At 28.6% G+C, this 72,089-nt stretch overlaps 1 protein-coding gene across 2 annotated transcripts; it reads left to right on the top strand.

The window, feature by feature from the left end:
- Positions 1-16,865: 16,865 nt before the first annotated feature.
- LOC107446124 (uncharacterized) lies at positions 16,866-69,615 on the top strand. Of its 2 annotated transcripts, XM_071178846.1 has the most exons (6): positions 17,050-17,189; positions 31,392-31,477; positions 61,323-61,351; positions 63,175-63,363; positions 64,914-66,366; positions 66,451-69,615. In XM_071178846.1, exons 2-6 carry the CDS (start codon positions 31,423-31,425, stop codon positions 67,953-67,955), a joined length of 3,231 nt encoding a protein of 1,076 aa, XP_071034947.1. In that variant the 5' UTR covers positions 17,050-17,189; positions 31,392-31,422; the 3' UTR covers positions 67,956-69,615. The 2 variants fall into 2 exon arrangements, with proteins under 2 accessions (XP_042895028.1, XP_071034947.1); XM_043039094.2 differs by having other exon boundaries at positions 16,866-17,189; positions 64,914-69,615.
- Positions 69,616-72,089: the final 2,474 nt, after the last annotated feature.

Below are 72,089 nucleotides of genomic sequence, written 5' to 3'. Positions count from 1 at the left end.
TGAACAAAATAAAATAAGCCCTTTGTTAAGTTCATAAATAAATATGGTTTTTACAACATATCAAATTTCAGCTCTTTAATTGCATTCCTGAAATCTGTAGAGCGGCCCGAATGGTATATTTTTTATATCAAGTTTATCAGTTAATAATTCTCGAACTAATTATCAAATGATAATTTTTTTTATTCCATTGTACTTTCTGTAGATTTTTCTATAAACCTTCGTAATTTCAAGTTTCTAAGTCACACAGTTTTAACGCAACCAAGCAAGTTGAACACCCCAAAAAAGCAGCAATATTTTGAGCGGCCCTTTCGATTTTTTTCATACAGAAAGATTTATCTAGGAAATCTACATTTTTCCAACGACAATATCACATGCTTTGACTAAAATTTATTAAATTTCCGTTTTCCACAAAGATATTCCATAGCTTCACAAAACTTATTTTAAAATCTTTAATTTTCAAACGAAGATATCAGTAATCACACAATCTTGCAAATAGTCTATTTTATCTGTAATAATGCTCCCTCAACAGAAAATTTAGCCTTGAGATCATTATTTCCCTAACGGCAATATCACGGGCATATGAGAAATATCTTTTTTTTTTAATTTTCTAAACAAAAATGTTTTATTTCAGTGTTAAAATTAAATTTTAAAATAACCATTTTATGAATAATAAATTTCACTTGTCTTCACGAAATTTTAAGAAATATAAATGTTCTCAGCATACACTTTGGAAAAAATTCCCTCCCGGAATTTTGTTTCAAGATCTTCGTTTCAAAAATGTTTACGAAATTTTACATGTTTTCGAAAACTCACATATCCTTACGAAATTTTTCTATTTACCTATTTAAATTCTGAATCTTAAAATTGTTATTTACGTTTTAATAGCTGACATTATTGAAGAATTTCATAAAAATTTCCATCCAATGTGTTTATCCATCGAAAAAAGAAATACATATTTTTACTATGAAACTATTTCTCAACGACTCTCATATTCTGAGCAATACATTTTACAATCACTGCCAGTTAATGTTTAAAAAAAATTGCTCGAAATAAAATAATAATTGTTTAAAAAATAGAGTATGAAGAAAAAAATACATCTATTTCAAACTTCTATTTCAAACGGTTAAGAAATTTTAAGTATATTCAAAAGCAAGCAAAAATTATAATAACGATTTTTAAACTTAAATTGCATTTATTTATTTATCAATACGGGGAAAAACACATCAAAATCCAACTTAAAAATAAATAAAAACAATTTTGAACATAATATTATTTGTAATGTATCACCAAATTTGCTTTTCTTAGCAATAAAAAATACCTTAACCTGTATATAAGCTCCAAGTAAAGAGAGTTTGTATTCTTAAGATTAATATTCACTATAAGGGCAAATCAGATTAAAAGGCTAATTTCGGTAATGTGCACATTCACAAAATCCAAACACTTACTGTAATACGCATAAATAAAACAATAAACCAATAAAACGTATGAAATAGTGTAAATAATAGTTGAAAGTGTAAATTAACTTCAATAATTTTTATTATATAATTATTTTTATTATTAACTAAAAACGTTCGTTAATAATGTTTATTATTAAAATCCGTTTGCAATCGGTCATTATGAAAGTCTTTTTTTTTATTGAGATCGTTTAAATTAAGTAAATGATTTAAGTTTTTTTTTACAGAAAGTACTTTAGAATGATTATAGTTAAAAAAAAAATTCTAATTATAAGATAATTTTGTTAAAAATATTCTCATTGATATTTTGCTTATGTTGCTCCTGGTAAATTACAAAGAAAAAGAGAAAAAATTAAATGCTTCAAATTTTACTATTAAAAATGTGAAACGCTGTGAACTATAATATGGTCTACATTAACTACAACTTTAACCTTATGAGATCCAGCGTTTAATATACTGAACAACATTTAATATAATTCAATCACTTAGGAATTATTATGTTAAGATTTTTCTGTTTATATGCCTTCCCAAAGTGACTGTCGATTTAAAAATGTAATTGGTTTTACCAAACTTCGGTTGGAGTTTTTAATAACTATGAAAAGCTATATGAATTGAATAACCTTTTGGACAATAATAAAGTATATTTATAAATATCTTATTATTTGAGTCTTGTAAATTTGGTTTCATAACCAAAATAAGAGGTATTACACTATAAAAATGTCCCACAATCTGAAAAACATACTAAAAATTCAAATTTATCATCTTAATGCAATAAGTAGAAATTATTAAAAACCTTTAATTATATTTAATTTATTTTAAAAGTTTAAAAAGTATTTTGAATCACGTTTATGAGTTAACCAGTTCAAACTAATCCTTTTTGAACTTAAATACTTATGACTGTATAAACGAATAAGTGCTTATGAAATATATATTTACAAGTAATATCATGTTCATGAATACATAATTTTAAATTCTTACTGTTCAAAACGTTCAGAAACATAATTAAATTTAACACTTTGTGATGCGAAATTTTGTATGGTATTGAGGCTCAATGTATTAATATTACAGTTCAAAGTAAAAGTGTGCCCTTTACTTAATATGAGTTTCTATAGAAGATTATTGAATAGTTATAAAAACTTTCAAATATAAACCTAAAGGTAAGAATTTTCTTATTTTTGCCACACAAAATCTATAAAAAATTAAATCTATTTTCCCTCCCATACAGTAGTAAATAATAATGCTCAAAGCACTGGTTTCCCCCGCATAATTTTAAAAAAAATATCGAGACTCTTTTTCATTTCGAATTATTGACCACTTAGCATCTAAATACAAATGTTAGGATAGCAAACAGACATTTACTACTTTTTACTCACTTAAGTACTTTTACTCTAATGCATATATTTTTTATAGAATTTTCCTTATTTTTTTGATAATGCTTCACGGAAAAAGACGAATTTTAACTAGAAGAAGTTCAATAGCTTCGGAGTGCTTTCAAAGTTTTAAACCTTGACCTCAACCGTGTCATTGGATATAATTTTCATAATTTCACACTTTAGGAAAAACCCATTTTCTTATTTTCTTTTCTCTGGAGACGCGTGTATAATCGCTTTGATTTTACTAAAGAATCCAAAGAGTGAGGAATATAGGGATTCGGGAAAATTTCAAATTGATAATCATATATGATCTAAGTAAAATACTTAAATGATTTTCTTAAGTCTAAACTACATTATAATTCTAAAGTAAATTTTATAAATAAAAAATTGGCATAGTTTTAAAAATTACACGAAATTTACCGTTATTATTACCAATTCTTCCATCACATTTTGTTTTATTTATAAAAAACGCCTAGTGCATCTTTTTAAAACCAAAAATAGATAATAACAGAAAATTGGGATAGGGAAAATTATACTACTATATGAAATTTTGGAGCCCATTAAATCAAAATATTATTTAAATGATAATCATGTGACGACCTTAATTCGACACCAAATTTTAACACAGCATCCTACAATTTAAACCGTGTAATAACTCGATGCTATGGTTCAATGTGAATTATGGTTCAAGGACCGACATTCAAGCTTAACATTGAACCTATTTTTCTAGAATGTAGCCTCTTGTGATTTTGGTCTGAAGTATTTTTCGATGGTAGCGAAATGCCAATTGATTCTGTTTCATTTCACCAGCAATTTAAAGACCAGCGAATTGTGCCTTTATATTATATGTTTAGATCATTTGTATGTCTTTCGTTGTGATAAAAAACGCACTCCATTTATTAAACCAATAATTGAATACTAAAATATAAATGTTTTAACTGCTAAAAAATCTCTCTTCCACAAAAAAATAAATAAATGAAAATACATAAAAATGAAAATTTAAAAGTGTTAGATAAGATAATTGATATTTTTAAGAATAATAAATATACACAGAAAGAGTATTAAATCACTGTACCGTTTTAAAAGAGCAACTGAATAGAATAGAAAAAATTCGGAGCAAGTTATTGAAAATCAGCAGCTCTCGTTTGTTACGATAACACGATGTTTAGGGATATTGAGATGTGTTTAGAGAAGGACTCGTTTGGGGAAACTTTTAAGCGACAGTTTACAGTTTCGGGAGTAATTAGTCTCCTTTGCATTACTAGGTAATCAAGAAGAATTTCACAAAATTCTTTGATTTTTGTATTGATAAAAGATTTTTCCCCACTGTTGATAAGCGATGGAATCGTCCAAGGGGATTACCCCTAAATATCTGTAATATTTGAGAGAGAATTGGAATGTATTTTCTTCCTTCTCTTTTCCTAATCACGGGACAATAATTTCGAACAATTCGCGAAACAGTGACATATAAATAAATTTTGTTATTTGTGTTTTAATAATTTAATAATTAATACACACCTATTCTAATAGTGATATATCTTTCATTTTAGTGTTAATTTCAATCTGACTAAATTCCGCATTGGATATGGAAATGCTTGCAGCAAGAATCTATGGCAGAAGCTACTATTCTTTTTGTTATCTGAGTTGTGTATTTTCTCAAATTTTTGACTTGTAGAGGATTTTATAGACGTTTATAAAATAAAAAGAATGTTTTCCGGAGTTCTTTCTCGCTCAAAATTCATCTTGAAACTGAAATACAGCACGGAAAATATACTACCACTGAAACATGCGTATCGTAATTTCCATTTCAATTCAATAAATTTGAAGAACGTATTTTCTCTTTCCAAGCAATAAATTTAACTGATAAATTAAGCACTATAACACTATGACAAACTTTGACAAACTGATTGGGATTTAGACAAGACGTAAATGAATAAAAAATAGTTAATTAAATTTGAAAAATAATAAAATAAAAATCGATCTTGAATATTATAAGCTCCTTAGGAGCATAACTGAAAAAAATTACAAAAACTATCATGCACTCAAACGTGACTAACTCAAAAAATAGTATAGCGCAATCACAAACAAATTTCAGGTTTGAACTGTTTAATTAAAATTTAAATTCCATGCAGCAAAAATCAGCTGCATTTTTATCAGAAATCTCAGTTTCGTTCATTTTTATGAAGGGTGAAGAAATGAAATTAGAACAGATATAAAGATAAGATAAATCAAAAAGCTTCCCTTTTTTTAATATTAAGTAAACCTTATCATTTGGGTTAACATTTACGTTTGAACATCTTGCCTGTATTCGGTTACATTAAATTTTTAAAAAAATACTTTAATAGATAATAAAAAAGATTTGACATGAAAGATAACACATTTTACATAACAAAATTCATAACATATCTTGTTTTATATTCTAATCAAAAAACACTGTATAACAATATTTGTGATGGTTCAAAAAACTCTCAAAGAACCTGCTTAAAATAGTTTCTTTCAAATTCTAAACAAACTGTTAAAGTACATTTTAAATACTATTTTTTTTTATTTCACTATTTTATCGGCTTAATATTGTTTACATTGCATGGTATTTCTTGATATTATTTACTATATTATTATATGTTAGGTTTTTATTTATAATTAGGAAAACTAGGTTACTAAAAGGGTGATGACAAACTGAAATTCTGGCTACTTTCTAAGCTACTCTCTGGCTAATGAATGGCTGGCTACTCTCAAGGAACACTCCAGACACAAGATATGGCTAGCCACAGTGATTCCTGACACATATTTGATCTCAGACATAGTGGGTGTACGCTCTTTTCATTGTTGGAACAAAGACAAAAAAATGACAAGTATTCAACATCATCACAGCAAGTTAGTCCAAAAATGATGGGGCTAATTGACATTTGTGGAGGGTTTGATATGAGATATGACCCTTCCTAATAACATTGCAGGTCTCACAATGGATTCTCAAGCTGTTCATGACGTTGACCAATATTTTGGGACAATAAATCTGAGGTCTTGGGACAATAAATATATTACTGAACTACTTATGACCTGTTCACATATGGGAAGAAACAAGGAATTACTACCATTTCTCCTACACTCTGATGACCGATGTGTTATGGTATGGGCCAGCGCGACGTAGTATAGTCATGCAAACCAGCCTGTTCTTCCTGATTGTCCTCTATACTCCCCTGAGATATAGAGTTGAGATTGCTCAGAGACGTGTTGTTGACAAAGTTTCATTTTTATGCATGCGACGCACGTCCCACGCAAGTCTGGTCTGGTCGATGAATACATTGAAGCCGAAGATATTCAGAGGATGGAGTGGTCAGCCAGATTTTCAGATTTGAATCACATACAGTATGCTTTAGAGATTCTCTAGGGAAAGTAATTACGGCTTGACATCTCTTTCAGGCTAATCTAATTCAGACATCTCTTTCAGGCATAGGATAAGAACTACCTTAGTGGAGAAGAGGTATTTATTGCCCCAAATATTTGTCAACCGCTTGAAAGTTCATTTAAAAAGTTGCAGTACCATCAGGAAGTGTATTATCTCACATTAAAACCTCCTCAAGCTTCATTTTGCTACATCACTTTTAGACTAACTTGCTATAATGCTCATTAATTCAGCATGTATCTTTATAGCAATCTTGAAAAGTGATCATGTGTAAATATATTATTTTAAATAAATTTTCTCCCTTTCTGGTCTTTGTTAATACTTACTGATTTGAAATGTAAATATGCTGTTGCTATTTTCATGAAAATATTTCTTCTTCACATTATTCAACTGTTACTTGAGAGTTCAGTGAGATACGATGGACGAAAAGGAAACTGAAGTGCTATAATTTTACGTTAAAGGAAAGCCTCTCACGCTTAGTTTGTGGGGGAAAGCCGGCAGGATTCAAACCAAGGACCTCAGGGACTTTAGTCGAAAGCTCTAACCAGCATGAAAAAGGATACAGAGGGTCAAGAAAACACGGATCACTCTGAATAACTTTTGATCGGATCTTGAAATCCTGAGAAATCGAATTTTCAGTACATGACTTTTTCAAAATTTGATTTTTCTGAAACTATTCAACCTATTTCGCTCAAATTTTGTATTTTGCTATGTGAAATTACATACTTTAAGAGACATAAAAATTTCATAACGTATAATGCAATATTTTTGCAACAATTCAGGTGCAAAATTTAATTAAATAAAATAATACAAAATAATAAATATTTACCAAAATTTATTTTTGCATGAAATTATCTTTATAAAGAAGAATTTTATAATTCGTGCAAAAATCTTTCAATTTGCGAAAAAAAGTCTCGAGACATGGAGAAATACGCAAAATGTAAAATTAACATTCAAAATTTGAGTGTGGTTCAGAATTTGGACCACTCTTTTGACCAAACTATTGGGACCATAATTCCCGGATTGTGGCTACCAGAAATCCAAATCCGTTAAAAAAAATGGCATGTTTTTCAGAGAAAGTACGTTTGTGTGCCTGATTACGTAACTTAAAACATCGTCTGTGCCAATTAATTAGCATATTTGAGGTCGTCTCCTCGAACCATTAAGATCGTCAAACTCCAATCATTGGATCAACAGTTATTCAGGGTGAAGTAGGAAGTTGTTAAATAGTGGCCACCGCAAATTCAATGACAGTGGAACCGCCAATAACTTAAGAGGATTTATGTCAATACTATGGTTGATATTGTGTGTGGGGGGGGAGAAGTTTACAAATCAACAAATAATCACCAAGTTTCAAATCTGGATAGCCCGTTTCATATAGTATTATAAGTACTTTAGAGTTATCATGGGTATATGTTTCAATACTTAAACGAATTAGTTTTATTGTCTCATAGTCATTAAAATATGTAAAATATATTATTCTGCATACGTGATTCCGTAACATCTTCTAATTTACAAACAAAAAGAAATGAAACCGTAATTTTTATTTCGACTTAATTTGCAGCTCTGCTATTACGAAACAAAATGAAATAATAAACTGTAAAAATTCCTTAATAATATGGAACAAAACAGCGATCTATTCTTCGCATCTTTATGATAGAGTAGCAATTTTAAGAAAGCACTATATCATTACCCATATTTATAATACTATACGAAAAGGATGTAACGCTTAAAGAAACAAATATACTCTATGATCAAAATAGTGATACAAACTATGGAATAGATTCCAAACCCACATCATGCCCGACACCACAACCTTGATTTGCGTGAAGCTTTAGTGAAAGTAAAAAAATATATCCTGCAATTTAATTCAAAATAGTGACGGATCAAAATGAGAACTCATAACCTTGTCAAAGAATCCGGATCTATCAGAGCATTGCACCAAAGAAATTAACAGTTGCGGTCATGGAGTGACGGAGATAAAGGAGCTTCAAAATGCCAATTCTTCACTAACGCAATGTCAGATTTTGGTGGATACCAATAATTGTAGTGAAATAAACACTTGCGGAGTTAACGTAGGCATTGATATAGGATTATGCCTACGTTTAGTTGCGTAGGATATCAATTTACTGAATCTCAATCGATTACGAAGACGATTTGCTCACATTACTTTTGACTAAAAGTAAATTATAAAGTTGAATTCTAAAGCAATATTTAGAACTTATTAACGTTCCTTCTTTAAATATAATTCTACCCACGTTCCTGCTTGATTTGCTCTAGAAACTAAGTTTGAAACGATTTTTTTTCATGGTATAAGATAAATATAAATTTGCTTATAAAATAAAGTGAATTATTTTCAAGTAAGGATACATTATGCTTTCGTAAAAGAGAGAATTATAAATTTTCAATGTAATAAATTTTACTATTAAAAAAATATATTTTTAAGGAAACAAATAAAATTAATACTGTAAAACAATTAAAGTTTTAAGAAAATTGACATGGTACAAAATACGCATTTAAGATTATACAAATATGAACATAGCTACTTAAGAAAATGTTTATAGCATTTGATTCCATTTTTTAAACTTCTCTATAGGAAAACCGTTCTTATTTATAGAATAAACTAATTGATCCAGATAAAATTGCAGTGTGATGTCATTCATTTACCCAAATCACTTAGTATGCGTTTTTTAATTAGCCATTTTTAAAATCAACGTTTTTACAAGGTTGTCACGGGTCTTGAAAATTTCTATTTGTGATATTTAGCTTAAACTGTACAAACTCAGATTTCTAAAAACAACTTTATTGTTTTAGGATTTTAATACGAAGAAAACGATGGAAAGTTACAGCTAATATATACCCAGCTAAGACATTGCTGAGCCCATTTTCTTAAACACGCATTTTGAGCTGTGCCCATTCTTTTAAACACCCTTTTTAACTTTGTTTATTTTCTTAAACAGGCATATGGAGCTGTGTCCATTTACCTAAGCACGCATTTAGAGCTATGTCCATTTTCTTACACACGCATTTAGAGCTGTGTCTATTTCATTAAACACCCTTTTTAACTTTGTTTATTTTTTTAAACAGGCATCTGTGTCCATTTACCTAAACACGCATTTAGAGCTGTGTTCATTTTCTTACACACGCATTTAAGAGCTGTGTCTATTTTCTTACACATGCATTTAGAGCTGTGTCCATTTTCTTAAACACGCATTTAGAGCTCTGTCGAGAATAAAAAGTTCACAGACGTAATATATATACGTAATATATAGACGCTATACACATTTTCTTAAGTTTACCTTAGAGAAAGCTCATTTCCTAAAACAAAAACTTTTAAATTTAAAAAAAATAGTGTTAATAAACTGATGTTTGGCACTTTGCGAGTGGCTAAACGTGACAGTAAGAAAGTAATATATGGAAATTTGATATGAGATCGAAATATTTCGTTTTTGACCCTCTCTAGAAGTACCCACACTGTAATTATACATTACTTAATGTACGATATATAGAAAATTGAAACTTGGTTAATTTTATCAGTATTATTAATTTCATGACTACTACTAAGCTACTCCATTTAACTGTGATTGTTTGAGAAAAATTGACACAATTTTAAATACTGAACACAAAAAAACGCATTTGTAAAAAAACGAACGCAACTGTAGTAACTTTAGTACATTGAATGGAATAAGCATTTGAATAAAAATATTTTTCAAGTGTACAATTTGATTTCTCCATTTTTCAGCAAACTAGTGATAGAAATAAAAGATTATGAATCGTTTGGCTTTAAAACCAACTTTGCCTGTTTTTTGTCTAAGACTATCTTTTCTACCTTCTTCAAAGTTTTCTAATGGTTTTTTATAACACTGATAATGGTTATTTAGTTTAAAATTTTGATGAATTTCATTTCTTTTGAAAATTAAGAGTTTGTTTTTTAATTTTCTATAAAAATGTGTTGTAATTCTTCAAAAAATTAGTTTAAAAAAACAATTACAATAAATTTTTTGACACAATAGAATTCAACCACAAAATAAGGCAAATAATAAATATTATAGTTACATATTTTACTGCAGGAAAAAGTTTTCTATAGGCTTTGAAGAAAAGAAGGCTAAGTACTTCATTTTCTATTTTCTCATTTAAAATTTACAATAGTTTCCTGTAATCTACCTGTAGTTCAGAAATATTGATGTCAAGCGTTTTCACATAACAAAGATAATAATAGCATATAACAATGTCAAAAAAAATTTAAATCAAAATCAAAAATATTTTCTCTAATTTTAATTTAAAAGACTCAAAAATAAATGTTTAAAAAATACAAAATCATTTTATTATAATTATTTTAACCAATTTCAAAAATGATTTATAGTTAGAGTAGTACTAACACTCTCAGAAATAAAGCTTCTATTTTTTATAATTTTTGTCTTGTAAATTTTTTTAATAAATATTTCTTTTTGTTAAAATTCCTCTAGAGTCCATGTCATGGATGGTTTCTCATGAAAACAAATTGTTTAAAACCACAGTTTCACTAGAAGTTAAATTTTTTCCAAATTTTAAATGACATTCAAAATTTTTCCAAGCTAGTAAAGTGCTGAAACAAACTGATGAAAGGGCATGGTAAAATGTACCCCGTTTCTGAACATCAAAAAGCTTGATAATTTTTAGTGGAGCGTTTAGATAATGATTTTAAAGGCAATAAAATATGCTTTTTTGTAATATGCAATAAAATTTGATAAATGTGGTATAAATTGGTAGTTTTATCAAGCCATAAAAATTTTTTATTCGCTTAATTTAACTTCAGAGTTTGGGATTTTTTACTTGTGTTTTAATAAAATTTTAAAAAACAGAATTTCCAATAAAATGTTATGGTTTGAACAGAAAATGTACTAAATGAACGATTTAATTACGGCATATTCTGGTTTTATTAACCGAAATTATGGTTTCTTTTTTACCAGAAAAAATATTTATACATTGTACAGTAATTTTACCAGAATTTTTTTCTCCGTGTTGGCCTCTTTGTCTTTCAAATATGGTCATTGAAATAGATTTTCAATGAAACTCTTTACCAACAATGTTATAAATAGTGTTTTTATGTGGGCAAAAAAATGAAATAAGGAATGTATGCTGTTAGGTGAAATTTCTAATCATTTGATAAAATGCATTATTGTTTTGCTGTAAGGTGTGTGCCGAACTTAATTTTTTTACCACGACACACGTTATCAATTATGCCATCTGATTGACCTTGTAACAGTTGCCTTATCACACAATTTTTTGTTCCATCTTATCTATGTCATGAAGACTCATTAAAGTTAATGAATGATTTTTTTTATTGACTTGAATATTCATGGCAGAGAAATTATTAAAACTGTAATTAAAATATTGTAGGCAAAACATACTCAACTCAAGTCTGATGAATGAAAGTTGTTTCAGTTCAGAGAAAGTGCTTTTTCTGTGTCTACTATTAAAAAATGCTAGACTCATGGGTATAAAAAAGACAGGTCCCTCAAAAAAAAAAAAAAACACTTGGAACAGAAGGAGTGTGATTAGTAGATTAAAAAAAACTTGCTTCACAACACAGCACAGTTCATTAATTTCAATGCACCTCGTTGTTTTTCTCACGAAATATTTAAAATAATTAGCTTTCACGTGGACATAATTTTTTATTTAGACAAAAAAAAAACATGTTTTATTCTCTAAATTACTCAACAGCAGAGGATATCCTGATTGGTAGGGAGTTGGGCCCATGTCCAAGAGGTCATGCGTTCGATGATTCCACATGTAGTAAATGGTGACTGGTGCATGCTAAATCTGTCGGGCACAAAGTCCTCTATGTTCACGTAACAAATCATACCTCTGGGGATACTGAATTGGAGATTGATCGTTCTCTGATTCAGATCTAAATTACGATCTGTGGTTGAATGAATGGATGTATGAATGGGTCCGCCCTATGAACGGATTGTGAATATTGCATAGATACTATGGCAGAAATCTTGACCATAGATGGTTTCATTGGAAATTGCTGGAAATCCCCACTGCCGTATGCCATTGATGGCATTCGACAACAACAATGTACTCAACAGAAATTCGCCTTAAATCTAGCCTTATTTAAAATAATGTGGTCTCTAACTTTTACACTCTCACAGCATTTTATTAGTTTGTTCAAAATTTCTGCCATTTGGTTTCAGTTTGCACATCTTTGATGTTCCTCAAACACCCAAAGTCATGAGTATTTCGTTTAATATGATAAATTGTGTTGAATTAGATGTTTCGGATCATACTACCAAAATTTTTTACAATGTTAGAATTTTCATAACCAGGTAAAAAAAAAGAGCGGTCTCTTTATCCAATACGGTAAAGAACATTCTTTACTTTTAAGATTTGAAAACGTTTACAACTAGTATGGTTTCCAAAATGCAATAAAGAAATTTAACTGGACATTGGAACTAGACTTGGAGCTAAATTCCGTTTCAATTGTATTTTATGAAAAGCATGGAATGTGATTTAAATAGTTTATGTGGTTGTTTCACCAGAGATGGGAAATTCTAGACATTTTCTGTGCAACTTTATGATGGTACCATTTATGCGTGAGGGAGAGTATCATATTCTAATAGTCCGTGATCACACATTGGGAAGTGTCGAACACAGGATACTTTTCATGTGTTAAATGGATTTGAGGAAATATTGCGGTGCCAATGCCGGGACTCGCACTTCCGTTCTGTCGGTCAAGAGATTGACAAATTGGCCCTCTCGACTATACCATGTACCCAGCTTCAAGTAACTAAGTGGGTTCATTAGGTGGGCCTAGTTGGTGTGATAAGACTCTGGTTGTTTAACCATATTAGATAAAAGCAGTTAATAAACGTTTCTTCTCGCAATTAACACTTCGAAAACCATCTTATTTATGGTTATTTGACTGCTTTGCTTGAATATGGAAAAAAGTAAATTTTAAAAAAAAATAGTTATTTAACCAATTTTTCGGAGAAATTTTTAACAGTGTACTTCATACTAAGCTTCATAAGGATAATTGTAATTAAATTGGATTCTTATCATAGGACTGTTCCTTAATGTGTCTTTCTAATTATATATTTCGTGTTCTTTTATGTATTGATTACATTTAGAGTAACATAACATAAATTAAGATTTAAACGAAAAGTTAAGTAGTACTTATTTAATTGCAGAATGGTATTTCTCCTTCATTCTAATTCACTATCTTCAACATCATTCTAGTAAGTGTGAAAGATGAGTTAAAAGGTCAAGACCACCAGTCATACTTAAATTGATTCAAGTAGTTACTGTCAATTCAATTAACGCGTTAAAAAAATAACTTAAAAGTGCCCTTGAAAATAAATGTAAAATAAATGTTCAAAGGTTGAACTTATATCTTATGGGCATTAAATTAAATAAGTTATAAATAATAAAATCCAACTTCATGATTATCGAATATTAGTTTCATATTTTTCAGGGTTTATTTTAGTTTCATTTAAAGATTTATCAAAAAACAATAATACATTAATAAACATTAATAAACATATTTCTGTGACATGGAATACTCAAATTGCACGATATTTTGCAATGAAAAAAAATTTTCAATTATGTTTTTGTTCCTACTATCTAGATCATTGTAATAAATGCTAATTTTGATTCAAATTCTCAAGTTTTGTAATTTTTAAACATTATATTAATTCTTGATAATATTTTTTTTTAAAAATACTCTATTACGCACTCAAATTTACAACTTGGTCAACAAACAAAATACTGCTGAAATATCATTAGAATTTAATAATCACAAGATGCTTAATTATAAAACGAGAGAAAACAAAAGAAAGTACTTCAGAAATAACAAAAAAATCATTTAATTTAAGAAGAATATGTTAGTTATTTTTTATCAATATGTATCCATTGTTGTAACATGAAAAAAGAAACTTATTTTAATAATTACTGAATGTTAGAATTGTTGTTTCTACTTAAAATTTAAATTTTTTTTGAACTACAATATAAAAATCATTTATCTTGAACAAAGCTGTTTTTTTAGGTGTAGTAATAAAAAAAAACTTTTGCTTAGTGAAGGAAAAAAAATTGGTCTTAGTAACATTTTGAAATGCAATGTTTTTATCAAAAATTCACTTTTTTTAAATGCTTATCCAAACTTGTACAATATTATCCATAAATCTTGTATAAACATGAAAAACGAATTAATGACAGGTTTTCTGGAGCATAATTTTTCAATTATGCACCAGATTAATAATTTTTCAATTTAACTTGCAACCTTAGACACATCTCAAGGCTAAAAAAAAAGTTTTTTTCAAGAAGCAAGGTTGATCTGAAACTATCTCCGATTGTGTTACGTTGAGAGAAAAATCATGAATGGTGAAAACCTCCTACGGTAAGCCCGACATCAAAGGAACTTTCCCCCACAACCTGTTAACAGCAGCAAATATTTAGTTTTCTTTGTGGTAGGCAGAAAAAGAATACTAGCATAAACTACTAAATTTTATATGTGTTTCGTTTAAATAATGGAACTCTGTGAAAGTTCGGATAGTTTTAGCTAATTTAAAATATTCTTTTATTATCTAAAACGCTACATAAAAACAATTCATTAATAAAAAAGTTTATTTAGTTTCGAAAGCTATATTTCTTTATTATTTAAATAAAAGTACATGGATAAAAGCATTGATTTCGATTTGTGAAAAAATTAATAAGCCCTTAGTATCGATTTCAAATTGTGTCCTAAATTATGTAGAAAAATTTTGCTTTATTATTCGAAAATAATGTAAGTATACTAAAAGGGGCTTGCATTAGTCAGTGCAATCTTAAAATAATACTATAGGCTTTTTTTGTAATTGTACTTGCTCAATTGTTCTTTTTGTATATTTTATGCAGTGTCATTATTTCTTTTGAGTGTGAAGCCTTTTTAAAAAGTAATTTAATTATTATTTTTTTGAACTATAGTTTTAATTGTACAACTAGATATTGAAAAACCACAAATTTTAATTTAATCGTTGCATTGCGTTTAAACAGCAATATAAGTGTAACTCATGTTCAAGCCATGGTTATCTTACAATTATATTGAAAATCAGAAAAGAAATATATTTTTGTTAATATAACAGCAATTATTATATATTGAATAAATAATGAAAAATAGCGTAAAATGTTTATTGTCTTGCGAAAGAAAAATAAATAAAAATAATAAGAATTGCGAAAAGATTTTCCAATTAAATTATTTTTGAATGATACAAAAAATCACACAAAATAAAAAGAGTTCATTGAAAAAGAAGAAAATTCTCCATTGCATTTTTTTTTTTTTAGAATTATTTTGCCTCGAAAAAACGTATCTTTTATAATGAAATTTCAAAAAAAAATCTTAAGTTCGAAATATTGCAATAATTTTCCGTGCATAATATTTTTATTTTGCCATTTACTTCCAAAGAAACTAAGTATAGAAAATAAAAGCAAAAACTTAAGTTATTTGCCCAAAGATTGCTTCAACCAAGATATTTATCTAAAGTTGCACAAATTTATTTGAAGTGAAAGGAATTTTTTCCCTAACTACGGTTCAAAATTTCATTTTAAGTATGGAAAACCACGAGATCCATATCAGTTTTCTTAGTAACTGAATCCACATCATTTCTCCTTAAACTTGTACTCTCAACAAATTTATAATGACCTTTACAATACAGCTATTTCTGCGTAAATCCCAAGATTCCAAACGTCAGCATGTCTGCAGGTTGAGTTAAGATGAGTAATAAAGGCGGAAATTAAAAAAATAATGTTCTTTAAAGGAGAAAAGTTAATTAAATGTCAAACTATCGCCCAAACAAATTTCGTTACATAAATATGAATTAATTATTCTCCAGTGGAATTAATTCTTTACGCAGAACTGAATTTTTAACGAATTTGTTTTTGTTTTGTTTTTTTTCATTCTTATCTTAATGACAAAACTTTAGTTTAAATGCGAAAAAATACTAGATCCTAATCAGTTTCCAGTGTAATTGAATTTACTGCACTACTCTTTACAATTAGACTCATAATGAATTCGTAATTAACGACACCTTATTCTGCGTAAATCCCGAGATTCCAAACGCGGGTATGCCTTAAGATATATTTATGAAGATGAGTTATAAGGGAAATTAAAAAAGTATTTTTCATTAAAAGAAGAAAGTTTTATTTTTAAACTTTAGACCATCTTTCCAACTAATATCATTACTTAAATATGCATCAATTAATCTGTCTCGAATTTTCATTTCTCAATCTAGTTAAAAAAAATAATTCAATTTAAATTTGAAAAATCATTAGCTTTTTATCAGTTTTCATTGTAATTGAGACCATTAAAGTAATCTTGCAGTTACACATCAAACTTTTTTCTTTCTGAATAAACGTCACCGTGTAGCTATTTCTGTGGAAATCCCAAGATTCGGAACGCGTGCACAGCTACAGGTAGATTCATGAAGACGAGTAAACAACAATTAGAATTTCCTTTGCACAATAATCCACGAAATATTGCCACCAATGAACCCATAAGCAACCGTTAAGATCTGTGACGTCAAAAAATACCCATGACATCACCCGATGCGAACCCAACCAATTTCTTTTCCCCATTTCTAGGCTTTATATAAAAGCCTGGTGGTACTTCAGACCGTTTTCACTTTCTTGTGGCGGATCTTCGAGTGTAAAAGTGCATGTGGTGTTGTTTTAAGTTCGAATAAAAGGATATAAAATAAATAAAGAAAGAAAATAAAGGTGAACATTTTAAGTGGGTTGAAGATTGTGACGTGAAAAGGTAAACCGGCCTATCAAATGTGAGAATAGACAGCCGGTCGGACAGGTCATAAGAGAGAATTACTTTCTACAGAAGCTAAGGAGTTCTTTTGATTTCTACTAAAGGACCTAGTGAGAGTGGAACTTCCGTGAAGCCATTAGTATTTGGGGAACTCCTTCAAACGAGACAAGTACTCAAGATCCAAACAGGTAAGTCTGGACTCTCTCTTTCTTCATCATCTTCCTTTTTCACTCTCACTTTTCAGCATCCGCTTTCTCCTCATCTCCGGAGAGTGGAGAAAGTGAAGTGATTTTAACGGAAGATAAATTCGCGTTTTTGTTCTCTTCTTTCTTCTACTTCATAGAGTATTTTCTAAAATATCTCAAAAAATTTATTTTATGTAAACAAATAAAGAAAAGAGTATTTATTTCATTGAATGAATTTTTAATTTCTTTTTTTTAAACTAAACATTTTTTTTATTTTTTAATTAAAAAACATTAATAATTGTAGTAAGTTTCCCGTACATCAAAACGCTTCTTTAAAAAATTCAGTTCAAAGTTGAACCATAATATCTTGTACATTTGATACAGACTAAACTGACATTAAGACGTAAACTGTATCATGTGATCTCTCAAATTGAACCATTATCGCGAAATCAAGTTCAGAAAATGATAATCCGATACAACTTAGTATTATGTTAAAATTTCAGTAAAATTGAGTGATTTTGAACGTTTATTGAATACACTACACATGCATCGAAATAATGATGCATAAAAAATAGTCATACAACTGCTAAAATACAATGCTAAACTGTAAATACACATTTTTCCTTTGTTTCAATTGAGCGATATTAAAATCTAGTTCAGAAAAAGATAATGGATACAGCTTAGTATTATATAAAAGCTACAGTACAATTGAGAGATATTGAACGCTTATTCAATACACTACACAATTATGGAAGTAATGGCATATAAAAATTGTCATACAACAGTTAAAATACAATAATAAACTGTAAATACATTTTTCTTATTTGTTTTTATTTACGAACTCAACGTTCAAATATTGGTCTCATATTTATAGTTATAATTTAAACTAAGTATTGCAATTTTGTGTTTATTACGTGTTTGTTCTCTTAAGTGATATTTTAATTTTAGAAAATATCTATTGTATTATTTTTCATCCAAATGTAAGAATTATTATCAATTACACGAGCATAATAATATACACGTTCATAACGAATATTTCTTCGCGCCTTAGATTTATTTTAATAATGAAATAAATTCTTCACTATTTGATTCATTTCGAGATTCTTATACTTGAGAAAAACTATAATTCAAAAAATATTCTAATTTTAAAGTGTCATTTTTATTGTTAATATTAATCTCATTAAAATTTCAATCAAATTTCATGTGAAATTTATTAGGAATGAATGCACTCATACATTTGATATGTGAGTATTCATATATGATAATTAACATTTATTAACTTACTATCAGTAAACACAGTTAAAATTTTATTGTTTATAAGAATTTATAAATGTTAGCATCATCTATAAGTACAGAATTCGTTGATCTTATTAATTATCGGCAGAAAATAGTTGTTTTTATTTTTCATATTTAGTCAATAATTTTCTAACTGTTGTTTACCAAAGTTATAAATAAGCACTGTACTTTAAAATATTATGAATTTTCAAAAATTAGTTTAATTTTTTGCTTGCAGTGTTAGTTTAAAGAGTAACATTTTACTATTAAAAATTGAATTCGCTCTACAATAAGTAATTTGAAGAAACTATTTATTCAAACAATTACCTCTAGTTCCTTTGAAAAGTGCATTTTCCTTATTTTAATTATTAGTAAGAATGTGAATAAATGTATTTGTGATAATGCTGCACTATTTGGAACTTGTTACATTTACGCTAACATATTGTTCTTATGTTCGTAACTATGTGCAAAAAAATAATTTCCCTACTTCCAAAGATTAAAAATTCATGCATCCTTGAATTCATATCAGTATTATACTAAGTTTATTTATTTGGTTCCTTAAAAACATTGAGAAATCAGCAAGTTAGGTTTTAAATTAAAAGTTTTCAGAACCATGCAAAATCTGTATGAAGCAATTATTTAAGAATTAATACATCTATCTATTTTTTATTTATTTCCTAAATTTTATTAAAATGAAATCAGAAATAGTTGAATTAATTACTAACAAGAAACATGGTCAGTTTATTTAATCGCGATATTCTATGAATATTCCAACACTCTAAAAAATAATGTGCTTTTATCTATAATAAAGTGTTCTGATCTACAATTATTTTTTTATTGTTCAAAAAATTAATCCAAAATAATTATAGCATCTGTTAATAGAAGACAGAAAAATAATTTTAAGAATAGTTTTGATCAAATGCTTTTTGCCATTAATTTTCTTATAATTTTTTTTTATTATGCTTATATAAAAATACTACTTCACACCTAAAATTATTTTACTTAATACATGTATAGTTATCAAAAAAACCTAAGTGCAAATGGTTATTTTAAACTTTAAAATTTCAAAATAAGAAATAATAATATTATGTAACATTTTTTAGCAAAAATTTTTTTAGCAATAAGCTCTTTTATACCTCTCATTCAAAAAAAACTTTATTCTATCCAAAAAAAAACTTTATTTAAAAAAAAAAACATTTATTTTATTCTAATCGAAAGGGCAAAAGTTTTAATTTCTAATAACATCTTAATTTGTACGCCATTAAGAATTTTAACTGTCTCTTAAAATTCAATTCTTTAAAATAAAATAATTTAATTTATAGGCTCTCCCATTAATACATAATACAAATTTTAAAATAATAAAAATTATTTTTGAGACGTATTTATATTTCGTTTCAATCACCTCATCCAAATATTAGCTTTCAGAAAGCTTACATTCACTGCTTGAAGCTATCTTTTTTATAAAAAAAAATATTAATAAAAATTATCTTTATGTATATATTCATTATAGTGATGACTGAATCCATTTTGTCTAAATCGCCTTTCATAAAACATAAATGATTAATACCTGATTTTCTTTCCGATCCGAAAAGATTAATAAATATGTCCGAAGGGAATAATAAAAAATATTAACTTCACTAATATGATTGGAAAGAGAAAAAAAAAACTTCGTTGCAAAAGGAGCTGGAAAAAAAACATATTATTAATCAGTTTCTTCGTAGTACAAACTTGATCAACGAATCTTAAATCAGCTTTGTTTTGATTAAGCCTTTCATTCTAACTGGAACCGCACATCAAATACTAGTCATTAAACTTCTTCCCGAGGCTAATTTAACTGCTAACCTATTTGTTAAAATGTAATTAGCATCACAAAAGTGTTGCGGTACAAAATGCTTATTTTTATTTTTTATATTTTCAATAAAATGACGCTAAGGGTTTGTTTTCATTTAAATATGATCACCTCACAAGAAAGCAATATAAATTTTGTCATAAATAATTGACTGAAACATTTAACCGTGTGATCAATGTATTGAAAATTAAGACATACTCTTCATGTTTTAAAACAAAAATTACGTATTTCACAATGCAATTGTTCAAAAAATAATCAGTTTTATATTATATTACATGCAAATTGTTTATAATTTTGAAATTCTTCGTATTTTCTATTGTATAAATAATAATAAATAATAGGCATTTTGCATTAACAATTTAACCTTGCTATTCCTACAAACTTGTAATATTTAGGTTACTATAACCCGAAAGTTAAATTTTTAGTACAGTGGGTTATTTTCTTTGCTTTTAGAATAATACTCTAAGTACAGATAAATTAGGTTTGTCTTATAATAAATCATTTAAAATGTGTACAAAGATATAGTACAAAGAGCTTAAACTTAATTATTTCCAAATTTTTTACGACTTCTACAATTGAAGAAAATGAAAAAAAAATTTCTAAAAAGGAATTTTTAATTTTTTTTTCTGCAGTTGATTTTTTGTGATTTCAAAACGTAATTGAGAATAAAACTGACTTATTCAAGAGTATTAAAGCGAAGACCCTAACTAAAAATTATTAGACTACTAGAAATTCAAATCGAAAAACTAAATTGAATTAATGGTTTAAGAAAATTTAAATTATATATATATCTTTTTCTTGTTTAGAATAAAACAGTTATCATGCTTAAATTTGGATCCTTATTTTTCAAAAAGGCAAACATTTTTGATGCTTCCAATGATGCATATATAAATAGATTCCCCTCATTTTATCCATCACAATTTTAAATTTACTTAATCCATTGTTATCCTCTGATCACATAAATAACTTCACACATCAGCTATAATATATATTTCCTGAAAACTACGTAAATATGTAGTTTTCTAGGGTGGGATGCAACTACATCAATGAAAGAAAATTCCGCCCAAAGCTAAGTTTGTTCCTCATCTGCTATAACTACTTCCTAAATCATTCTATACCTAGTGATCTTTTTTCATCTCATGATAATTTATTCGTAAGTTAACCATTAAAGGTCATTTGACCCTTTCAATGAAAAGGGTTACGGCGAAATTTGTGTGAAAAAATGTAAGATTCACTTCCTGGCATGGTTATCCGATTCCCTCGGTTATTGTATTTACACTCATTCACTTTTTACTCTTCTTCCTATTTTGTGGATTTTTTTTTTTATATTTTTATCTTTATCTCTAAGAATTAATCGATGTAAATTAGTGACTTTTTTTAAATTTTTAACTTTGTAGTACGAACATTATTTTTTTCTATTTTTTGAATTTAATGTCAATAAATGTTTTTTTTTAAAAAAATTCCTTACAATTTTAATGCTCATATTTATTACCAAAAATTATTGTTATAATTATTATAACAATGTAATCATAAAATCAATTCACTTTACTTAGTCAATATTGATATATAAGAGGAAAAAAACACATTGAAGCATTAAATCATCAAGTCAAACTGGAAAAGCGCACAAGGCAGCTGAAACCTAATTTCTTTTATATAAAATAGAAATAAGACATAAATAAAATCTGAATAATTTAAAAAGAAAATATAAATTTGTGTTTGCAGCACACATTTATATTTTCTTTTTATTTTAATTATTTAGATTTTATTTATGTCTTATTTCTATTTTCTTATAACAATGTTAAATTTTTATATTAGCTGTTATTTTTAGTTTTATTGCATAAACTTTATTGGTTTTCTAAATTTCAAAATAACTAAAAGTATTCTAAATTAGATGACGATGAATGTATTCTATAAGGAATATTTTCTAACTTTTTATTACTAATATTTACTACTGACAATTATTATTTTTTAAATTTAACAATTTAGAATGGTTTAATATATAAACAATATTAAATAATTTCACTTCAAATTTAGCTATAATCATATCAAATAAATTTTTTAACTCTAAAAATATTCAAGGTAAATTTAAGTTCAATTGTTGATTTGCCATTTGGCTTGACTTTAAATTTGTATATTAACATGTAAGCTGAAATTCACTTCAAAATATTTTTTGTTCATTAACTTTTCTCTGGTTTAATTATGCAAAATAATAATTAAAAATTTCGACACTGAAATAGCTAAAACAATTGAGCTGAACTTAAACTATAAATTAAAAATCGATACACTTTTTTTTTTAATTCGAATTATAATTCACACCTAAGTAAAACCATTTTTTAAATTTCTATTAACTCAGAATTAGCATGAAGTTTTCTATCTATACTACATTTTCATCATAGCATTTTAAAAACCAAAAATCAATTATTTTCCTGAATGTGTTTATTAAACTAAATATTTCATAATGTAGCAAAGATCATAAAAATTTGTTTCCAACAGATATTTATATTTAATTAATTTATAACTACATATGGAATATTACTTGATTAAAAAACTTCATTAGCTTCATAGTTATGAATATGGAAACTAAAGTTGACATGTTTTAAGCTCTCAAAAGTAGGTGCCTATTCTCAAGAATTGTCAAACACGAACTGGCAAATTTCTCGCTTGGCAAGTCTTGAGAATTGGAACCTATTTTTAAGAGCTTGAAACATGTAGGATTTTATTTCTATCTGCATATTGTTTAAGCCAATGAAGTTTTTTAATCTGCGTTTTTTAATCTGAAGTTTTTTAATGAGTAATATCTTACAGCTTCAATTTCTTAGGATTATTTATTAAGTAAGGCACAATTAAATATTTTATCGTACATTTTTTTGTGTGTGAAAAATCTTGCCTAATAAACTAAAAGTAGCAATTTAGCCGTAAACAACGAAATCGTCTCCATAATATTGTTAGAAAAGGAAAAATTAGAATGATTTTATATAAGAATTCTTAAGACAAGAGAATTTGTAAGACTATGTATGTTTTTTTTATTTATTTTAATATACCTATCGTACTTTCAAAAGCAAAATTATGCATATTTTCGGAAGCATTTTTTATACCAGAATTTATTAATCATTTTTATGCTAAAAGAAAAAATATCAAATGTGTTAATAAAATGGCATTTAAAACAGAAGTAATTTGAATTTGTAAAATGTTATGTAAGCTGCTTCAATCGCAGCAATAACATTTATTATGTCATCACTTGCTGCAGACAAACCATCAGTGGTTTTGAGGAAAAAAAACTGACTGGGAACAAATTATGCGAAACGAGTTATAACTTTCAATATACTTCCAATAGTTTATGAATGCAATCATTAATCATAATGTCGGAATTCTCAATCAGCCGTTCGAATTGACCCTTCGATTCGTGAAAGTAAAAAGGTATTCAAAATTCTAAAAAATCGATTGATGTTAGGGTACGCGATGGGAATATGTAATTCCTCACGGAGTCATTGTGTTACGCGGTTTTTTGTCTTTTTTATTTTTGTCCCATTAACCCTTTACGACGATTACATTATTTTTATATGGCATTTATTTTTTGTCTCCAGCAACGCTTGTGGGTAGTCCTATTCTTGGAATGACGTCATTATAGTCAATCGTCCTACACGTGAAGCAATACACGAAATCCTTTTCACTTTATGTCAGTGTGCTAAACAGTAATGATTGGGTGTTTTACTTTTTTTATCACGTGACTCTTTTTATTTTTTTAATCTTAAAGGAAATACTATTGCGTGTTTTTCTACTAAAATGGTTCTTGACTTATGTGCGATACTCACGGATAAAATAATATTTCTTTTATACTTTCAGCATTACTATTTCATAATCAGTCATCATTGCTTTGGAATTAGCAATAATTGTTAAACATTTAAAATTAAATTTAATAGAATTTTAACATAAATATAAAACTTACATAACATAAATATAAATGTGCCAACAATCATAAATACTCAGAAAAAAAATAAAACGCCATTTCTTGTAACTTGCAAATAAATAAGTTTAATTGGGTTAATTTTTGGTTTGCTTCATTAGTTCGACAGACACAGCGAAATACACAAAACAAGGAAAATAACATTAAGGAGTCCAAACTTTCAACTGCTCTCCTGACCAAACTAATAAGGTCATATTTTCCTCAGGGCATAGAGCGTTCGCTTTCCAGTGAGGTGAACTGGGTTCGAATCCCAGCGATGGCTGGTTGAAACGAATTCCGTAACCGGCTCGCACTGACCACAGTGCTGACGTAAAATATCCTCAGTGGCAGATGGATCATGGGTTAGAGTCCCGTTGCCATCAGGATAACTGTGGGAAGTTTTCGTGGCATATTAACAAAATGCATTAAAAATAATTACAGATTTTTTAAAAATCACGCAGTAATTTTTGAAGATTCCTTAAGCCGCATTTCATTATTATTAGCAATCCTTTCTCGCGAACATTTGACGAAATTGTTTCATCGCATGCATGCCATCTTGGTACATTCTGAAAATTTTTCAACATTTTTATCTGATTTTAAAATCGTACTATTCACAGGATGGTACATAGTTTATTGCACTCTCTTGTCAAGCAGGTTTCTTAATTTAATTTCCTAACAAATATTAAGTTACTCAGTCACTCACGACATTTTTTACTTAGTATAGTATTTCTTAATCAACTGCGTAAACCAATGAGTTGCTTTTGACGAAATATCACAAATAACTGAAGATAATAATTTCATGTCTACTTTTACATCATTTTTTTTATAACCGTCTTTGAACAGTCGACCCAATTTTATGGGTTTACGACTACTAATGTTCAACTCCGTATCCTTGTAATTTTGAACCCAATCCAGAAGACAAGGGAACTCCTGGATCGAGTATTGAGAAAAATTTGCCTTCGTGGAGGACTTTTTGATGGAGCTAACCCGCATTTGTGTTACATGGAGAGGAAGACCACGAGAACCTCCCACGGTTAGCCTGACGGCAAGGGGACTCTAACCCATGATCCGTCTACCACTGAGGATATTTCATGTCAGCATTGTGGTCGGTGCAAGCCAGATGCGGAATTCGTATCGACTGGGATTCGAACCCGGTTCGCTTTATTGGAAGGCGAATGCTCTATCCCCTGAGCCACCACAACTTTCATGTCTACTTGGGCTTTTCCAACGCTAGCAACATTTTTACCTTTTCCGTAGTAAGGCCATACAGTTGGCTCAATATGAGTCCTATAACAATATGCGCCGAGGGACTAACATTGGGATGTCTACATTTCGCAATATTGGTCCAAGAATGGTCTATATAGGGTCTATATTCAGTAAATAATAAAAATATGGAGTAAATCTGATAATTCTATATAGGGCAGATATTTGTTGTAAAGTGGCAGTAAAATATCAGATGAATTGAACTTTTCCACATATAGGGCCAATATTGGAAAAATAACGACCTATTGAACCCTTATTGAGCGAAAATTCATCAATATTGGTCCAATGATGGTCCAAGTTACTTTGCTGCTAGATATGGTTCAGTTTCGTCAAAAACGAGAGAAAAAAATTTCAATTTTGAATTTCCATTCAATACTGAGTATTAAATAAAAAAATAAGAAGGAGCTACCATTTAGTATAAATAACGGAAAAGTTGCACCTCTTTTCTCTGGAAATAAACACCTAAATGCGTCACAATATTTACACAGACTGTTTCGTATTTTACTGCCATTTTAAGGAAGGGCTTGTTTTAAATGCAGTCTTAGTGGGCGATCAAGGTTACTTACCGCTATCCGGACTTGAGAAGGTGGTTCACTGACGCAAGATGTTGAACCTTTTTATTTTTTCTTCTTAAGGCCTTCAATGGTGACAGTACATGTCGCGCTTTTTAGTCAATTATTTTTATTTGCATTAAAGAAGAACATAAGAACAACGTCTTAAAATTCTTCGAATTTCGATAAAATTTTGTTCGGCGAATTTATCTGGTGTTTTACAGTTTGTTTTTTAAAAAGTTTTGCGAAAATCCTTTTTCCTGTTTTTATCAGAAAAGAATTATGATTTTAACAAAATATATGCGATTAAAATGTTTTGAAAATCACTTTAGGAGCTTTAACGATTATATTTCAGTAAATTTTAAAATAACGGCATTCAGCGGATCAATACGTCATAAATAAAGTTAATTTTAATATTATGCCATAATGATTCTTGCCATAGAATATAACAAGAAGATAGGCCTTAAACTGGGTAAAACAGGGGGGGGGGATGTTTATAATTTTTAAAACTTAATACAATGCAATAATATTGGTAAACAAATGAAAATATTGCTTTTGTAAGCCCCAACAGCTTTTTAAAATAATATTTAACTACAAAGTACTGTATTGTATAAAATTCTAGTTTGTTGAAAACAGTAGTGAAATTTTATTGAAATTTTTTTTTAAATTTGTTTAAAATTATGTCTAAATATAAAAAGAAATAATACTTCTTATTATATTCACAAAATGCATAGTTATAATATTTACCTTACTACAAAGTTAATTCCTCACGCAATAAGCAAATTTAATACTTTTGGATCGCTCCTCGGGCAAAGTATAAAAGAAAATCGATTTTAATTTCGATAGTATTTTTTTAGCGTTTCTTACATTTATTTTATTAAATTAATCCTCGAAAATTGATGAATTTTATTTGTTAAAAGATTATATAAGTTTTATATTTTAAAAGTTAAAATTTTCCTCTTGTATTAATACATAATTTTTTCGATTTCTAGGTACGTAATCGTTATTAGATTATTTAATTTAAATTTATTCAATAAATATTTCTACAATGCTTATTATAGACTTTATAATGCAATTTCAGATACTTAATCAAAAAGAGTCCTGAATTCAAATAATTTAAAATACATTCGTATATCTATGGACTTTAATAGATAAGCAGTATTTTTAGAGTTTAATTGATATCTAAAATGTATACTTCAGTCCTAATATGTACTCACTTTTTATTATGTTAGAAAAAAAATAGAATTGATTATTGAAAAAATGTAATAAAACTCCTTTTCAAAAGCCCTCGTGGACCAAGTGTCACCTGTTTTGCATACTATCTAAAAAGCACTTAACTTATTCTTAGTATTTTTCTAGAAAACGTATTATTCATTAAATAAAACACTCCTCATTATTTAATTATAATATATATCAATATAATCGTATGCATTGGAGAGCGAAAAGAAGGGGGGGGAGGATGATTGAAGGAGCAAGACATGGCGCCATCGTGGGATGAAGGAGTTACTATAAATGAGCGCACACCCTTTGGAACATGAACAACGTGGGGAGAGCTGTGTTTTATATCTACCTCTTATTTTTAATTTCTTTTATGAAAGGTATATTCAACGTCAAGCTCATAGAGATTAGAAGAATCGTGTTTTTGACCTCCGCGGGGAAGAAATGTTCGATTGTTATTGATGATAATATTTTGATGACTGTTACTTACAGTATCTCCCTTAAGGGCACTTTTTACTTTTTTTTTCCTGACATGTTTTGCTTTCACGATTCTATTTTTTAAATTTGTTGCTCTACTTTTATTACCTGTCATATTGACGAGCGAAAGGGAAAGTTTAAACATGAATAGTAACTATTGTGTCAATAATGATATTAATAAGAACCAAAAAATGAATAATTGATCATTTGTGATAATTTTAACAGAATTAATTCGTGCACCTCATTGATTCGGCGTATCTTAGTGGATCTCAGCGATATGTAGTAAAATATTGACAATCCTTGAATGTTCAGATAACGATTTTTTTTAAATATATTCTCGCGATATATAAGAAATACCATGTATTATAATAAACATCAAGCATGCGATTGTTTTTGACAATGATGAAATTGCGGACACTATAAAACTAGTACTATCGATAGTAATAGCAATGATAAACACCGAATATGTTAATATCGTTGCTATTGTTGATAACAATGACTATCGAATTACAATATTATTATTATTATTGGGGAAATAAATAGTGAAAATATTGATAGTGATAAATAGAGATAGTGAAAATATTGTCCACAGTGCTAAAAATATCGATAATTCTTTGTGTTATGCTACGATATTAAAATTTTCATATCAGTCTATATAATAGCGTATGTTACATAACACATTTGAATATCAAGACTTGTTGTCGTTTTTTAATATTAAATTAAGGAAACACTATGCAGATAATTCATTTCATAAGAAATGCATTAGAAATATGATTATAACTCAGCATAATTTACGAACTATTTTTGTAGAAAACTACTTCTATTCAAGATGTTTCGTAACATCTTATTTTATATGAAAAATAAATTTTGAAACTGTAAGCTAAATAACGATTCCGAAATGTCAACACTTTAGGAGGTGGCCAAACGGAGAACAGTTGAAAAATTCTTTACTCGTAAAATAAATACAAAATTATTACAAAAACGTAAAGTATGTTTATGCTTTTTTCTAGAATTTCAATTTCCTATCAGGGAAATATAAGCTCTCTTATAAGTTAACGCTTGAAGAAGTACGCGTTAGTAGTAATAGTACAAAAAAAAGTCGAAATTGCATCACGGGTTTAAATTGCTATGCAAGGTCAAGTGTAGAACTCTATTAATGGACATTAAAGGGACACTCAAAACAGTAATAGTACTTTAAAACGTAATCAAATTCACAGCAAGTAATCCAATAATATGTCTTTTAGCGTTAAACCCTTTTTCTTTTCAGTTGCACTTTTTAAAAGTTTAACCTAATGTAAAGTTGATTGAATTATGAGAAATATAGTTGCACACAACTTGACATCTAACCTAGGTCGCGAAATTTTTTATGATACATGACTTAATTATCGCTAACATTTTACTCATTGTGAGTCAGGTAGGTAACATTTGGCAGGTGTAAACGCCTGCAATTTATAATTTAAGACATTTATGTTTCGTGGTTATTTTATAAGACGTTTTTACTGCAACCAGAAACTATCTGAATATGGAGAAACCTAACCGTCATAATAATATCATTGAATAAATAATAAATTAGCATAACAAGTCCCTTTTCAGATTGCAAAAGTCAAATAATTCCTTTTGTAATTCTTTTTCCGGGCCAATCAAAGTTGTTTTATAATTGGTCCGGAAGCTGCAATTTCATTCTTATCAAGCAATAAGATATTCTAACAAGCCTCTTTACTTTACTCAACAAAGTATTTTACATTTCTTTTTACCTTTCTAAATGAAAGGGTTAAAAATTACATGCTATTCAAGCATTTTTACGAAAAAGTTTTTCAAATTTACAAAAAATATATAAATTTCATAATTATATCATATTCTATCACTTTAATTAATTTGGGATGTATTTATTCAGAAAATTTTTAAAAAAGTTTAAAATTTCAAAAATTTTATGATTGTACTACTCTAATATATTTCATCACTTCGAATAATTTGGGATCTATGTTAGGAATAAGTTTTTTAAAAAAATATTTGAGATTACAAAAAAATTCGCAAATTTTATAATTGTAATTTTCTAATATATTTCATCACTTGAATAATTGCACTTCTATATCCTCAAGGACGAAATGATTTGAGGTCAGGTAACCACCCTGGTTTGATTCAAATTATTCTGGTCATGGTGAAAGCTCTTTCTACACATGTACTATTCACCAAATCCACAAAAGGTAAACAAATTCTCTTCTCTGGAAGAAATATAATTGATGAGGCCCATACAAAGGACTTCAATTGATCAGTTCTTCAGTGTAATCAAATCATGGTGATAGAATTAAAAAATGGATAAAAACTCGTTCTGAGAGCTGAAGCAACAAGCGGCAATAAACGAAAATTAATTTTAACCACAACTTTTTATTCTTCGAGGAAGTCCACCTGACATATTTAAGAGAAACAAAATCGTCCGATGACCCAAATTTTGGAACGATTTAAAAGGGCTTTCTTCGTAAGAGGAATGAATCCCCCGAAATTCGAGATGACCCTCCCTTCTAGAAATAATAAATGTCATCTAGATTTATTTCTTTTTAAATAGCGGCTTATCACTTTCGTTTTGATGACTTCGCTTAAAAAAGTTGATTGTTTCAATTCATTTAACGAAATTGTAACGGAGTTGCAATTAAGAAATATACATAACGTTTTTATTTATTAGATGAAAACGTTACACATTTCTGTCATATACGTGTTTATCTATGTTAGTAAGTAAAAAATATTAGTATTATTATTTACTTGCCTCTTAAAGCACCGTGTTATCTCTTAATTTCATGATTTCATTTACAAAATTAAATACTAACAAAATTAATACTAATTAAATACTAATTTACTAACTTAAGTGATTCTAGAAGAATAACAAGATATACGTTTTTGTAATAGTCTGGGCGTGTACTCTATTTAATATTGTAATTAAATGCATTAAAAAAAATATGTCGTAATATTTGAATTGCAACTTTTTCCTGCAATTTTATAAGCATTGGAATGCATTAAAAATTTTTGAATGTTGAAATACTTTCCAATATTTTATATCAAGTAACAAACATAACGTAATTACTTTTTTTCTATAATGCATCTTTGAATTTCGTGCATTAATGCAAATCTTCAGCCTTTGGAAAACTTTGAAAAAATATTAATTTCTTGGAAAATTAGTTAAAAAATTAATTAATTTGCTTTTGTGTTTATTAAAAAAAAACAATTTAACCATGAAGATTGAATTTTTGAAGATTTATTAAACATTTTTTGCACTAAATACATTTTTTTGAGACAAGGATTGTGAAGAATTCAGTTTATAAAACAATACAGCTTCTATTAAAGGCTGAAGGAAAACATAATACTTAAAAGAAACAATTGCTGGTATTGATTCTAATAATCAATTCAATTTTTCTTAACGTTTCAATTTTTTTTGTCTCGTATTATTTTACATTTTTTTTTGAATAATTAAAAATTGCTATGGTGATTTGTTTTAACACAAAATCAAAAAAACTGCTGGATGAATTCCTTTTTCTAGTGATTTATAATGTTATTTTATTCCACATGTATATGAGCAGAGTGAGTTTAAATCTTATAAAACTCTAATTGTTTTATTAAATAATTATTTATTATTTTAGGAAAAAACGACACGATCTCGAATAATTTACGATGAAGGAGGGTGGACCGTGGAGGATATGGACGATATATCTGCTTCTTGCTGCAGGTAAGTTCAAATCTTTAATTATTATTATTATTAGATTCTTTAAACAAACCAATATCTAAAAACTTATTTCTTTCATTACAAAGTGTGAAATTTTATTCATTGTAAAATATTTGTCATGCATTTTTTTTTTCAATTTTTTTATTTGACAATCTTAGTTTTATCATTTAAAAAATAATACCCAACACTAATGATATTAATAAGTTTTTCTAAATACTATGAAGTCTAAGTTCAGAAAAAAGATTAGGAAGAAAGGTTACTTTTAAAACTAATATTATATAAAAACTAAATACTGAGTCAAGTGCTTATAACTAAACTAAAAATAATAATAATCAATTATGAATTGAGACATTATTATTATTTATTAGAAGAGAATAAACTTATCACACGTATCATTCATTACTCATAAAAAAAAAATTCATTGATTACTGAAAAATGCATTTTTATTTTCCGTCTTGATCATCAACAGTTTATCACGGACATTATATCATTTACGGAAAATTTTTCTTTAAGAAAATTGCATTTTTTGAATAGTTGACATTAGAAAACTAATTCCGCTTACAAAATTCAACTTTCGGGAATATAATCTTTCTCATATCTATCAAATTATATCTTTGGTACATCTATATAGGAATACAATAATCGTACAGTTATAGATTACGTATTCAAAACTGTATGGTATATATTTCATACACAAATAAAAACTCAATTTTAATATTAACTTTTATTCTATTCGAAACAAATATAGCTAACAAGTTAAAATACCCTTTTAATATCACCATTTTTGTATCAACTTCTTAAAAAATAAATCTTTTTAAATAATTAACATTTTATACATCTTCACATTTGGGCAAACACGCATCATCTTTCATAAAATTATCCTCTACTTTATAATTCAATTACACATTGTTTAGGTATTCAAAATTATATAGTATAAATAATGACCTCAACAATTTCAAGAATAATTTCAATGTTCATCGAATTTTGTTATATCCTTATCTAGAATCTCCAATAAGTGTGAATGCTAAGATGCATCCTTTTAACATAATTAGGGATTTGTAAACAATCTCATCTTTTCCTTTCACTTATTTAAGAACAGCGATTTGCACGCTTGAGTGACTTTATCTAATAAAAAGCTTGTTTAAACAGCATTAATACACTGCAATACGTGCTTTATCACTATTATCTTTTGACAAGCAATTTCTATCCAGAGACAGCAAAAAAATTCACATAAAAAATTTATAATGGTTTTTCCCAACCATTTCTTCCCTTTTGTAGTTTCGCAGCGACTCAATTCTTATCGTGAATTCAACACTGCGGATAAAAATAATCCTTTTTATGGTAGGATAAAATTTTGTTAGCGATACGACAGTGCCACCAAATCGATTTAAGCTATCTAAATGGCTCTCATGATAATGCGTTTATCTCTTTACGAAAATATAATGACTGGTTTTTACGTTATGTAAAACGTTAATAGCAGCCCTCTATTAAAAGAGAAAATTGCAATAATACTATTATGCAGGATAGTATTTTTTTTTATTCGAAAAAATAGGAAATGTTACATTATGTGAAATTATTATGAAATTATTAAACTTATCCACGTGATTTTCATATTTTATTACATTTACAGTTGTAAGCTATTGGACTCAATGTTCTTTTCCCCGTCTTAATTTTTCTCTCACAATTCCCTTTAACATTAAGCTTTTGTGTCCAAAAAAAAATTGGAGAATGTATTTTATCTCTGGAGAATTTTATTTTATCAGCTGCTTACTTCTTGTTAAAAGTTTAAAAGGAAATGAAATTCATATCAGCTGTTTACTCTGAAATTCATAAATTCATTATTACATTAATTATCATTTTTTGGATTCAAGGTCTCAAAAAATGACTCGAGCATTTCTGTAACTGTAAAAGTAATTAAATAGAATAAATTTTGGTTTTAACGTAAATTTCTGCTTTTTACGAAATAATAACAAGAGTTTGAAAGGATTTGATGAGGGAAATAAGAAGTAGAAGGGATTCTGAATAAGACAGAAGAAATGTCCTAAACACATCAGGTCTCTTTAATTTGCCAACTCTAAAATGAAGAATCAGTTGTCGAAAATTAGTTACTGTACTTGTTCAGCTAGCATTTGCAAAACTTTCACACTGAATTGCTCTAGTTGTAAATTCAGTAATACGTAAAAAGAAGTATATGTGTCAGAATTATATAAGATTGCATTTCAATAGGTTTATAAAAATAATGGATTTAAAATGTATAACCATGTTCAAAACATTATCCACAATTAAATAAGAACCAGACGCACAGAAAATTGACTTCGTTAATTAGGTTCAATATCATTTTCCTACATTTACCTATCACTTGTAAAGTACTTTGACTGAGAATATGACCTCCAGTCCCAGGTTATACTAACCCCTTCACATTGTTTACTAACGCGCAAGTCCGCATTCTTTTCGCCACTTTAATTTAAAGAGACCTTATGTAGATATTGTTAATAAGAAAAAACATTGAACAATTCATAAAAAAAATATTTAATCAAATTACTTCCTTTTAATTAAGACTAATGGCTTTATTCTGTAATGGCGTAGATTCCCTTTTCCATCATGACGTCTTTATTCAATCATGATAAAGACTGACGTCTTTATAATGAGTTGAAATATTTAAGAATAAGCAAGATTGAGAAACAGTAAGGAATTACTTTTATTCGAATCATAATTAGAAATTTAAATCGGTTTACGATATTTGTTATGCATAATTCTTGGGAAATAAAAATTAAAATTTTTGGAAAATATTTGAAACTTAGCCCGTATGAACATACTCTGGAAAGAACATGTTTTAAATTTAATTTTACTTTAATTTAATTAAATTTAATTTTACTCTTTATATTTAAAAAAAATTTGACACCAAATGCATATAAAAAATTTCAAACTAAATTTTATTAGGAAAAAAAAATTTTATTTTAGACATCGCGGTTCATAGTCGACAAATCGTAGGGCCAACCAGAATCCAAAGGCCACATGTTTGTTATACTTTTAGTAAGACGTTAATAAACCTTATTCCAAAATATTAAAATGCAGCAATTTAACAAAAAAATAGGCATTTTTTAAATTCTTCCTGAATATAACCGTGTTTTTATGTCAAGTTATTTAAAAATACAGGAGTTGAAACATTTCCTTATAAACACTTCATTTAAGTGCTTAAAATTCTTTCGACTTTAAAAACAAACATCATCGTACTTTGTGCATTTTAATGAGCCTTGATAAATTAATAAACAGCGATTAAGTTGCACGTTTTCACGTCTTTTCTTTACAGTAGCTTGCTAGTTTTACCTATTTCAACAATCCCTCATAACTTTTAAGCTAACTACGATCGAGCTTCGCATATTAAAAGATTCATGCGTGGGAAAGGTGTTAGTTGCAGAGAACATTTCAGACGCAATTTAAAGGAAATTAACTATCAAGTTTTAACTATGTTAGTTCAACTGATACAGTGAGAAAGAACGAAACAGCTGTCGGTTGGAAATGAAGGAATGAAATGAATATAGGAAGTTGGATAGCTGATTAATTCATATCCCCAGAGGGTATTCAGATGATGAGGCAGAAATCATCTTGAGTTAATTCTTTTCTTTTTTTTATATTTATTTTATTTGACGTAACTAGACTAATGAAACGGGTTGGCTCTTGAAATAAATTGAATTTCACGCTAGAAATTGTTGATAAAAGCAATAAAATTTTTCGTTTAAAACTAAATTTTTACAGTATCTTTTATACTTATTGTATTTAAAGTTGAAATTCATGATGTATCGAAAACTTTTTCTTTTATTAACTTATAGACTAGCTAAATAGTATTGTGAAAGACAATAGTAAATAATTGAAAAATATTGTGCTTACTCATTTTTTTCCTGTAAAGTAAAAAAGTTTTAGATATAATTCACAGAAAAATTATTTGTCAAAACCTGTATATTTTCCTCTTTAATTTATTATTAATTTCAAATTTAATAATTTAAAATTGATCCAAAAGAAGAAAAAAATCTCAGTGAATTATTGAAGCTACAGTTCCGTTCTGTGTTACTTAATATAGCAAACGGCTATATGAATTCAAAAACTATACGCATATATGATTAAAAATATATAATATTTTTAATACATTAAAATAATCTTTAAGCTAATGAAAGAATAATATTTTTTGAAATTAATGGCACATACACAAGTTATATGGCACATACATAATTATTAATGGCACATACACAAGTTATATATCTATTTTTTAAGAAAACGATATGATATGGAATATTTCTGTAACAGAAGTAATTACAAAATGTTATTTTCATAAAAAATAACATTAAAAATTAACGTTAATTGTATATCAAATAATATATATTATTAATTATATTAATTTACAAAAATCTTAAGATATGTGTGGTATTAACGATTATAACATATAAAAATTAATATTATTATATATTAACATTATTGTATAATATAATTTTTAATTTCATCTTAAGAAGATTAGACGATTTAATATATTTTTATAACATATATAATTGCAAAATTTTATTTCATATACAAATATTAACACATTATAATAAATTAAACAAATTTTAAATATTTTTTCTTAAAAATTTTAAATGTTATAAATAAAATAAATATATCTTATTAAAACATAAATAATTTTAACCTTCTTACATTATAAATATATTAGTAATATAGCAAAACAATTTTAGAGTGGTATGGCAAAAAAAACTATCAATTATTATAACATAAATAATTTGAATAAATAATGAAATATTGTATCCATGAAAATAAATTTCTAGAAATAATTTTAACTTGTCATTCCTTAACTTATTTTTTTTTATTTTATAACATGAAATAATTATTATTGTTATGACATGAATAATTTTAACCTATATTTATTACGCAAATAATTGTAATATTCCATAATACCTGACCATTAATGTTGATTTAAAAGGTTTTGTTTGAACATATGACATATTTTGGATTGCAGATGCCCTTTTAACATATAACATATAATTAGTCATATTTTTGTAAGATAAATAATTTTAGTTCATTATTATTATTGTTTATATTATATTAATATATCATACCAGAAATAGTTTTGATATGTTATAATAACAAAAATGCTTTTCCTCAATTTTACAGCGTAAAAATAAAGTCCACGCATTAATATTACATAAAAATTTTAACGAGCTAACAGTATATATTATACTAAACAAAAAATTTAAGTGTAAATATTGCACGTATGTTAACTTCCGTCCTAAAATCATGTGATAATCACTAAATTCATAGCACATCAAACCATTAAAACACACTTAGTTTTAATATATAATGTAAAATTAATAAGGTTTTTATGAGATATATAATTTTTATCTTTTTTAATTATGTAAATAATTTTACATAGTTCTAATATTTTACTAAACCAAAAATGTTTTTACATAATAATCTAGCGTAAACACAATTTCAACATATTACAGAGTTAGCTGAAATGATTCATCCAGTTTTAAAGGACTGTTTGTTTATAATTATGCGAGTTATAGAGACGGGTGTTTCAACTTGGTATGCTCATTACAATAGCCAAGTTTCTGATGTCAAATGCTGTATATGTATGTCTTGATCACCCGGCACACACCGCAATAGTACACTATATTTTCATTATTCAATTCATATTTTCGATAGCTTGTTTCCGTCAATGATTGACACAGCAGCAATGATGCGTTTGTGCAGTGTTACTGGCATAGCATAACATAATATTTGTTCACAAACATTGTTCTTCATAGCATTGTGAGTACAAAAATATTGTCTTTTAATGTACAGTGCTCAAAAAAATCGTAGATTGAAAATTCGATTCCTCATGAACAATTCGACCAATTTTTCTCATAATTTGTATTTTGCCATGTAAAATTGCTTCCTTTAAAAATGATGTAAAAAATTATATACCATACAATGGAAAAATTTTTCGACTATTATTTGATAAAATGATAAAAAATAATAAATATTTACTAAAAGTTATTTTTTGCGTGGAATTATGTTTGACCAAACGAATCTTGTGATTGTGAGCAAAGTTTTCTTTTAATTCGCTTAAAAAGTTCTCGAGATATAGAGAGATACGCAAGAAATAAAATTAACATTAAGGGGTCCTCTCAGATTGCGGCTATCCCCTATATTTTGATAATAAAGAACCTAACTCAATCACTAAAAAAGGTAACTACATCCCGAGAAATTGCATTTTTGTGTCTTATTTCGTAACTTAAAACACCGTCCAATAATTAATTAGCGTATTTGAGGACGCTCCTCTTGAACCTTTAAGATGGAGTCCTGGAACGTGAAGATCCGATAATTAGATCAAAAATTATTCGAAGTGGTCCTTTTTTTAACGCACTGTGCCTCTAATACTAATAAATACAGAAGCACATCAGTGTTAGTTTGGCATATATCGATTGAATGTATTGAAGGGCCAGATTATCATTGGAAAGTGTTTCGGGTGTCCAAGAGTACAGACATTGAACATTGTATGTGCCATAATCTTAGTGAATGAAAGCATCATTTTATGTATTCTATCTTATAAAACTAGATATAGCATTTAGGCTAACCGTATATTATGACGTAAATATTTTTTTCAACATGTTAACATCAGCAACATAAGTTATGGCCCGAGTTTAAATATTATACATTAACATAAGATGACGATAACCCTAAAGTCATGTGATAATAACTAAATTCCTACACATACGAAGGGTGCACTCACGCCCATTAGTTATAATTCGACTCAGTTACTTTTGTGCCTTTAGTCATCACGTATTTTTCCCTCATAACCGTGACTGAGGTGAAAGTGATAGCATTCGAAATGGAAAGTGTCCTTTCACGGACTTCTTACTTCGCCAATTCTTTTTCCACGTGTTGCAACAGCAACAAGAAAGAAAGAAATTGCTGAAAAATTAATAAAAAAACATAAATAAGTGATAAACATCTAGCAGAGAAAACGCCTATGTGTAATGATAAAAGGTTGCTGATTAATGATTCAGAACTCGTAAATGGCTCGAGGTTGAGATTTGAAGTTAATATCGAAGAAACAAAAATTTTAAGGATTGGTTTTTATTTCTACGATTGACCAAGATCTGAGGTTTTCGGTGATAACCATTTTCTTGAATTAAAGTACTTTCACCCACATGTTTGCATAAATTGAGCGGAATAAAATTATGCTTTGTATGAAAAATAAGGGAAGAAAATAGAATAAGGATAATGAAAATATGTGACATTTCCAATTAAGTAAATAAAGTAATTAAACGTAATTTATATGTATGTCTAGAGCAATAAAAAACTATGTAATTTTCTATGTGTGCTGAATAAAAGAGCGAGTGAAAAAAAAATATATTTTAAATATATTGTTATACTTTGGTGAGAGACATAATCAAATCTTTTTTTCATTGCAAAATTTTTATTTTTTATTTTTCGAAGAATATGTTTGACAAAGATTCATTAAAGTAAAATTTTTAAACTTCCTTAATCTCTTTATGTGTTTTAAACCTTTGTAGCCGTATGCCAAGCTGTGTCTGACATAAACTGCATTAGGAATTTGTTATGTGAAATTAGTTTTCTAGTGATTTCTGATTTAGTTAAAGTGTGCCATTTTAATTTAAAAAATAATTGGAAAAAGAGAGGAAATGGTTTTTGTTTTTCAAATCGAACTTAAACTTTTAAATTTTGTTATTTTATCATCTTATTTTCTAACATTCTTTCCATGCGTATTAAGATTTAATAAGTATTAATTTTTTTTAGAAACAAAACATTTTTATTTGTAATGCTATTATTATATCAATTTTTTTGTGTCAAAATTTTTTATTACTTTTCCAGTGATAGTAAGACTAAATAAATTCTTATTATATTATACATATTTTTAAACCAAAAGCTATGTGTAAGAGCTAGTTCCATTTGTAAACATAGCAAGCATATAAAAACACAAATTAATTAATACATTCACAAAAATATTCTTAACTATAGATCACAGTTTAACATCTTAATAAAGTAAACTTGTTTCATTGGAAATTTATTTTTTACAGACAAAAAAAGTCAGAATGAGTAGGTATAATTTTGATATTAGATGGTGACAAACAGGGTATTTTAAATAATTAAAACTGTGAAACTGATTAAAATTACTTTTACTTATTTAGTGAGCCTTTTAAACTTAGACTTATTAAAATATTTAGAATTAAAAAGCTTTTAAAAAATTGTGTAAAATTTTGGCTATGCATGCAAATAGTTAAAGTTATACAAAAAAATAACTTGGTAATACTCCCAATCATTAAAAAAATTAAGTTATAGAAATGAAATGGGCAATCGAAATAAAATATGCAACTGTAACAACTAATACCATGCATTATTTTTTCTATTTATGAACATTTTATATCTATGAACTATTGTAAAATTGTAAAACTCTATCATCATAAATAATATTAAGAATTAATTTAATCATTTTGGTAGTGTTATTTCATCAAAAACATGAACAACTTTACTGTAAATGTAAATTTTATCTCCATTTTTGTAGAAGCAATAAAAAAATTAAAACGCTGCAACTGCACCTACTAACAAACCAGTTTTACCTTTCCATGGTAAGAAAGGGTTAACTTGATGAATAATTTTTTGTTTAACACCTTTTTGCTAAACTACATTGAAAAGAGCACAAATCTACCTCATTTATACTTTTTCACTTTAAAGCAAAAACTATCACAATTATGAAGCAACAACATCATATTTTACAATATATAAAATTGTATTAACTGTAGTCTATAACTAGTTATTATAGTTTTATTATGTGAAATTTCAATGGCATTAATTGCTGCTCCTCTAAACGCATACGATTTAGTGCCTGTTTTAGTAATAGTATCAGGATTATAACAAAACTCCAGGCAATGCAGAAAATATCTTGTAATTTCTTGTAAGCAGAAACTCTATCTAATTATCTTGTAAGCAGAAAATATCTTGCATTATTGTTTAATTGCTTGTCTAAAATATATTTTTACATAATTTTGACTTAAAGAGAAAAAAAAGGTTCTATAGTTTAAGCTGAAAGTCAAAAAAATAAAAATAGAGTACTAATTCTCACAAATAATTAATTTACAATAAATAATAAGCAAACTTATAATATTTAATTTTTTGTTACAACTAACAATATTTAAAAGTCTTAATCCAAATCATGTCAACTGAAACAACTTCGCGGAATGAATGATCCTCATTTTTGAACCTACTCACAGAATATGTTATTGGTTTTAATAACTTCTAAACTTTATTTACGTTGCGTGACAATTTTACATGATTTAATTAAGTATCGCATATTAGAGAATATTTATTTAAAAATTATGTAAAAACGTTTTATGGTCAATTTGCCCCCAATGGAAAGTAATTTATCCAATTGAAACAATCAATTCGTCACCACACCCCGTCCCTACCCCAAGGGCATGTTATTGGTTACAATAACTATTAGACTTAAATATATATTTCAAAGTGAAAGAACATTAGGGAGACTATATCTCCCAACACCAAAAAGAAGATCGAAAAAATTACACAAAAAAATAAGCCTTAGCTACGCCTATATATCGACCTGGTTTACATACCCGTCTAAGAAACTTCGAAAACATAAAAATGAAACATCATATGGAGAGAAAAAAATTAATTCTCGAAAAAATATAAACATTAAAGCACAGATTAATAACAAGTTTTAAAAACTGGTTATTCCTTATTATTGTTCAATTTGAGTGCGGCATAAATTAAATGTTAAAATATGCCGTCGGAATGTCTGGTCTGATCGATGGTTATTGCCCGCGCAGGCTTCCGTTATATGTCAGTAACGTGCGTAGAATACTTTATGACCAAAGAGTGCCAAATTTCAAATTATTCCATTAACCACATCATCACAGCCACGCTTTTGGGTGTCACCTAATCAAATGAAGTCAGTTAAAGCCTCTCTGTAACCGTAATTGGTGGTGATTATTCTGAATGATAAACAGCCGCTAAGCGATTTTTCTAGAGTAATTTCTGAAACCTTTAATAGAATGCTGGGGGGGGAAGTTTCATCAACCTTCGAGTTCGTTTCGAAATATTAAATTGGAGAAAATTGAAATACGAGATGAAAATATACGTAATGGAAAAATCATTTGCTTATTTTAAAAAAAAAACAATTCTATTATGCAACTGACGTTATTCACTTGAAATTTTTGACAAACTTCAGCGTGCTGGTGGAATGAGAAATTTTCAATTTCTAGTCTAAAATGTAGGCAAAAAAAAACATTCAATCCCTTTTTTCCCATTTTTTTGGCTTAAACGTATCGATAAACTTTTTTAATACTTTGATTCGTCATTCCTTCGGGCAACCATGTGAAGAAAAAAATCTATTTCATTAAACAAACATTAAAGCTTGATGCTTGTTACCATTGATGAAATTTTAAACGAAAAAACTTAAATAGAATTTATGCAAAAAATCATTTCCGATAAATTTATGATATATTTTAACCTGTAGATGTTAAACGCCCCAAAGAACGGACGTTTGACAAATAACATTCCCTAATGTTATAGTGTATCAATGTATTATTTTATACATACTCATATGTATATTTATTCATATTTATGTATATTTTAAGTTTAGCATTAGTTATTTTTCAAATTTTATGTAAAATTTTTATAAAATGCAGTTCAAATAAATTCATTTTTAAGAAATAAATTATTTTTTACATAAATTAACTGGCCTTTTCTTGACAAAATCCCATATGATCAACACTGACAAACTTTATTAGTGTAATTCTGATGGAACACAAAGAAACTTAGTTTTTGAATCAGAAAAATATGCTTATTAAATCTTTTTCGTTTTGAAAGTATCGAAATAAATTTGTAATATTTTAAACCACCGTTCATTTAGGCTATTACGCAATAGTAAAAAAAAGTTACTTAATTAACCAAATACTTTATGTAAATTACGACTTGTGAAATTTAAAAATACAGAGTACTTGATTATAATCTATGCCTAAACACTGTTTCCGTTGAATTTATTATGTAGTTTTACCCATATATAACAAATGTTCCTAAAGAGGGACGTTGACCATTGATGTGCTAAGATTAAATGGGCTAGTTTACTTTCTGTAATCAATGATTTTAAATACCTAAGATTATGAAAATATTGGACCAGTTAACTTTTTGGATTACATATTGATATGTATTTAGTTGTTCTGAATTTTTACATAATTATTTGTATAAAATAGTAATTAGTTAAAGTTCTTGATAAAGTCATTAATTCCATGAATCGTCTCTTAAATATTCCTTGAAGTTCGAAAATGTCAACTTAATCTACCAATAAAAATTTTAAAATCGTAAGAAAATAATCGATTGGATTGCATCGTGTCAATCAACAGACTAATATCGATTGAATCCATCAATAAAAGATGTCTTCTTATAATTAGTGAGTCAATATTTCGCAAAAGCGAAATATCTGTTCTTGTAAACCATTAGCTTAAATTCCCAATCGATTGATTATGCCTTCGATGACCCTTTTTGGGTCCAGGCAACGGTTGACATATAAGTTTGCAATGAAACAACTAATACCGCCATTGAGGTCACGTGATTGACCTAGGTCGCATGCAGCTACAGCCTTCACAAGGACGGGTTTACAAAGTCATTAGGACCTCTTTTTTTTCTTCTTTATTTTTATTTGATTGATACAGATACGTAAATGTCAATGCTGTGCGAACAATTAAGCTTGGAAATGTTTTCGAAATTGTCCCCAGGTACTTTATTAATAAGAATGAATCCACATCCTCCGGTAGGAATCCATATGCTCATACATTGATTACAATTATGGAATACTTTTTAATCATCTGTTGTCGAAAGTATCGATTAGTTACGTTTTTTGTTTTGTTTTGAAGCCTTCAATTATTCGAAGACCTAAATTCTGTTACAGTGCTTTTTTAAATTTATTACCGAGCATATTTAATTGATAAATTGAGAAATTTTCCACTTAATGAATTATTTAATAATTATATTCAAAACTATTAAACAATTGTATGTATTCAAAATTGTATATATGCAATTATTTAAAAATATATATTTTCATTTTAAAAAATATATTTTTTTTAAAATAAACTTAATAAAATAATTTTATAAATATATACTTAAAAAATATTCATTTAAACCTATTAAAATGTTCACTATTAAATTAACCAGGAGACAAACAATCAATATTTAAAATTAGTTCCTTATTTATTTGAGTTCGTTCACTGTTTCAATTTGTACTTAAAAACAAAAGTAAGAAATTGCCATTTTGCAATATTTTACTCTATCGAACTGAGATCAGAAAAAATTTGATATAACAGTCTAATTCTGAAACAATTGTTTAACCAGTCGCCTAAAAATAATTTTTTATTAGGCTACTACTCATAATTAAAATTTAAAAGGCAGAAAATTAAAAAATATACACATTGTTGAAATATAATATATAAAATAATATTGAAAAGTATATACATTATTTGCTATGAACCCAAATCTACTATTCGACTATTCCCCTTTCACAAAATATACGCAATATTGTAAATGTATTCATTATTTTAAATAAATGCTACCGTTTTTTTAAATTTTAACAATAATATGTTTTGTTCCATTTATAAATTCATTGTGTAGTCTGGGATATTGTCAAGACTTTTTTAAGTCTTTAATTGAGTGTTTTTTACGGATATGAACTTTACAATAAATATTTTTACTCCTTGTGTTTTCGTCTTAAAACATATTGCTGATAAAATTTCATACCTAATTTAGTTTTTTTTTTAGTTTTTCGGTTTTATTCTGAAATTCAGTTGCGTTCTGATACGCTCACCTTATTTCTTGAATATTTTCGATTTTGTTTTTATGAAAAATTAAAGAATCTGCAATTTTAATAAATTCCTTTACATTATATTTTTCTAACTTTTCTTTGGTAATAACTATAAATGCAATTTTAGAAGCAAACCGAATTATTTTAATGTGCATTTTTTAAGTTGTTAATATCAACTTTTCTTAACAGTCAAGGTATTCTAAAAATAAAATTTATATGAAATAAAATGTACATGTAATAACAAGGAATAAAATGTATATGTAATAACTAGGAAATTTCCAATTAACGAATAACTAGGAAGTCCAAAATAAAGGAAATAATTAGGGAATCCCACACTTACTCTTTCTTTGCTTAGTAACTGAAAACTATCTCATCTTCTATTATAAAACAAAGTCAAAACATAAAATTGTCATCAACTTTTAGAACTTAAATTAATTTTATTAACAATTAAATTAAAAGAGAAAAAAATTCAAAAATGTTTAATTTGCTAAAACATCTGAAAGTGTACATTTAACTGTTCATTAAGAAAACAACTTGTCATCTTTTAAATAAGACCTATTATTCACATTTTAAAATTTAATGACAAATAACTATACTTATGAATAGTGATTATTCTTAAAGTAAATTAATGACTCAAACGAACAAAGGGTACTTTAAAAACTTTTTAAATCAATTTTATGATAATTTACGTGCTTCTCTTAGGACATTATGTTTATTAAATGCTTTTAATTAGTTTTCATTATTCATTAAATATACTTTTTTAGTTTAAAATTTTTTCGAGAGAATTCTTACATTTCTAGAGACTGAGTAACAACGATTAAAACATTTTCTTTACCAATTTTGTATATTTTCCATCTTATGCTTCAAACGTGTTTACGCAGCGAAGTTTGACTACTTGCTCATCTTTGGTAATGCTAGTCATTAAGTTTTCAAAGAATAAATTATGTTCCACGAAGGTCAAGAACTCTTACGTTTTATTTTAGTGAAATACCTTTTCCTTTTTTGATCGCCAAGGACGAATTTTTCGATTCATCTAAAATAAGTAATGAACAAATTATGGCAGTTTTGAATTTCTGAGGCGTTAATAATACATAAAAAAAAACATATCTCCTGTCATGCTTCTCACTTAATTACGAACGAAAAATTGATTAAGGTCTCCATCAACAATTATTGTTAACAATAAGCCTACAAGAAGCTTAATAATTAGCTCTTTTTGTAATTTTATTTATTCTATGGCTAATTTTTAATCACTTCTGTTAAATTTAGGAGGGAAATTATCTTGTCAGTAAACTTTGCTTTTCCGTAAACTTTAATCAATCAATCAAAAGATTAATGGTTTGAATGACAGGAAATATCCACATGTTACAATGCTAAGTATGCACCCGGAAATCAATATTATAATTTATTAATTCTTTTTAACCTCATGAAATCTGACAAAACAAACATCGCTATACTCATCACAAAGTGACAGTTTGTATACATTATAAGGAAATAATTACATTAATTACGCTATACATTTACGAACATAAAAAAAAAACTTTTTTTGTATTGCTTGTTAAATCATAGTAAAATAAAATATTTTTATTTATATTAATTTTACATATTGGCTTTACTTCCTTTGAAATTTAAATATAATACTTTTCTTCCACAAAATTAAATTATAAGGCTAACAAATTACAGGTTTACTACGAAAGGGTCAAAAGTGTACCTCGCAAATTAAGCTGATATTTTTTATACAATTGGGTTTTTCATCGTTTATGAAATAATGATATAAAAAATTTTAGCTATTACGCTGAGGCATAAATTATTGAAAATATTAGTTTGGACAAAACATAAAATTGTTAAGATTCGCAGATAAAGCACCAAATGGGCAATAACGAGTATAACTGGAAGATATAAAGTGAAGCTATAAATTTCAACCAATTTCTCATTTGAGTTCAAATTTAGCAAATTGAATACCTTTTTATTTTAAAAAACAATATTTGTAAAGTCTTGAATTATACAAGAATTTAAAACAACTCAATCGAATATAACTCAAAGTAATAAAACTTCGATTCTATTTTTTAAATTTAATCTTTCAAATTTTTAGACTTTAACTTGCGAGTATGCAAGTATAAATCAATATAGTAATTTAACTTTTTTTAAACTTATCTGACGTATTATCACTTAACATATATTGTATGAAAATACCTATTTACTATAATTTTCCCACTCATATGTATATATACATAGATAGAGAAAATGAAAAACGCTTTATTTGGAAATATTATTTTGGTTGGGATTTAATTATTATTTCGTTACTATTCTTTAATTGATATTACTTTGATTTCAAACTTAGAATTGTTGCATATTTTTTTCAGCGTGTCAAAAGGAAATGGTTATATATTTTTAAGAACTTTATTACTATACGACGGCATTATGTTGACGCATTACCTACTATATAACTTACTAATTGCACTTTTCTCATAGAGATTTTTTTTCCTTTTAGCGCCTATCAATAATTAGAAATGTATTAAATCACATTTTAATTCTAATCGCATTTTAATTCTATTTAATGGTCAAATATCCCATCGAATCAGTATCATTAGGCATAATGCCAATGCTTGAAACTAACTCATAATAGTCCAAGTTTACCACAATCGGGACATTTTTTCTGGTACCTATCTCATTCCGTTAGGTGGGTCGCAATATACCTTTATATTTGGTACCTATTTAAATAGCATCTATCTATTACCCAGACACCCTTATACTGTCGTGTTCACGTTGATCGTTGAGCTTGCCTGACAAAATGAATTAAAAGATAGTTAAATATTAAAAAACGTGCAATAAACTCCTTTTTGGCTTAAATAGACCTGTGAGATAGCAAATATCATTGATGTTATTTTTAAAATTTGAAAAATTGTCTCCAGTTTAATTTGTAACAATGATTAATGGCAAACTAATGAGAAAAAAAAAATTTCTATATCCCTCTTAAAGAAATCTATCTATATTATATAAAATGCTAATACTTACGCATGTATGTATCAATAAAACCGATGATATTTCTTTTCTCGCGCTGGCAACAGTTTTCATTTTTAATTGATTGGATTCGGCGCGCAAGAGCACGTAATGAGCAACCAGATAACAATAACCAGAGTGAGCATTATCAGGTTGTTCAATTCAGATTCATGCACTAAAAACATGACAATATTTAATTTAAACTCAATTAGGAATTAATTAATTAATTGAAGTGAGAATGCTTTAAAAGGCCGCTGTTGAATTGATATTTTTCTACTGGGAGCTACCTAAACGTCTAAAAAACGTTTAAGTGTTTGTATTGAATGCATTGAATTTTTTTTATATTTCGCGTTAATTTATGCATTGAATTTTCACGCTTTAAAATGCAGAATATTAGTGAAGCAATATTTGATAATTTATTTTGCTAATATGTTTCTTATTTAGCTAATGTTTTGATTTTTTCACCATGTACAATCTAAATAGCTAATATACTTTTTTAAAAGCCAATAAGAACATTGGTAGAATTCTTCTACATAAGTACAATACTATGTCTTTGATGATAAAATACTATGTCCTTGATGATAATATATTATGTCTTTGTGCTAGAACATTGTGTTCATTGGCGAGCGAGCGCAGCGAGCCATGGTTCACGGCGTGAACCACATAGGATTGCGTAGCAATTCTCGGGGGTTGGCGAGCGTTAGCGAGCAGGGGGCGGAGCCTCCTAGTTAATCAGAAATTTCTAAGCTATTTTTAAGATCGCAGACAAAAATAACCCCTTTCAGCTGCCGCATAAATTTCAGATCGCTAGCACAAACGATTCTGGAGAACACACACTCAGATACAAACTCTTCCTTTTATTTCCATCAATAATTTTTTTAAGAAAAGTAAAATGTCCCTTCCTCTTTTTTAAAAACAAAAACTAAGCGTCCTATTTCATTTCGAGAAATTTAAGACATTTCATAATCAAAATGAATGACAACTCTTACAAACAGCACCGAAAATGCAAATTTAACATAAAAATGATTAATTTTTTGATAAATCAACTTGGAAGAAGTGGTACGAAAAGTTGTTTTTTTAATGCATTTCGAATGACTTTCACTTTTAAGAGGTCAAAAAGTACGTCTTTCTCTCGGGAATATTTGAAAATCTAATATGTTACCACATTTTCTTTTGAATAAATGAAAGTCGAAGAAAAAATTTTGAAACTGGAGATGAATTGCCCACCCTCTGAGAATTATTTCGAACGACGCCCTGGAAAAACTGGCGTTCCAAGGGTAACGAAAAAAAAACTCGTGCTTTAAGAATCTAGGCGACTGTTGGGTTCTTTTGAGTTGAGTTGTTTCACGTGACAAACGGCATGTGTTGAAGAATTAATCTTTTGACCTGCTTGCTTTTGTTGTTTGTTTCACAAAGCAACAACAAAAACCGGTGCTATTTCTTTAAATTTCGCTAAAGAATTTCATTTTATTTTTGAAAAAATAATCTAATAAGTTGAAAAAATACAGAAGTACACAGTTTTTGAGGTAATGACAGATTTAGATGCGCAATTATATTATTACAAAATTAGCCTATACAAAGAAATAGTTTTAATTATTAAATTATGTTTCTTTAATTATTTAGTTTGCGTAAGTATAAACATTTTTGACTAAACATGATTTTAATTTAATGAAAAGCTACTTTAGGAAATTATGATGTGAAAATGTGACTAATTTTTGATAACATAACAGTATTCAACTTAATATTATTGCTTATTTAATAAAATAACAAAAATCATGTTGTGCTTTTCCAGAAAAAAGAAACTTTTTAAAAACGGTAGTGAAATAACGAAAACTTACGAATAGACAAAACCACAATGATCCTCTTTCGTATATTATTGAAAAATTCTAAACAATTTAAAGCACAGAAATAATTCGAATTAGTATTAAAATATTTTTTTTGCCTTAGACATTGAACAAAATTCTAAGACATTTTGCTAGTATAATTAAAGAAATTTTTAAATCACAAATATTCCTAAATAAAAACAACGGTTAAAATCTGTAATTTCTGCATTAAATGTTGTCACACTATTTTCAGTACTTTCGACCCCTTATTCCCTTTCGCATGAAGTGACTCACTTCACAATAACCTGTATCATCTTGTCACATGTCACTCTAGCTGTATTAAATAAAGATATATTAGCAGCGCATAAAAATAAATACAAATTATAGATCATATTTCAAATTATATTTTTGAACTCTTAACTATGTATTTTAATAACATTTGAGAGTATAACAATAATAATAATATTATACTTATATGCATTTTTTTAAAAAAAAAAGATGAAAAAAATATAAAAATTTGTAACATAAAAATATTTATTCTACCAATTTTATATGTTTTTATTTTGACCGAAATGTTTGTTTTCACAATTTTTGTTTTTTATCCGCTTCCTTCCCGTGTTACAAACTTGCCTTTAACTTCTCTCTAAGCGTGACATATATAATATATAATATTATTCAAATTCTATTTTTAATTAAATATTTGAATTCTAACTAGTGCTTTTCATAATAAACTAAATTCTACTTCTTTAAGAGAGAAAGGCATTTTGCTTGAATTCTTACTTTTGCTAACCAAAGTATTATTAGTAATATTAATATAACTGCGAAAAATAAGTCTACTCAAATATACGCTTACCATTACGACAAACCTAAATAGTTTTATTTCAAAGTCTCTGAGGTAAATATTCTTCTCAAGATAAAATCTTCGAAATGGAATATAATAACATTTTATGATAGACATAATTTATTATCACCCACATTATCTTTGTTAATAATCTAATGACGTGCTTTCCAAAAACAGAATATCGAGTAAATAAAAAAAGAAGAAAATTTCCATATATTTTAAAGCAATTATTTTGTCTGCACTTATTTTTAATACTTAGATCAAGTGATTAAGTTTACCTATTCCATAACCATTCCTATGAAATCAAAAACAATAAATTTGAATAAATTTCAAACAAACCCTTCCTCTGCGTTTATATCAAATTTCAAACCCTACCATTAAAATATTTTGGCATCGTTAATTGGAAAGTTTGGTATGAATAAAAACAAAACCGCTCCATATGTTCGGCAATTCGAATGTAAAATATTATATAACTTACTCAAAAGATGGAATCAACAAGATGAATATTATGAGAAAACACAATACCTATGTTTTGAAACACAATAAACCATTAACAACCCATAACATAGCCATAATATAGTTTCATTAAATTTTTTATCTCTAGTTTAAGGAACACACCCCTTAGAGTGAGTTGCCGTGAATAATGATTCTATTTGGCTCCCACACATTCGGAAAAAAAATTCTAAGCTATTATTCGAAGATGAACAGCATTCCATACAACCTACAATGTTGCCAAAGAGCAGTATGGAACAAATAAAAAGAAAGTTCATTTTTTGGCATTTTTTTATTTTATTGAAAAGAGAAATGGGGTCAAGGTGTTTCACTAGTCATCCGGAAAAGAATAATACCTAGTGAAAGTATCATCTTCACAAATGTTCTTTTACTGCTTTCCTTCTCGAATATTTGATATATCTGTGGGTAAATCTAAACAGCTTACACCCTAGGACTGGCAGCTAACCCACTTTTCCTGACACTTAACCTTTTGAAGTACAAACAGTGATTTTCTTTAGTTTTAAATGTTTTTTTTTATTGTTTTGAGTTTTAGATTAAAATCCAGAAGCTACCAAAGCTGGTATTAATACGAATGCTATATCAATGACATTAAAAATAAAAACTATTTACTTCAATTAATAGCAATTAAATGGATTTTTTTCAGCCAAACTAAATAAAGAGCCGTAAACCTATTTCAGATCAATAACTATTTTGAAATGTTAACTAAAACCACTTCAAACATTCACATATAAGATCGAAACATGAATTATTTTAGAATGCGACCCCACAACAAAACATTTTCCGAAGTTTGTTTCTTCCTTTAGTCACAGTAGGGTCCCTTATAACCTTTAATCAGAAACTTTAAGTTGATACTCTAGATTTAAAAAGTAAAAACTTAACTATGCAGCCTCTCTTTCAAATTTTACTTTACTCTTTATTTTTTTCTTATTTACTTCAATTTAATTATTCATGTTTTAATAAAATAAAATTTAGATTGATTATTATATAGGAAATTATATAGGTAAGATAATCATACAAGCAAAAACTATAAAAAAATAGCACGTATCCGTCTTTGTTCCTCTAATAGTTTAAAAAGATTAATGGCGCATTTCAAGAATATTAATATCAATTATATTTAAGATAGAAATAAAATATAGAATTGTTAACACGAATTTAAAGAATGCGATATTTGTTATTTTGAAATTTTAAATCAATATTCAGTCATTTCAGCAACTGAGTAAAAAGATACGCTAGAAATTAAAAATAAAAAACCAGGCTTTCATACTAATGCGCCTCATTTTGCAATATTGTTTAATGAGCGGGTACTAACAGAATGCAAGATCAATGTAATACATAACTGAGACACAAGATAGGATTTATAGAAAAGTTTAAAGGTTTTAGGAAAAGATAAAACGTTTATTCGATAAATATTAACAATGTTTACATTTTTGACCGTTTCTGTTCAAGCAAAAGCTACAATACGTTTTATCAGAATTGCTTAAAACTTTATTATTGTAATGAAAGTGAGTTCGTTTCATTTTAGTATTTCAATTAACAGATGCGCCATTTCAGTATTTCAGTGAACAATCCACATACACTACAACACAAAGAAAATCTAGTCTTTCATAATATTTTGAAGAAAAAACAATTCAGCCGTAAAATGTAATGACGTTTGCGTTTTCCGTTAACAACATTTTTTCAGAAATACTAGAAGCTTTTATATATAATGAAAAGCATCATTTTTTTTTCATTTTAGCATTCGAATAAGCATACACGCCAATACAATAAAGAAAAATTAGGCTTTCATAATGATGTGTCACTTTTTGAAAAATTGTTACTAATTTTCTTTGAGCCAGTTCTAACAAAATTGTTACAAGATCAACGGGATAGATAACTCAAACACAAGTCAGGATTTATAGCGCCACCAACTCTCTCTCTATAAAACTTCCGGGTTTGTCTTCTTTTAAAAGTCATTAAAATGCTTTTTTCTTCTCTCCTCATAAGCAACCCTGAAGCCATTTTCAAACTCTTTCCGATTACTTAGCATGATCAATCTCAATGGTCATCTTTCTCTTCACATTTTGTTTATTTTAAGTTTTCATGAAAGAAAATATCAAAACTCAAGAATATAGAAAAATTTTTTTGTCCTTATCGGCTGTTTCTCGCCGTTTCTATCATACACATTTTATTTTTGCATCATATTTATAAATCAGTGTCCTCTTTTAACGTAATGGAATGGATCAAAAATGAATGAAAAGAAAAGAAATTTATCATGTGATTATGAAAAGGGTGTTATTCATCACCCTAGGGTAATTTTTAAATATCACGTGGTTTCTTTTTCTTTAGAGGCTGACCTTGTTTTGGAGAAGTGGGGTAATTATATAAAATTCCTGAAAGTGCTTGCAAATTATTATTGATTCACCATCTGTCGTCGTTGATTATTTTGCGAAATCGTGAAATAGAAATGGAGATGTATCAAAATATTGAAATAAACATCACCTTAATAGTGCATCGTAAATTACTACGAAAAACCATTTAAATATGAAATTTAATTTGACAAAGTTTTTAAATTTCCTACGTCAGAACAAAGAATCTTATTTGAATTTGCTTTGTTTTCAAAATTAATTGTTTAAACTAAGTATTGTTCCGAAAATTCAACTACGGTAGAATAATTTATAATAATTTATACCATAATTTATAATTTTATATAATTATGAGATAATTATATAAAATTCCTGATAGTGCTTGCAAATTATTATTGTTTCACCATCTGTCGTCGTTGATTATTTTTCGAAATCGTGAAATAGAAATAGAGATGTATCAAAATATTAAAATAAACGTCACCTCAATAATGTATCGTAAATTACTACGAAAAACCATTTAAATATGTAATTTAATTTGACAAAATTTTTAAATTTCCTACGTAAGAACAAAGAATCTTATTTGAATTTGCCTTGTTTTCAAAATTAATTATTTAAACTAAATACTGTTCCAAAAATTCAACTACGATACCATAATTGAAACTAGTACTAAATTTGCTTTGTACTTACTTCTTTATGCCATCAAGTAATGGGAAACATTACTCTAAATTTGGTAAATTCGGTGCTAAATAATATATGTAATGAACACGAACACCATGCTACATATCACATTATGCGAATGAAATCATTACTTTCTTTGCTTTATTCTTAAAACTATAACTTAAAATATTGCTCCGAAATCTCAACGACAATGCCATTGTTAGGAAAAGTACTTAACTTCTTCATTTTTTTTAATTTCATTATGTCACCAAATATGTATTCCATGAAGTTTCGTAAATGCATAATGCTGCTCTTTCTTAGTAGAAGACGAAGAACATGAAGACCTTGCAACGAAGAACATTGCACGAATAAAACAGAAATACTTTTTCGTTATTCTTAAAACTAGTTGTGAATATTAGATACTGTTCCGAAATTTCAATTACGTTACCCATATCAGAACAAGTACTATAGTTCTTTCTGCATTGACTTACTTCATTTTGCCCATAAATAATGAAATTAAATCCTTGAATTAAATAAATAAATAACGCAGTTGAGTACTGAATAGAATATATGAAAAACATGCTATGTAGAACATTATACGCATGAAACATAAACTTTAATTTGTTCAACTTTATTTTTAAAACTTATCTTTAAAATTAAATATTGTCCGAAAATTACAATTATCGTGCAAATAGTTATTCGAAAAAACACCATACTTGACATTATGCAACCAATGCGGTTTGCAAATACTGCTTCATTAGGTTAGAAAATGCTTGATCAAACTATAACAAGTAATAAATGTAAAACGCCAGTACCTGTTTCTTTTCATCCTCTTCAAAAACTGTATTCATAAGTTCGAATAAACCCATGTTCCAACTTCGTATGAAATGCTGAATGATTCTTTATTGTCTTGCAGACGATTAAAAAAATTAAGAGAAAATAGTAAATTTTATTTTTTTTTAAAAAAACGTACATTTTTCAGAAAAAAAGAAAACATTCATTGGCGATACACAATTATTTACACAAAGAAAAGAATTCGTACTTGTAAAATATTATTCAAGTTAACATAAAAAAGGACCGTTAATCAAATCGTTCTTCCATTACTTCTACTGATTTCTTCACTTCAATCATGATCTCAAAAAGAAATAGTTCACGTGGTTAAAGAAATAGTTTTCCAATTTAATTTTTACCTTTTTTTATTTATTCTTAAAATTAGTTGTTAAAATTAAATACTATTTTAAATTCTCAATAATTTTAATTCCCATATCCAAACTTGAAAAAGGACTGAGCAATTTACGAATAATGAAATTATTTTTCTTAAAAGCAGTTTCGTAATATCGTTCTCACGACACAAAGTACTTTCTTATAAGCAGATGGCAACGTTCAATTATGAAGCCGGATAATTAATAAATTAAAATTGAACTACAGTTGGCAAACATCAAACCTTAACCCTAGATTTTAAGCAAATTGTTTAGAAACATCGTTCGTGCCTGTACATTATGATTTCTAAATTATTCATTGTTTTATACATATTGCAAAAAGAATATTGCAATATTTTCGATAACATTTTTAAAAATTATTCTCTCTTTTGCGTACTGATTAAATTTAATTACTGCATGATTATTAAATTACTGCTTTTCACACTTTGAATTCGTTGGCATAAGAGTTGATAATTGCTATTATTTTAATTTCACATCATATGTGTGAGATAATCAAACGATCACGAAAAAATAATTATAGTTTGAATGAGAAATCAAAAGATAACAGCAGACAATAGGCGCCATTTTTTCTTAATTTCAAAAATCTGTTGAATAAAGAACGTATGGTAAATAAATCTCGCGATATATGTATCAACAGTAAGCTACAAGCGTTATCTCTTGTTCTAAAGAAAACGTGGAAAAAGCAATTGTGATTAAAAAAAAAAAAAGTCGTGCAGACGATTTTATAACGTGACTAGTCAAACCTACGGAAACATTTTTATTTTTCTTTGCCCGCATAAACATCGGTCATTGGTTTATGCTAATTTTTAAAAGACACATCATTTGATTAAAAAATGAATAAGAAATTTACTATTCCATTTATTTGTTAATTAATCAATACTTTTTAAGTGTTTGTCATTTTTTCTCCCTTCATAATAATATTCTCTATTGAATAGACTCTCTATGTTATCTGAATAGATTGCTATCTCCAAGAAAGGGATAAAATATTTAAATTGTATTTATAATGAAGTAGCTTGTAAACGAATCAAAAATTGTATGCAACACCCCTCAAGTTCATGTTTTCTCCACTTTTTAATTATTATGTATTTATTGACTCCTAATATTGAACTGTTTAAAAACAAATGAAATAGTTCTTTATCCCTATTTATTTAAATGCAAATGGTAAAACTAGAAGTCGTTTTTTTTAAAAAAGATCTTTATAGACCTTAAATAATAATTGTGCATCTTTATCAAAGATACAATAAAAAATAAATCAGTATGGTATGATTGTGTGTCGTATAATATAATGATATGTTATATATAATGATATGTTATATATAATGATATGTTATATATAATGATATGCTATATATAATGATATGTTACATATAATGATATGTTATATATAATGATATGTTATATATAATGATATGTTATATATAATGGAATGTCAGATAAAAATGCTATAAATTTCAAATTACGTCATTTCAACCAGAATGTTTCCTGTTACATAACGCTTAGAGTATCTTTCCAAAACCTCAAATGGAGTCATTTAATGAAGTTTCGAACAATTTAAAATATACATTGATGGAGCATCACCCAAGAAATTTTGTTAAAAATTTTTTACTTGGGCTAGTCAGAAATACATTTCAATGAATACGAAAAACAAAGCATTTTACCTATGTTTACCTTGTTATTGGTCCTTATATTATATTTTATGAATTCATTATATGAAATCTCTAACACATTTGCTAATTGAAGGCAGGAAGTGTCAAGTAAGATTACTGATTACTTCACTGCACACTTCCTGAAATAAGATCCTTTCTAGACAAACGCGTGCCAAATTAAAAATAATCTGAAAGCGAAAGATAAATTGGGAGGAAACCGTGATTCGAAATATCGATTTCTTATTAGGAGTCATTTAAATAAGATAAATTTCACAATCGAATTATTATGTATCTATTAAAAACTTATTCTATCTGCTTTACTGCTCTTGTTCATAATATTGAATTGTAATTCTTATAATCTCAGATTGAAAATCATTAACCTCTGAAACACCTATTGTTGATACTTTGTGTTCTGACTGTCGGTTTTTAAAAAAATTATAATAGGAAATAGTTAAGGTTCAGAAAGCAATTAAATCACATCTAATTATTCGAAATATGTTAATGAATGAAAATCATAATAATATATTTTCGAAATATTCGCCATCAGCCGGAAAGAATAGTTAAGAGGATTTTCAGAGCTATCCGTCTGAAATTTTCTTCAGTTACTCTAGGAAGAAAGATTTATGTTCTGTCCCTGCAATTTTCTGCAAAAATTCTTAAAAAGAATTTTTTTTTTCAACCTTAAAATTTTTAAACCAATCAGAGTATTTAAGATACCCTGTATAGAAAAAAGATATGTTGAAAGATATGTATGTTAAAAAAAAAAAATAATAATTTAATTTTTTTTTTTTTTTTAAGTAATGACCAAACGCAAACATTCTAAGTTATATTTTTTATAACTAATAAATATTATTCATGCAAGTTATTAACAGAAACTATCTAACAATCAACTTTCTATCGGCGATTCCCATCATTTTTATGCTGGAATAATTAATATTCCTCGATTCGGTAAAATAGTTAAGTTTTGAAAGATTTATTGGTATTACACGTGCCCAATAAATTCTTAGATGAACACTTAAACATTTATGCTTTTTCTTTCATTTTGCATTGTTAGAAAGGGGGAAAAATCTCCCTCCTGTAATTTACTGATTTTGTTTCATTTAAAGTTTTAAAAAATTGGTTACTTCAAATGTAGTTTCAATTTTGATCCTTCAAAAAAAAGCAACTAAAATTTCAAAAACTATGAAGTATTTTTAAAAAATCTAAACTTTTCGCACTTTGCAATGTTTTTCTAACTAAGAATCCATGCAAAGCTTGTGACTAAAGTACTTTTTCAAATTGCATTTAAATTCTTTAAAAAAAGACTTTAACCAAAATCGACTTCTGCTTTTTGTGCTTTAATTTGCTCACTATTTGTGCATCAATTTGCCACCCTTTTCTAACTTTGTTCAATGTAAATTTACATAATTAACAGGAATAGATGTATAATACCTTAAGGCGCAATCAGATTTTTTCTTTCTTCCTCATTATAATGAATGATAATCTTGTTTTTCGGTAACGTAAGAACATGCGTACGTAAGTAGTATGAAATTTTTATAATTTTTGAGCTTTTTTATATACACTGATATTCAATTACATTTTTGTAGAAATTTGTCTGGATTTTGAACAAGCAGGATGAATTAAACAAATACTTTACTCACATCTGATTTTTCTTCTTTTTTTTAATTAAAAATTATGAATAATAGGCGTATTTTTCTATAGCATAATATACAGAATATACGTACTTAATTTTATTAAATTTGGAATTTAAGAAATAAAGACCATTGGTTTGCTTTGCCCAGTTGCCAGTTGGGCATCCAATTAGTTAGTTATTGAAATCTTATTGAATTAGACTGGGTGGGTATTGTAATCACGGATCTTAAACAGGAGGAAACTATGTCGGATTCTTTACAAAAATAATAACTAAATTTAGATCATACAATAAAATTTAAAAAAAAAAAAACATTTTAAATATTGCTTTTACCATTTCCTTAATCTTCTCAATTCTCTATATTTTTTATTTATTGCAATTTTTCATATCATTCTTCAGAGCTTAGAAAACCCCCAATTGATTTTAAGTGCTGCACTTAATTATATCATTCATAGCACAGTAGTTAGCACAGTTTCTTCTCTATTTTGTGACAGCAAACAGTAGCCAGATCAAACAATTAGAGCGATCGAAAAACACGTCTATCATTCGTCATGGCTGAAACAAAGAAAAAAGCAGATTGTGGCTAAAAGCATTTGACATCTACCCCTGGCAGGTGTTCGATCGTTGCCTTGAGCAGGGCTACGTTCCACTTTGGATAGTCTACCTTCACCATTCTTTAGATATCGAGAACTAAATGCCTTGAGACCAATCAAATATGCAAACACATGAAACGTTCTTTTTTTAAGTGAAAGTTGGAGTTGATGTAGAGCAGGGAAATTCATTTAGATTCACTAAAGTCTCTAATTATGATATAAGTGCTAGAATCAAAAGTGAATTTTGAAAAGAAATGGCAACATCGAATGTAGAACATAGAATTAAAAAGTGTATTAAAAGCGAATGTGTCATATATTGATAGGATTTTACATCTATTGAAAAAAGGATTAGCTTGATTTCGTCTACATAATACGCTTGTATTGATTGAACCCATTAATGCCGATCATACACTTTCAGATACAATTATACAAGAGAATCAATAAGCTCAGAGAAATTTTTTTTCGACAAAATTATTTCGAAAAAACAAATTTTTTGCAATTTTTTAGCTTTTAACCAGTTTTCAATTTTATAAATTTCAACAAATATCAAGTATTTGTGATAATGTTGTCGTTTCTACTTTTAGGCACTAAGCTAGAGTCAATTTCACTCCAGCTGAAAATTTTGAAGTTTTTTTTCTTTGTGTTTGAAAAAAATATATTCTCGAACCATTTTACGGGATTTGTTCCGTATGAGTATTTTTATATATACTAGAAACTTAAGAGCAAATTTATATCGGAAAATCGAATTTTTTGGATAATCGGGAAACGTTTTAAAATCGATTATTTAAAACATGAATTTTAAACTATATGTAAAATTACAAAACTGAATATTAATAATTGCAGTCGGGTGAGTCATAGCACTACCATCACATTCCGATTCATCACTGTTTGAATCAAACTTAACATGGTGATGAGACTGAAAAAAAATTTATATTCTTTTTCCTGATTGTTTAATGAAATTTTCATGTGACATCATCTTAAAATTAAAAAAAATAGCTTATATTCACAAAAAAGTATTCTGAAACTTAAGAATCAAACTGAAAAAAATCTAATCCATTAACATTAAAAATCCAAGAAATTATTACATTTCTCTGATTGATCCTAAGATTTGAAATGAATTTCTACATTTTAAAATAGCAGAACTCCACAGGAAGCTTCAAAAACCATTTCTAGAGATTATTACATGGAAATAAATTCGATTAAAAATAATCATAACTTCATGTCACGTCAGAATGACCTTAAAACCTCATAAAAGTGTTTAAAGTTTCACATCTCAATTTATAAAATTTATTCGAATAAAAAGTATCTCTGTTTCGATCTGTCTTCTTTGACCTCGCAATCTTCATTCACGGCCTTCAGTGGTATTTTTCACATGACCAAAAGAAACAAGGAAATCTGGCAATAAATTGATGAAGAGTAATAAAACGATAATATAAAAATAAAATGGCTCATACAATTTTGTCGAAAATAAACGTCCTCCACGGGTCTTAAATTTTTTTTTTTTTTTTCAGAAGGAGAAATATTTATTTAAATTTTTTTCACCTTTATCCATGGAACTTTGCTATTGTTTTCTATTTCCATGTTTGTGAAGGGATTTGTTTTGTAAGCAGATTATAGAATGATGTCAGCTGCATTCCTAAGAATATGTGCTGACCTTTTGAATTAAATTAAAATATTTAACTTGAAAGAACGACTGGATTAACTTCAAAGATGTTGTGTCTTTTTTTTCACAATGCGTGGTTTTTTTTTAAAGCTAGGATTCAACTTCTACTAGACAGAATCTTATTCGGCATAAATTCTTCCATGGGCAGAATCATTTTTGGCACAAAATTTCTCATAAGCAGAATCTCTTGCAGCACGGAATCTTCCATGAGTATAACTTCATCTGGTACAAAATCAGTCATGGGCAGTTCTTGTTTCATAGAATCTCCTATGGGCAGAGTCTCTTAAGATGCAGAATCTTAAATAAGCAAAAAATCGCGTCCCTGAACTTCTGTTGTCACATAACCCTGTCGACACTGTCTCTTTCAAAACAAATTCTCTTGATGTTGAAATCACTTCAAGAAAAAAATTACTTAATGATACATAATCACTCATAGGACAAAATCTCTTCCGCGGCAAAATCTCTTCCGGGGCAAAATCTCTTGAAGCACATGGTCTCAAGCTTTGCGCTCGGTGGGACAGAAACTGTCAAGGACCGAATCTTGTATAGTTAAAATATCGATGATTCAAATTTGTTTTTACTGAAATTTGACTTTGATGAATTTTTGCAGCCTCACCCTTTTTTTAACGCAAAATTATGCAATTTTACAAATTTCAAAAGAGATTTTAATATTAATAATTTTCAGTACTAATTGCCATTATATTTCTTTACTTTTAACTTTTAATGTTTGTACTATTGACAAACTAAGTTAATTTATTAAGTACAAAAAAATAATTTTTGTACGCAAACATTTTCATCGACAAAATTTCAAACAGCTTATTCATTTTGGTATCCAGAAATCATTATTTCCATGTTTTATTATCTTTAATACTTTTTTTAGTTTGTTTCTAATTATCTATTGAAATTGTTAAAGGTATTAAATTATTCTATAATAGCTACGCATGTATTTTAGTATATATGTCTTTTAATGTATTAAAATCATATGTCTAGTTTAAAATTTTAGCGTGTTTTTTCTTCAATTTTTAAACTAATTTATTAATTGTGTTTTTTGTTCCTTGCAGGTAACATCTATAGTCCAATAGTTAACTGTGTAAGTACAAATTTAATTAACTATTTTATTTTATTCTTATAGACTTTATTACGAAGTAGCAATAAAACAAAAATAATAAGAATTAAGAAATAAAATAAATGGAAGTAAATTTATGAAAAAATTGCTTAAGTATAGTTTATAATTTCTTGTTCGAGCTGAGATTTTTAGCTTTAGTAACATGACATAATTTAAAACTAAATAAAATGCATTTTCATTAAAAATACATGGTAATCACGATAGGGATCATACATATAATTTTCTTGAAGAACTGTCAGAAGGAGATAGAAATTTTTTCAAAAAAAATTTTATTACTTAAAGAGTATGAAAATGTGCCATGTTACAGTCTCCCAATAAACGTGTTTTTGTAAAATCTCGTGTGTAAGAAAGTGACATCTTCATTTTTAAATCGTTACTATTTATTGTTGTAAAAGGGTTTCTAACACGCTGGTAGTGAAAGAGATCGGCCAACTTACTATTGAGCGAATCAATTCAGCTAATTTTAACTTAGAAATTAGAGTAAGTGTGCAAAGCAATTCTATCTCTTAGCATTCATAAAAAAGTAAAAGTGTAAGAATTTGATATTTTTATTCCAGGACGTCTGTTGTAATTTAACATTGCGACTTTATTAAATTTACTAAGAAACTTGAAACAGAAGGAAAAATAATTGCACAAATGTTTCTGCATTTTTTTTTTTTTTTTGCATAAACACGATACTTTTATAATATGTGTATTTATATCTGAATTTTAGCCACAATGTTTTTTCAAAGCTAAAACTAGTTGTTAAGAGATAGAAATATTCACTTTGTGCAAAACATATGTGTACTACTTTTTTTGTAAAAAAACATCTTACATCATCGCAGTATTAGCCCGTTCCGAACAACTGTTGCGAAAATGCAACATTTTGTAACATGTTGAAAGCATCATTATAAAAAAAAATTGCACACTTATGCTCAAACTGATTTGGAATTTTCTAGTTCTAGCAACCACTTTGGTTTTAAGATATTTCAAATTAATAATTTCCAATAAAAATACCGATTTGTATGTTAATAATATATTATGGTAAACACGAATGCCTTTTCCACGATTAATTTAAGGAATCAAACAATTAACAGTAAATAATTCCAGATCAAAGGATACCATAGAATCAGTTTTATTGAACATGTTAAGCTGTAATTTTCCTGTAGTAATACCGTAAAATCACTGAATCACTCTGATTAAATAAATATTACTGTGAAAATTATTGTATTATATTTTACGGTAAAAATGGCTTTATGGATAATGCACTCCGAATTACCGAAATTCTGCATTTTTTACAGTATGGCCGACTTTATCTTCTTGAAGTAATTCGTGGGGCTCATTCATTCGGTGAACAATCATTCGGTTCTCTCACCACTAAGCTAAATTTCAACCCTTAAAACATAAATTTTAAATTCTTCTTAAATACTGACAGCAACTGTTTGAAATGCTTAGGCTTGCATTTTCGTTAAAATGTCTCTCCAAAAAGTTTTTTCTCCAAATATCTTACCACGATATTGTCAAATTGTTTTAAGTCTCCAACATGGTTCCCAGATTTCGGTTGAAAAATTTTATAGGAAAATTACTAAAGCAAAACAAATGAAATTAGGCTAAAAATTCCCTCTCAGCTGAAGTAAGTAAGTCAACAAAGAATAAAAAATTGTCAATGGAACAATAGTTTCATTAAACGTTTTTTTTTTCGAGGAAGAAAATTTTAAATATATATCGTATTTTATTTCTGATTAAAATCACGCAATATTTTATATATTTTTTTGGCAGCATTCTTACTTTTATTTTTTTTTCAACAGCAATCCTACAGCGAGGGTGGAGCAAGAGGTGATGCAGGTGATGCTGCTTCTCTTGGTTTCGATGGAGTACTCGCAAGGCACGATGGCTATGTGAAAGGCGAAACACCAACGATTCCTCAAACTAGCTTCAGTTGTTCAGCCCAGCCTTATAATCCTGGTCTTTATGCTGATGTGGAAACACAGTGTCAGGTAATGCAAAATAATTCAATATATTTTAGTAATTTTAGTCGTGTAGTTGAATGTGAACGTGTTTCACACTACTTCAGCTGCATAAAATGTACAAAATTACATTTTAATTTGTTCGCTTTGTAAATACTAGTTATATTTACGAAACAATACTACTTAATATTTGCACTTTTTTTAAATATAAGTGCAATTCGGAAACTGACTTCCGTTTTCCCGTAAATTGAAACCAGAATAGATTATTAAAAAAACTTTTATTTACATCTGAAGGATACCGTTGTGCACTTTTTTCTATACAGTCAGTTTTCAATATACTATTTTTGAATACAGTCGATACATAACCATTTCCACTCCCTTGCTACAAAGTTTTTCAAACTTGTCAAAACCTTCGGCACAAATCTCACCCATCTGTGAAGTTCGAAAAGCACTCCGAATATGAGTGTTATCTACAGCAATGTCACTATTAATCTCAGCAGATCACAATGATTGCTCTGGGTGGCTCTTTTAAGTTTCTTCATAGTATTGTAGTAAGCTGCTGATCTCGTTGTAAAACCATGTACTACAGTAGAACACATGTCAGGCAGTTCTATAGTCTGCTTGGTGCTACAATGGTAATGATTGAATCACAAATGCTTACCTCACGCCACAACGAAAATAAGTTTCTGAATTGCCTTCTTATGAGATCTATTTTCTAAAATCAGCTGTTGAAAATAGATTGTAACAATTTCTGTTCTACTTTGAAACCTAACTTAATTTTTCTTTTCACAAAATGTATTCCATTTTTTTCTACGTCAGCTGAGTTTCATACATAAAAGCATGATACAAGATTTTTGTTTCGCGCTTGTAACAAAATATGACTATTTATAAATTTTGAGAAAAATTGTAGAATTTATTAATAAATATAGGCTACCCAGTTAGCACAGTGAGAACCGTCATCGGTGTTCGGTGCCTCACGATGAAGGCAAGGCGTATAGTTGGATGGTGAATTTTTTGATTATCTGTTACAAGAAAACATTCAACGCTGCTCAGACTTTGGAGAAAGTGGACCATGGCAATCATGGAGTCATTTTTCATAAAGTCGAAGAAAATCTATGAATTTGATTAAACTCTTCTCAAGCGCTGAACAACAGAGAAGAATTGGGTAAAAAATGTCTTTTGAACAATCTACAATTCAGCAAAACTCCCCCTTAATATGGGAAAATGCACTCGTTAGTGGTTCGAAATCCAGTCTTATGCAATGTATCAGATAGTTTCAGAAACTGAATGATGAACTCAATAGCTATTGCAACATACATTACAAAAAAAACACTCTCTATATCGAGAAACTTAATCTGTTATATTCTTTTTCAATTTATTTGTGTCTAAATAAATGTATATTAAAAAAAAGATTTCGAAATATACGTCAATAAAGGTATGATTCAACTTTCATTTGTTATAATAAGACTCGAATTCTAGCAGTTCTCAAAATACTAACTCCAATTAATTTTTCAATTTTAATTTCACTATCTTTGCTGAGAATTATATACTTGTAATAATTGCTTTCTTTCTGTGTTTAGGTGTACCATGTTTGCTTCGAAGACCGTCAAGAAAGCTTCCTTTGTGGCCCAGGGACGAACTTTAATCAGAGAATTCTTGCATGTGATTTCTGGTACAATTTCGACTGTCAAAACAGTCCGTCATTTTATAACGTAAATGCTGATATTGGAAAAACTCCAGATGCAGTATTTAATGTAGGACAAGGCCGTGAACCACAACAGCCATCTTATCCAAATTTTCCTAGACAGCCAGAACAACCACCGTCTGGAGGATCTTTCCCTTCTCGAGTTACTGTTCCTCCACCACCACCACCAAGAGTGCAGCCTCCAAGACCTAATGAATATCAGCCTCCACAGCCACAACCCCCAAGAATACAACCAGATCAACCACTATTTAGGCCAGACCCTCCCCGACCTCAACCTAGACCTGAACCTCCTCGAATTCAGCCACAACCCCAACCTGAACCTCCTCGATTTCAACCTCGACCAGAACCTCCTCGATTTCAACCCCGACCTGAACCTCCAAGAATAGATGTGAAACCTCAATATCCTTCACAACCTACCGCTGTCGGTCAGGGTGGTAGAGTAACACCACAAAGACCATCTATTCAACAAGAAGAAGATTCTGGATACCAATTTGAAGGCAACAATCCTCAACAGCCTGAATATCTTCCACCACCACCACCACCCAGACCACAAACGCCGAGACCTGTTTTCCCACCAGTGGTATCTCCTCCACGTGTATCACGACCCCCTTTGACTCCCGCAGTTATACGCCAGCCTGAAGGCAGCATATCTCGTCCAAGAGTTCCTACATCTGATATTCGACCAGATTTCCATCCTGATTCAAATCTTAAAGGAAATGTTGATTACGTACCACAGCAACCTCGTCCTCCTCAACCTCCACGAATACCACAACAGCCACGTGTACCACAGCCAAGTCGGCCAGTTGGTACAGGTTATCCTAGTTATCCTGTTTCACAAAGACCTATTAGTCCTAAACCAGAACCACAAAGACCTGTGAGCAGACCTTATCAGCCTCCTCCAACACTGCAACAAGAACATATAGATACAGAATATATTCCACCACAACCAAAAGAGCCATCAAGACCTAGTACATCTTTTATTCCTCCTCCACCACCACCCCGTCCAATTCAACAAGAAGTTACTGCTGTTCAACCATCTTCAAGACCATACGTTCCTCCCCCACCACCACCCCGTCCAATTCAACAAGAAGTTACTGCTGTTCAACCACCTTCAAGACCCTACGTTCCTCCTCCACCACCACCCCGTCCAATTCAACAAGAAGTTACTGCTGTTAAACCACCTTCAAGACCATACGTACCACCTCCACCACCACCACCACGACCTATTCAACAGGAAGTGACTCGCGTTCAACCACCTTCCAGGCCATATGTTCCCCCTCCACCACCACCACGTCCTATTCAGCAAGAAGTAACTCACGTTCAACCACCTTCCAGGCCATATGTTCCCCCTCCACCACCACCACCACGTCCTATTCAGCAAGAAGTAACTCGCGTTCAACCACCTTTACCACCACAAAGACCTATTGATCCTGATTATGGCAGACCTCAACCACCAGTTGCTCCATCAATTATCAGAGAGCAACAAAAACCAGCAGTTGTACCTCCCAGTAGACCTCAGGTATCAGAAGGTGGAAGACAATCCCGTCCACCACAAAGACCTAAACCAGTTTTCCCACCTCCTTCAGATCATCCAAATGCCAATATTAAAGGAGGCCCTGGTTATCAACAACCTCCTCCCCAAATTCCCCGATTTGAACCTACCCGAATAAGCAGACCATCTGCACCCCAAGGCGTTAGGCCAAAGCCCGAGGTATCAGTAAATGCGGTAAAGCCAACTGGTGATAAAAGACCTAGTGCTACAGGAACTGGGGGATATAAAGTCCCTCAACAGGAAAGAATAAAGAAACCAAGTGAGCCACCAAAAGCAATCTATCAACCTCCAATTCAAGTCATAGATCATCCAAGAAGTGAAATCAAAGGCACTGGTTACGAGAGCACTGCCTCCCAACAGCCCCAGAGAATTAAATCACCTTCTACATCTTCGGGTGTTAAACGGCCCCAGCCAGAAAGACCCAGAGCACCTGTTGTTGTTTCTAGACCTCAACCACCTTCACTACCAGCCACAAATATAAAAACAGCAAGTAGAGTTGATAATCAAATTTATGAAAGACCAAGACCTCAAGCAGTAGGTTCAGGTCGCGTCAAAACTCAAAGTCCATCCCAAAACCGACCGGTTTCCCGTCCAACCTGCTCAGGTGGTTCAGGTGGACCAGGATGTCCTAGACCCATCGATCACCCTAACGCTAATATAAAAGGTGGTTCATACCCAGTGAGTCAAGAAAGAAGACAGCCGACAGGAAGCGTAAGAAGGCCGTCAGTCGGTAGAGGAGCTGGTGGCTGCTCTTCAGTATCTGGTGGTTGTGGTCGTCCAGCCGAACAAGAAATTATTCGCCAACCAAACTATGAACCACAACGCAGACCACAAGCAAGCACGGGAGTCAAGACAAAACAGCCATCAGTATCACAACAATCTGTAATTGCTAAGCAACCTAAGCCAGAATACGGAGATGGTTCAAGCTACACAAGAGGACCTGATGTTTATCCAAAACCTGGATTCGGTCAACCTAATGCCCCTTACCAACCTGTTTCGACTCCATCTAGAAGTAGCCATACAGTTAAAACGGCCTCTCCTTCTCAAAATACTTTAACACAAGCAGATAATAAACCAGATTACCAACGACCTTCAGTTGCTACTGGATCAGGAGGAGCAGTAAGGCCAGGGTATCCCAACAGGCAGATTCCAGGTCATCAACCACCTAATCAACCTCAAGTATTCCCTCATAGAGAAAACCCTGATCATCCTAATGAAAGCTTGAAAGGAAGTGGAGCATACAGGCCTCCTCCTCCAGCAGGTTTTCAAGGATCAGCCTCGGAGGTTCAGCCACAACAAGTTGCACCAGCACCTGAGCCTGAACCAGAACCATCAAAATTACTAGGAGATATTGGTGCAGAGTAAATAGCACTGAAACTAGCGAGAAAGCCACTCCAATGACCACTAGAGGGTGGTCAAGCCAACTGCAAATGAGTTCTTTACTTCCTGAACTTTAAAAAAAAGATCTCATCTGCGGAGAGTGGCTGTTAAAATCTAACACTTCAAATCGCACAAAAAATGTGTTTTATGTTTGTAAACTATTTTACTTTAATTATTTGTTTTTTACATTTAAATGATTTTTTTTACATTTTTGTTATCATAATCTTCACAGTTGTTTATTTTTTTTAAAAGAACAGATTTGTTGTTTCTTGGAAAAAATTATTAATTTATAAAATAAAAAAATTCTGATGATGTTTTTTAGGAGAAGAAAAAAAAATTTTAAATATGTTTTCTTATGATTTTACGATGATATTTACGATATTTGTTTTTCAAAAAATCGGCTACTCTTTGCATGTTTGTTTATTTTAAAAAATTGCTATTTGTTTGAAAAAAAGCTAATGCTTTGAATTATTTCATGGTAAAAAGCTTCATTAATTGTCATATAATTAACTTAATTTTTTAATTCTTGAAATTGTTATTAATTAAATTTATTTATTTATTTACAATAATTTTGAGTGCCTTTCTGAATCAAATTTTGTACTGTGATAGTAAAATGCAGAATGTTGTAAAAAATGGATTTGTAGAAATTCGAAAATATACATACTATTTAAGTGACGGATGATTAAGGAGAATTGTTGTGGCTCCTTGTACACTTTTATTAATGTAAATAATATTTCAGATACTTTTGTTTAATTTTTTGTAATGTCCATGTTCAGGCTTTGTTGTATTTTTGAAAAACAGATGTGAATGCTGATCTTTTTCTGGGGTTATTTGAATAACTTATTGTTAAAAATAGGTCCCTGCTTTTTTCTTCGCCGGTTCCTTTTTCACGCCAAACTAGTAATTTAAAATCATTTTATAATTTACAAATGAGCTCTTATGACTAAGTCAATTAACTGCTCGAATAAGTGTTCAAGTCATACCTGTATCAAAATAGTAGTCATTAAATAGTTGTTATTCATGAAAACTGAAAAATAGCAATTAATATTTGTTACTCACGATTTCTAAAAATAATTTTTAAACAAATGTGACTTGCAAATTTTAAAAGAAAGCAGTCATCAATTAAATATGTAGAACTGAAAAGATTTTAAAAAAAGTCAATAAATAAACATAAGTGGAAAAATTAAATTCATTAACTAGATGAGTTGTCGTTAAATGCTATGTAGACAAAAAATTAGTTGCAAGTTGTTAAAAAGTAGTCAAAAACATAGTCATCAAAATAATATGTGACGTGTGAAGTCAAAAAATAGTCATTAGAAATGTGTGTTTAGTTACTTTAAATGTTAAGTCATTCGATGAGGCTTCTAAAAATAGTCATTGAAATTCGTGATGATGAAAGAAAAAAAATAGTCATTAAAACACGTGGCTTGCGAAGAAGAAAGCAAATTGTTCCTTCATTTCCATAGAGGCTAGTCTGATTTCTGAAACATTTATGATTAAATTAATGGACACTATTGAATACAATAAAGTAATTCCACAGAAATCTTACTGCCCGTGGAAACACTGATGCTTCTGTCCAACATGTTGTGCTTTTTTGTATGTACCATGATGTAAAAGTCTATTAAAATGTTTTATATTTTTCTTATTCTTCTTATGTCTCAATTTTAATATTCTACATTCACGCTAAAAAAAGTAAGAATAATGCAAAAAGACAAGAGTAGTTCAGAGTCTTGCTAACAGCAATATGCTGGATCAAACTAAATCAACAACTATCATAGAAATTTCCTTCTGATCATACAATGAAATGCCCACTAATATTGCTATGCGCTTAACATAATGGTCCCTAAACAGTGATAGGGGAATTATATTTTCTTAGCGTTAACTGAACGCGTTGCATACGTGTAACTTTTCCAAAAAAAAATTTTTACAGTTGTTATATATTGAAATTTTAAAAAAGTGGTAGAAAGGATTTCATAAAAGTTGGAGCAAACTTGTCACCATAGCTACAACTTCAATTTAAAAGAAAATGCGCCCGATGATTGTCGTACTGATTACGTATATACGGAGTCATTTATATTTGCGGTAATCAAGAATGGATAATTTCTTCGAAAAACATAACAGAAATGAAGCAGTTTAGCTACCAGTTTTGTATGGATCGCTGAAATTTCAAAAACGTACAATGAGTTGAAGTTTTAAAGTGAAAGTACAGAGATGCCAACTGCTCCGGACACGCCAAAATAATTTTTAAAAAACGGTAAATAACTACAAAGTAAATTTTTCAAATATTTGACTATTTTTGCTTGCTTTTTAAAAGGTGTAGCATGCATGACATAAGTACTCATACTCATATGTGGTGGTTATCTTAGCATCAGCCCGGCCAGGGTCTCTAACTAATTCATCTGAGTGACATAAGTACTATAAAGTGGTGAATTGTATAAGCCTACGAATTATTTAGCAATAGTGGTGGATAAAAATCTACAAAATTGAAGAGTCACAATTGATAAACTACCACTTTAAAATATTTATTTGTTGTCCTGGGCAAGTTGGCATCTCTGAAAGTATCTCTCGTTTCATCTAAAATGAGACAAGTAAAAAAAATTAAAAAANATGACAAACAAGTTATAACTCATCATGCGTCTGCCATTGACCATATTTTACGTCAGGAGTAGAATCAAAGAATTATTAAGATCCTTGATTCGAATCTGGGTCATCTCATTGGAAGGCGAGCACCTTGCCCCTGGAGCCAATGCGGATTCACGGTTCTCTAAACCAGTCATGTCAAAGATACGGTGGTACAGGTTTTTGCTTCTGACATAAGTACTACATAGTGGTGGATTATATAAGCTTACGAATTATTTAGAAATAGTGGCGGATGAAAATCTACTAAATTGAATTTATTAAACCAAGAATAGCAATTGATAAACTACCACTTTAAAATATTTATTTGTTATCCTGGGCAAGTTGGCATCTCTGAAAGTATCTCGTTTCATCTAAAATGGGACTAAAAATATCATAACTCTTTTACTTCTGTTCTATTGAAGTGGGTGATTTATACCTGCCAACTTTTACTCCTTTCGAGATTGATTTTTCCCAGTAGTAGTAAAATGGAATTTAAATTACAATTTTAGGCAGAAACATTCGTTGTATTTTGAATAAGCTACAACAGAGTATCATGGCAGTATTGCTTATTAATATGTATGCTTAATTTTTTTTTAAAAAATTGGAGTCAAAAACATTATAAATTAAGTTTATAAATACAAGAAATATATACGAAACCTACATTTTACTAACACTTTAAATATAGAAATAAAATTTTACGCCAAATGCGTAAAAGTTGTCAGGTATGGAGATTGAAGTGATAACGATATAACAATTGATTTTTCTATTGTAAGCAGTAGTTATAAAAGCCGAGAAAATGCTTAGTATTTTTTGAAGATTATTGTAAATTGTTTTGAAGAATATTATTAGGCGTGCAAAATCACTATAAATCAACTTTGTTAAAAAAAATACAAAAATACTAACTTATGCATTTGCACTTTAAAAATATAATAAAAATTAGGTAAGAATTTTGACCGCTACCTATTTTATTAAGTTGTTTGTTGCTACCTTAAGTGTCGAGATGTTGACAATAATTAAAAATCAGTGGTATGCCTTACTCTAGGAGAAATAATTTCACCAAGATTAAGAGAAAAAAAAATGGTGTGGCATACGTCGGATAAAGACCAAATTTTGTAGCATTTGATATCTAAGCACAAAGCTATTAATAAATTAAAGCTTTTTTTATTGCTAACCTGTGAAAGAAAAAGCAAGGAAGAAAAACTGAAACAAAAATTTAAAAGAAAAAACTTAAGCTAAATAAAAGTTATTTGATAATTACCGTTAGTCTCACAGAGCAAAGGCACCGAACATTAGTAGTAGATCTCTATAAATTATTATACCTTATACATTTTACGTTTTTTATACTGAATAACTGGTTTACTATGAATTTAAGCATAAAAATAAAATTTTACGGAAAATCCACAATAATTGACACACATTCTAACTTTCATGAATCTTACTAATACTTATTACTCCAACCAGCAGTATTATTGCTCTCAGGTCTGCTATTTCTATTGAAAA

This window comes from Parasteatoda tepidariorum, chromosome 3 (genome assembly GCF_043381705.1).
Source record: "Parasteatoda tepidariorum isolate YZ-2023 chromosome 3, CAS_Ptep_4.0, whole genome shotgun sequence".
In the NCBI taxonomy this organism is placed as follows: domain Eukaryota; kingdom Metazoa; phylum Arthropoda; class Arachnida; order Araneae; family Theridiidae; genus Parasteatoda; species Parasteatoda tepidariorum.
The sequence above is the reverse complement of the archived record's forward strand: the minus strand, read 5'-3'. Positions and strand labels throughout refer to the sequence as shown.

Coding starts and splice junctions, on each gene's coding strand:
- LOC107446124 (XM_043039094.2), top strand. CDS start 31,423: ATGAAGGAGGGTGGACCGTGGAGGATATGGACGATATATCTGCTTCTT. Junction 31,478..61,322: donor ATATCTGCTTCTTGCTGCAG/GTAAGTTCAAAT, acceptor TGTTCCTTGCAG/GTAACATCTATAGTCCAATA. Junction 63,364..64,913: donor ATGTGGAAACACAGTGTCAG/GTAATGCAAAAT, acceptor TTCTGTGTTTAG/GTGTACCATGTTTGCTTCGA.